The sequence below is a fragment of the Microtus pennsylvanicus genome, chromosome 11 (genome assembly GCF_037038515.1).
Source record: "Microtus pennsylvanicus isolate mMicPen1 chromosome 11, mMicPen1.hap1, whole genome shotgun sequence".
NCBI classification, from domain to species: Eukaryota; Metazoa; Chordata; class Mammalia; order Rodentia; family Cricetidae; genus Microtus; species Microtus pennsylvanicus.
In genome coordinates this window covers 89,043,069-89,115,157 of record NC_134589.1, presented here as the reverse complement: position 1 = coordinate 89,115,157, position 72,089 = coordinate 89,043,069, and the positions used below count along the sequence as shown (strand labels likewise).

Sequence of the window (72,089 nt, the reverse complement as noted above, 5' to 3'; positions counted from 1 at the left end):
AAGAAAGGGCAAGTGCGTGGAGCCCAAGTTAACTTACCAGAGTCACCAGAACAAACACTTCTGATGTTGACATCAGTTAAACAGGAATTCACTGAGCCAGTTCTCCCAATCAGAGTGCAGAATCAGGCTGCCTGCAGGGGCCGTTTCTTCTGAGGATGGTGAGGCAGGATTTATTCCACCTCCCCTCCCCACAGCTTTGGGTGGTTTCACAGCAACCTTCAATAAATGTTGGGCGTGGAGGCTGTGCTGGCTAGGTTTTTATTTATTTTATTTTATTTATTTATTTTTGTCAATTTGACACAAGCTAGAGTCATCTGGGAAGAGGGAGCCTAAATCGAGGAAAAACACCTCCATCGCTGACCTATATGCAAGTCTGGGGGCAATGTTTTGATTAAAGATTGATGTCTGTTGGATCTAGGCAGGTGATCTTATGTTCCATAACAAAGCAGGCTGAGCAAACCATAGAGAGCAAACAGTAAGCTGCATCATGCCTCCAGGTCCCTGCCTCCAGGTCCCTGCCTCCAGGCCCTGCCTCCAGGTCCCTGCCTCCAGGTCCCTGCCACCATCTAGAATCCTGCCTCCAGGTCTCTGCCTCCAGGATCCAGCTTTCAGTTTCTGTTCTGACTTGACTCAGTGATGGACTGTGATCAGGATTATGTAAGTCAAATAAACCCTTTCCTCTCAAGTAGCTTTTGGTCATGGTTTATCACATTGAAACTGAACTAAGACAGGTAGCAGAGATATTATATTACTCCAGTGTCTGCCTTCACAGGGAATTTACTCCTTTCCCACTGTCTTTTTTTTTTTTAAATGAAGATACCATATTGTAACATGCCTGATAGTGGTCAAGATATTCTCAAGAGACAGTTGTGTCCCTAGTTTTGACTACCAGACACTTGAAACAATTGACTCAAGAAATTGGAATTCCCCTAAGAATCTCATGCTGGAAGAAGAGAAAACCAAAAGTATGGGCCAATGAGTGGTGGGCTTGTCTCCTGCAAAGAGATTTGTAATTTAAGCCACCATCTCACAGGAAAGTGGAGCCAAAGGAAGCAGCGTGTCCGTGATAGTGGACCACACCTTGGCCAGCACTGCTTAGATACACCCAACTCTGGCCCTGCTTAAATCTGAACTCATGTCAGGTCCCCAAATGATGTATGGGAAAGGTCAATGGACCAAATGATGGGCTTGAGGGGTCGATGGATACTTACTTCTGTGTCTCTTTTCCCAATGTAGCCACATTAAATGAATCACCTTTTCCTGTTTTTCACCATTAATTGGACTTTTAAAATTGAGTCATCTAAGATGGGTGCCAAGCCTGGCTTGTTGGGGCACAGGCCGTGAATCAAGTCCGATAACGCTATATGCTAGCCCACTCTACTATGGCCCCAGTTTAGCGTAGCTCTCTTTGTAGGGCCTTCCTCCAAGTGAAGCCCCACTCTGGGATGCTGGGGGTCAGCATTGCAGCATATTTGTTTTCAGGAGACAGAATTCGGCTCACAGCAGAACCAGGAGCTCCAGCTGAGGCGTGACTGAGTTTCCAGCAGTGTGTCCTTGAGAGGACACGCATGGATCAAATTTGCCTTCGTAAAATTCTATGTAAGGGGTTATTCTTCCCTTATTTTCAGAGGACTCTGAATCCCCAAAAGTGTCTGTCTACACCCTCAGAGGAGCCTCCAGCAGTTCTAGAAATAAGGTAATGTGCTTATGTCCGACAGAGGAAGAGGCTCAGGTAGGAGGTAGGCGATGGGGCCGGCCAGAGCTGCGACAGCTGCGTCTGTCTGCCTCCACGTCCAGGCTTCTCTGCATGCTACCAATTTGCTAACAGCTTCTTCCTTTTCTCTTTCAGGAGATCACTCATCTGAATTGTGGGTTTTTTTTTCTTTTTTTAATTAATTGGGCAATTTGCATAGAAGGGAATAAATTACTGACATAGAAAGGCACATTCTCCTAATCAAATGTGTTTATTTAAAGCTGCAGGGGAAAATCTGGTAGGGAGAGAAGTCAGTGATGGTTGTTGGTTCTGGAGGGGAGCAGGGCTTGTGGGGGAGGGGTGCTGGGATGCCTGAGAGGAAGAACAGGTGGGCAGGCCTGAGCGCCACAGCAGGGTGCAGGGCACATGGCCAGGTCCCAGAATAGCAGAGCAGGTTACCAGTGCTCTGCCTGCCTCAACCTTCATCTTTGAACATCTGTGAAGCTATGTAACAATGCCACTCGGGATGGGCGAGCGCTTGCCTAGGGTGCACAAGGCCCTGGGGTCAGTTCCTAGCACTTTAAATCAATAATAATTAAAAACAACAACAACAATAACAACACTGGCAGCCTGTCAAACCCAGTGTGTGGTGATGTCATTAGCCAACTTAAATGATACATAAATAAAGCATACTTTTTTGGGGGGAATAGAACGAAGGTTTGGGGGGAATGTGTGAAGTTTGAGGTAACAGATGAGAATTTCTTTAGACATAACCAACAGAAAGAAGTTCATGGTTGGGACTCCCATGAGAAAGAGCAAGGCTGCAGTTAGACAGTTAGGGATTATTATTGGCAGAACTATTTTTTTTTTTAACGCATAGGTTCAACCATCCATTTTAGGAACTAACAGGCAAGCAATTCTGTGTCTATAAATAGACCGCTAGAACTCAGTGACAATGGCTACAGAAGACCTGGGAGGTCGGCAGAGAAGAGCTTACCTGTCTGAGGGGAGAATTTCAGAAAAGCAGTGAATTTTAAACTGAATCCTGATTATGAGCTCAGATGTGATTGGTAGATTCCACAGTTTGGAAACTGAGGAAACCCTGGAATAAATCTAGCACAGGGAAAAGTAGATCCGGGCCTTGTGAGTCAAGCCATTGTTAAACCAATTCTAGACTAGATCTAATGTCCTGATGGAAAATAGGGTTCTGTTGTATGTTGTCAAGGTAATTCTGCTATGACAAGCGGACCCAACATCCCACTAAGCCTCAGGTGGACAGGTGATTCTCTTTGACATGAGCATCCAGGGACCCACGTGCCCTTCATCATGTAGCTCTGTCATCCCAGAAAGCCCCCAGCTCCTACATGTCGAAGGATGGACCGATCAGTGAGGATGAGCAGAAAAGCCCACTTTCCTGAAAGAGCCAACCCAGACACGATGCATTCCACACCCACTCACAAGCGGGCAATGATGACTGGCATGCATGAAATCGTGGACACGAGAGGTGACCTGGTGACAACTCCCAATATGAGACCAGACCATGAAAGACTCTGGGGACCTGGCAAGCTCTGTCAGTATTAGCATCAACTGAGTAGCAGAGGGAGCATTGAGAACCGTGTGTGACTCAGCGTAGAGGGCCCCGGACAGCAGCAGGGCTCAGTGGGCCTGGGCAATGTGACTGATTCTCTGAGTGGCTCCTGGGTGCAGATAGGAGCAGCTGGGGGTATGAAGGCCAGCTACCTACAAGTCAAGCTTGACAGCTGCCACACAGTTTATTTGGAATATGGCACCTGTACAGGACAGAGGAGTCGGGCACAGTGAATAAAACAGAAACAGGCAGGGATTATCCGGTCCCAACTGCGGGAAGTGAAGATGAGGTGGTCCTGCAGCAGGGCCCTCAGGAGTGAGAGTTGAAGGAGGCAGAGAGAATCTCTAGTTACCCCACGGGAGTGGCTGCTGGAAACTACAGGGATGCCAGGGCACCCATGGTGCCTCCTCGGAGTCTGACATCATCGGGGGAGTCACGAAGGTCAGCAGAGCTCAAGGGTCACATGTTCATTCTCTAGCAGTGTAAGATGAAGAAATCCAGGTACCTGAAACAACTTATATCTAAACTAGAAGTGAAGAAGTGTATTGTAGGTAAGACAGCATCACTTCCAACTGTCAGAAACAAGAGACAAGCAAGCAGAGAAGGAGGGTGTTCACTAAGAGAGGTCAAGACAGACTTGTGTGTGCTTGAGGCAGATGAGAATGGATGAGCTAGATAGATAACAATGGAAACACACACACACATGCACACACACACATGTGTGCGCGTGCACACTCCATAGGTTATGCCCGTAGGAGCTAAAACCAGCATAGCTCTGTACTGGTGAGCATGTTTACACCTAAATCTTGGTTTCTGAGTTTCTTGCTGCAATACAAGCCACTAAGTCTTCTTAGGGACACAACAGATTTCAGGACTGGGAAAGGGAAAATATAAGATGAGCCTGCAGTATCAAATGAACTGAGAAAATGAGTCCTGGAGGTGTGGCTCAGGGGCAGAGCACTCACCTGGCATGTGTAAGGCTATGGGTTTGTGCAAAATACACACACACACACAAACACATATACATACACACTAGTATACATACATACATGCTTACATTCATACACATATCAACACATATGTGTCCATACCTATACATTGACAATACAAGCATGCATATACACACATGTACAAATATAGACAAATGTATATGTATAAGCATGTACACACAATACATACATGTATGCATCTACATACTTATGTTTATATAAATATACATGTGTAAATAAATACATCTGTATACACATACATACATTCACATATACAATTACACATACAAATGTATATACACACATATACGCATATTCATATGTATATACATAATGCCATGTGGGATTGCAGGGCACATCCTGCATCTGAAAAAGGATCTTAGTGGAAAATCTGGTGATATTTGCATAACGTCTACAGATTTATTTTAAAAATAATCTATGTGAACATCGTTTCAGGATTTATGACTGTGAAATAATATTTTAATCTTACCATTAAACATTATACTTCCACACAACTAAACTCAGGAATGAAAACTGTCCCTAGCGATGGGAAATGAGGTCACCCCTGGTTCTGACAGACTGTAAGTGGGGACCAGGGAAGGGCCACAGCTGTAAGCTTCCTAAATGCAGACAGGAAGGAAGCAGTTTCTGTTGTAGGGCCTTTGAGGCAGTTAACATATTTAACCCGCAGCAGCCCTGCAGGAGACCGAGGTGCTCATACATAATTCTAGGCTACAAGCAGGGAAAGCCAGGCAGAGTGAGAGGCCCGACAGTGGAGGCTGTTGGTTGTGTGTATGGTAGGTAAACCGCTAAGCGTCCTTTCATGGAATTCTCGTAAAATGAGGCAAAAGCAATTCAGATCTCCACTTGAAAGATGAGACCGCTGCTCTCTAGGGAGAAGGGGCTGGCAGATACAGACTGCTTGCCTTCCCCTCAGGCCCACTGTGCTGCCAGCTCCCTGTAGGCTCCACCCGGTACCCAGCAAATGGCTCACCAGGAACCTCAAATGAAACATAAATTCAGCTCTTTCACAAACTCTATTCGTGATCCCTCTGACTGAAGGCAGAGAAAGACAAAGACTGACAAAGGGGAGACCTCGGAGAAGGTGGAAGGACACGCAGTAGGATTCCAGAGGGCAGCCTGGCCAGTGGAAGGCAGCTGTGACCTACTGAGCCACAGGTCTGACTTCCTGGGGAGGGAGAGACCCTTTCTGATGAAAGGGCAGGAGTGGGGATGGGGGGTAAATACCATGCTAAGCTAGACTAGTCTGACATTGATGTTGCCTTGGAAACCAGCCTTTTCCTTCAACCGTTCAAGCTTGCTAATTTTGGAGGCTTCTTGGAAACATGATGAGGAATTTATCTCCTCTTCTACACAAGTCCCCAGTCAGATTAGAGTGGACTGTGGGGGTGGCACGGGGGATAAATGGATCCATGGCAGTTCTAAGAGGTGGTCTCTCAATTCCCTCCCCCCCCCCCCAGAGCATCTTCCTAAAATAACTCTGTCCTGATCACCTGCTGGGGGCCCCTCCAGCGTCATTATCTCTTCCCCCTGCCAGGCAGCAATTACCCACTCACTTGGCTTGCTCCCTGGCTGTCCTCCAGCCTCAACTGTGAGCCTCAGGGAGCAGGATAGCTTCCTTCCAGGTTGAGGCTCTGCCTGTAGCACTAGGCTAGGGAAGAGATCCCCGCAGCAGCAGTAAGAACTTCCCCTCCTCCTCTGCATCTTAAAGATGCTATTCCAGTGACTTCAGAGGGTGTCTCTGCAGAGCCTCACTCCCAAATTCTTTCTTCTAGCTGGAACCTGTCCTTTACAGCCTGCCTCTCAGGCTGCCACCCACCCTGGGACATCTAACCCACTCTTAGGGAACTCAAGTCACTGTCCCCACACAGCGGAGCTCCCCCTCAGAAGAGGTCGTGGTGTTGATAAATAGATTGAAAAGTGTGCAGAGGCCACAAAGGGAGTCTCTTCCACTAACCTAAGTCCTGGTTTTTTGATCATTGCTGGCTCAGCAGGGCTCTGTGAAAAGGGAGGTTTTCTTGACTAAATCTTTGGTTAAGTTCTTCTCACTGCTCTGGCGCTTCTGCTCATCCAGGGGTTATATTCCCTTTATTCTGATGAGAAAATTATAACCCCACTAGGAAAAATCTTAAGATCACCCCTAATAATCAAGATCCCATTGCCCCTCCATTGCCTCTTCTCTGTCTTTTCTCCCACTGTATGCATATTGCATGTGGCAGCCAAGGTGGAGCAAAGATAACTTCGGTGGTTTTTTTTTCTTTCTTCTGGCTTTATTTATTATTTTTTTTGGCAATAGAGTAGCAAATCCACTTCTGATAGAATGTTTGAACATGTGCTCATTAAGTCTTTAATTGAGTGTGTAGCTGAATGATGCATCTGGTGTTTACATGTTGGCTGTATGGATCCATGGCCTCTGTAAGTGGGATGCCAGCTCATAGCCCTGCCTGGTCCTCCCAGACTCACTGTTTCCAAAGATGGGCTGGCTACCCAGAGCTCTGGGGTATGAGTAGGGTTGTCTCTGCCTTGGGCTTACAGCTTGCACAGCCCCTGAGGGCTGGGGCAGGGCTGCCTTCCTTCTCTCTTCTAGTCAAGCCTGGCTGGTCCCGATCCCCCAGTTTTACGATCAGTGTAGTGTGCCTGCTTCCAGCTCTATCTGGCCTGTCCTTCCCTCCTCCCCGAATGGCCTGCCATCTGAGGCAGGAAGATGTGCAGGCACAAACTGCACAGCGTCAAGATGCGTAGCTGCTGCTGCTGGAATGGTGGTTAAGACGCGAGCACCAAGATGCGTGGGTTGGAATCACAGCTCAAGCACTTACCACACCTCACACAAACGGCTTCGTTGCCTCTGCTTGTGCGACAATGACTGCCAATGGCAGGGATGTCGAAGGTAGGGGAAATGCCTTCCTGGAACTGCCGAGCACTTAGCACTTGGCACAGCAAAGGGCCTTTGCTATTCTTAGCGTTAAACACTTAGGCTGAGTTCAAGCTAAGAATAAGCCAGTTCGCTTTTTGTGAGAGCCGCAGTTTGATGTTCTGAGAAATGAGCAGCAATTGTGTCTGTGTTGCCCGGAGTCTGACACACAACAGAACAAGTTTGGGGCCAAGAAATCAACCAAACCTAGATTTAAACCCGTTTGTCTACTGGGGCCCAGGGCAGCCTCTCCTTGCCTTTGAGCTTCAGTTCTTCATCTGTCTGATGTTGTCAATAACTGTCATCTAAAGCGGCTAAGACAATAGTGGCATTGGTGTTCTCTGCCTCCTTCTTGAGCTGCTGGCTGGCAACCAGATGCATCGTAGCAAAGGCACCAGCAGACCCCGCTTCCGCCACTGTCTGTTTCTGTATCTAATTTTTGTCTCTAAACTTCAGGGTAGCGACATGTGTGGTAGTATATGCTATGGTTTGAATCTGTGACCCAAAAGTATGTGTCGGAAACTTGGTCTCCAAAATAACGTTGTGGGAGGCGGATTCTGGTGAGATGGCCATGGGGACTCCAGCCTCATCAACAGGTTAATGCTGAATACGAGTAAGGGTTTGCTCCTGGAGATGGATTCCTTGCTTTCTTATACTGACTCTTGGCCTTCCTAGAAGGAGCCGCCCACCTTCTAGTTCAATCACTTCCAGCAACCAGACCTGTGAGAAAGAAATTTTATTTCTATCTAAATTACTCAGTCATGTCAGGACCTCAGTACAGAGCCAGGCCCTGAGTATCATTCCAGGCTCTCAGTGTAATGGAAGGAACTTAGTAATGTGTTAGGATTTCAGTATCTTATCATGCCCCACTCAGTATGTCAGGACGTCAGGATGGCATCACTTTAGGCCTTCAGGAGCCATGTCAAGCCCTCAGCAACATGTTAAAACTTCAGGATCATGGCAAGCACTCCATGTCAGTGTCATGTTAGATCATACCATGGCAAGCACTCCATGTCAGTATCATGTTAGGTCATACCATGGCAAGCACTCCATGTCAGTATCATGTTAGGTCATACCATGGCAAGCACTCCATGTCAGTATCATGTTAGGTCATACCATGGCAAGCACTCCATGTCAGTATCATGTTAGGTCATACCATGGAAAGCACTCCATGTCAGTATCATGTTAGGGTTATACCATGGCAAGCACTCCATGTCAGTATCATGTTAGGTCATACCATGGCAAGCACTCCATGTCAGTATCATGTTAGGTCATACCATGGCAAGCACTCCATGTCAGTATCATGTTAGGTCATACCATGGCAAGCACTCCATGTCAGTATCATGTTAGGTCATACCATGGCAAGCACTCCATGTCAGTGTCATGTTAGGTCATACCATGGCAAGCACTCCATGTCAGTATCATGTTAGGGTCATACCATGGCAAGCACTCCATGTCAGTATCATGTTAGGTCATACCATGGCAAGCACTCCATGTCAGTGTCATGTTAGGTCATACCATGGCAAGCACTCCATGTCAGTATCATGTTAGGGTCATACCATGGCAAGCACTCCATGTCAGTATCATGTTAGGTCATACCATGGCAAGCACTCCATGTCAGTATCATGTTAGGTCATACCATGGCAAGCACTCCATGTCAGTATCATGTTAGGTCATACCATGGCAAGCACTCCATGTCAGTATCATGTTAGGTCATACCATGGCAAGCACTCCATGTCAGTGTCATGTTAGGTCATACCATGGCAAGCACTCCATGTCAGTATCATGTTAGGGTCATACCATGGCAAGCACTCCATGTCAGTATCATGTTAGGTCATACCATGGCAAGCACTCCATGTCAGTGTCATGTTAGGTCATACCATGGCAAGCACTCCATGTCAGTGTCATGTTAGGTCATACCATGGCAAGCACTCCATGTCAGTATCATGTTAGGTCATACCATGGCAAGCACTCCATGTCAGTATCATGTTAGGTCATACCATGGCAAGCACTCCATGTCAGTGTCATGTTAGGTCATACCATGGCAAGCACTCCATGTCAGTGTCATGTTAGGTCATACCATGGCAAGCACTCCATGTCAGTATCATGTTAGGTCATACCACACATCCAGTAACACCAGGACCTCAGAATCTCTTCATGTCCTCAACATCAGGTGGGACCTCAGTGTCCTTCGATTCATGTCATCCTCAAAACTGTCAGGACTTTGGTATCATGTCAGGCCTGAGTACAATGACAGGACCTCAACATTATGTGGGATCTTAGCAACACGTCAGGCAATCTGGATCATGCCAGTGCCTCAAAATTACGTCTGCATCCTGTGAGGCCCTTAGCATCACAAGTCCTCACTATGATGCTGTGACTTCAGTGACATCTCAGGATATGAGCCTATTAGCAGGCCCACAGCAACATGTCCTGATATTAGCATCTCTGTTACCATGGGAGTTCCTGAGCATTATGTGAAAATATCAGTGTTACCCATTCCCCTTGCGTTATGCTATTTCCTATGTATCATGCATGATCTTGTTAGCATGTTGGTGTCAGATTCTTCTATCAGAACCTCAATGTCATAGCAGAACCTCAGCATTGTGTCTGTCAGTCAGGATTCTGTTAGGTCCGCAGCCTCATGCCAGGTCCTCAGAAAAATAGCGTTAGTCTAATGTCATGTCGGAACCTGTGAATTATGTCAGGATGTCAGCAGCTTAGTAGGTCTTTAGCATCATAGTGTTGTTCCAGACCTTGACATCACGTCTTCACCTGTGTCATGAGTGGATCTCTCATATCATGTTAGGTCTTCTCTGTCATGACCTGAGTGTCATGTTAGACATTCAACATTTTATCAGGGCCTTAGCAATGTGTCAGGACTTAATTTCATTGCAAGCCTTCAGCATCATGCCGGACGACTGGTGTCATGTCAATCCTCAGCATGATGCCAGACCACAGTGCTATGTTAGCCCTTGGCATGAAGTCAGGACCTCATCACAAAGCGAGGACGGTGGCACCATGCCTTCCATCAACATACAACCTCAGCAGAATTGGAGGACCTTAGCATCATTTCAGATGCTCAGCATCACGCCAAGGCTTCTGTATCAGGTCAAGCTTTCCCTGTCAAGTCTGAGACCAACCATATCAAGACCTCAGCATCATAGCAATATCTCAGCATCGTGTCATTTTCTTAAGGTCACGTCAGGTCTTTTGCATCATACCAGAAACCCATTGTATCAGGCTTGGATACCATGTCTGGCTCTGAAAATGATGTAATCACCAATTACACCATGTACTCAGAAACATGTCAGTGTGACATCCACACCTCAGTGTTAGGTATAAGCCTCAACATCACGTCAGAGCCTCATTATGAGGACTTCACAGTCTTGTTAGGACCTTAGGACCACATGAGGTTCTGAGCATCATAGGTGGGCCCTCATCAAGGCACTGCCTCAGTACTGTGTCGGGTTTTCTGTGCAATGTCAAGGCTGCAGCATCATATGAACCCTTCAGAACCTGACTGAACCTGAGTACCACTGCAAGATATTAGCATATATCATATCTTTCCACAGTATCAAAACATCTAGTCCTCAGGATCACGCGAGGCCTTCGTTATCATATCAGGACCTCAGCTCCATTATCAGTTCCTTGCTGTCAGGTCATGACTTCAACATCATGTCAGACTTCAGATATCCTGCCAGTCTTTTGGTATCATGTGGGTACTTCAGCTTCACGTTAGGCCCTTGGTATGACACAAGGCATTATGTCAGACTCGTGGTGCCCTGTCAGGTTCTCAGTACCACGTTACAGCTTCAGCACCAGATGCCACCTCAGCATCATTTCAGTTCCTGTAGGAAACTCACCAGCTTGTTAGGACCGCGACATAATATCAGGCTTCCAGTTTCATATAAAGACCTCAGCATCGTGCTGGACCCCAGCATCATATCAGGGACTCAGCATCATGTTACTGCATCAGTACCATGTGGACACAGAGCATCATTTTATGTCCTCAGTATACGACAGAACAGACCATCATGTGTGGACATCAGCATGACATCTGGACATGCCGTCACCGTCAGAGCTCAGCGTCGTTTCAGGACCTTATTTCAGTAACGTATCAGGACGTCAGTATAGTGCTGTAACTTCAGTATCATGTCGTCAGCCACTCACCCCCGAGTCAGGCCTGCAGCATCCTTTTGGAAACTGAGCAGGTCCTCAGCATCATCTCAGAACTTCAGTATGTGATCAGGTAGCGAATACAGAGTCAGGCTCTTGCCAGCATGCTGGCTCCTTACTGGCATGTCGGAGCTTTAGTATGACGGCACGGCTGTAACCTCAGGTCAGCTTTATGTAAGAATCTCAGCATCACGTCAAACCCTCTGCATCATCAGGATCTCTGTGTCATGTATCATGTCAGGCCTTCTGAGCCAATCAGAACAGCGGCAGCACACCATTACCTCAGCATTATCCGCCTCTTGGTGTTACATGCTCCGTATCATGTCACACTTCAGCATCCTATTAGCTCCTTAGCAACACATCTGGACCTCTGCCCGGTGAGGACCTAGTGCCATATGACACCATCTTTAGGGTCTTAAGGCAATGGTTACTTTAAGGTGGAGATCCCCCAACCCGTGCCCCCTGTGCCTCCTCCCACCTAACAGGGCACTCTGCTCCTGGCCTCCCAATCCCCTCTCCTGTACCCCCAGCCTCTCCATCAGGCTCTGAGGAGAAGGAGAAGCTGTAAAGGACAGTCAAGACGCTCAGACACATCTATGTTTATTTTTTTTTCCTGTCAGAAAATCTCAAGAATTACACCAAAAAATACTTCAGCCTCTGCTACCTACTGACAAAAATACACCACAAAATTATAAAGCGCTCTGTGGTTTTGCTAGGGACAATTTGTTGATCCGCTTCAGATGACGAATGAATTTACAGGTGACTCAAGGTGATGGAAGGACGGGCGGGGGGAGGGAGGAGGGAGGACAAATCAGATGAGCCTGTTTGGCAGGATAGCTTGAGCTACGCTACTCCTGTTACCCAGCTGCTGTGTAAAATGATTTCAGCAATAAAGCAAGCCACAAAAAGCACTCTTACATGGCCTGTTGGAGAGGCACTGGGAAACAGAAACACATGTCAAATGAACTATTCTCCTGGCCAGTTCTGGTCCTCTTGGGCCTAGAGCCAGCACCTCCGCGGAAAAGGGCCTTCCTGGAATTCTCCTGAGAAGCAAGAGGCTCCTGCTAGCTTGCCCTGTGTCCTGGAATGGGAAGCCTAAGAATGCTGGCCATGCCCCTCCTGCTCCCCTTAACCCCCATCGGTGTTTCTGGAACCCAGCTGGGGAGTTTGGGTGCACATCCTCTGTCAACACAATGAAGTGAACCGAAGACAGCCACCTTCTCCAGCTTCTTTTAGAAATGACCTGCCACCATTGCAGGCCCAATCTTCAGATTTCCTCCTGGCTGTCTCTTGGATTTCCTGGCTAGGCTCCCATGGTCGCTGCTGCTGTCATGAGCATGTTGGGAAAGAGCAAACATGTGAGACCTGGGTGCCTGAGCTTCTAGCTGGGCCCAGGGGCGACCCGCCTGTGTCCTTGCCACCCCTCTTCCTTTCTCTCCTTTTCCACCCCTGCCATCTTGAGAACACAGGCAGCGTCTAGGGATACACCTAGAAAAATAAAAGAAAGACAACATCTACCCACGTCTGTGTTTGCCGATTCACAACAGCTGCTCTGTGAGTGACCGGAGCCTAGGTCCCATGGGCTGCCCTGGGTGGAGCATGGATGCCTCCCCCGTGGCTTTGTGCTCCTCTTGCAAACTCACCACTAAGTGGTACTCTAGGCATTCCTGGTTTAGAAACGCCAGCGTCACCTTTCTCTCCAATTCAGCCTTCTCTGCCATGCTGTGCTCCTCTCCTGCAGACCATAGGCAAACCAAAGGGCCCACTCTTTGCCACACAGATACTCGGTCACCCACACTGAAGCCACGGGGGCCTTGTCTAAGAAGCCCAGAGAGGCTGTGCTCTTTCCTGCCCTGCTGTGTCTTCCATTCAGAGCCTGTTTCAGGTGCCTTTTATTCATTTTCTCTGGCTCCCCTTCCTGTCTCTAAATTATCCTAACAAAGAATAAGCGGGGGCTTTGAAAGTGTCTTACATGGGAACAATCAACACGAAACATGCCTTTGTACACGAGCCTGACTTGGGTACGAAGGAACAATACGAAAGGACAAAAGATCGATTCAGACGACTCCAGTGCACAATATTTTCAGGGGGTTCTCCCCAGACCCCATCCTGCCCCGCCCCCACCCCGTACCCCAGCAGTACAGTGTTGTCTTGTAGCTTCAGCTTTGCCTAGCCAGTCGGGGGTTCCCCTCTCCACCCACCACCCCCATCCCGGCTGAGGCGGGCCTCTAATGGCCCTGGGTCTTGGGCGGCTTGGGCTCATGGATGACGGCGGCTGCCGACAACCACGGCCCGATGGCCCGGGCAGTGCTCTGCTTGGCCACACTGTAGTGGCTGATGACTGTGTAGAAGCGGCTCCTGGAGCTGGGGTCCTGGGCTGAGTAGTAAGCGTCCAGCGAGGCCGGGATACAGCGCTTGTGCTGGGGAAGAAAGAGATACGAGTCAAGAGTAGCCGGGTGGGCTGCTGGCACCCACGGACCCACAGACCCACGGAGACACTGCTGCCCTGCGCCGGAGTTTCAGGTTCATCCGGCTGTCAGTCACACCACAAGAGACAGTGCTCCTGGGCTTGGCCTCAGCAGACCTTCCCCAATTATACCATTGCCATCTTCAGAGCAGGGGAGATACACCTACTGGTACTGAGGTAAGATCAGACTCATCTGCTTGATGACCATACGGCAATAGTAGTCTTTGGTAGCACGACATTAGGTCCTCTTACCTGTTCCCAGTGACTGTCTGGGCCACTGTCCAGAGATAATGACAATTTCCCGTCCTTTGTTTAATATATGCATTTCTTTTCTCTTATCAAGGTTGTTGGTTCCTAACATTAATATGAATTTGCATTATGCATTTGTATTATTCCACCATATATAGGATAATCATAAAATACTACCAGTTTTAGCACTCATAATGAATTGTGCATTGAACGGATGTTGCTATGTCTTAATGCCCTGGGCATTTTCAACTGTGATGGTACTAATGTGTACCTAGATAATTCTGTTTCTCGATCTAGCACAGTAGCCAATAAACTGCACAAAATGGTCACTGTTACAAAATAGGCCTTGTTCCAGGAGGTTTTGGCCAACTGTAGGCCCATGTAGGGTCCTGACAACCGATAGGTCAGATGCCTTAAAAGGCCCTCTGCCCTCATGATGGCTCCAGCCTGTGCAGGGTTCTCCTGTTGTCCCCACAGTGAGCCAAGGAACAGCCACACAAGCTAGGGAGATTCTGCAGGCAGTGGCTATTTGAAATACTAGCTTTCTTGGCTAAGTCTCTCCACTTGATACAGAACTAGGTTCTTTGCTTAGTTTGTTTTCAATCTGCTCGGTTTGCTTTTTCTTATTTATTCATCAAACAAGTCAACAATTTATGTATTTTAAGGAAAATATACAGTGAGCTAATTCTGGATGAATATTGCATCCCTCCTTGACTCCTTCCTCCTCTCTGAGTATCCATATTTGATATTTTAAATGTTTATCTTTTTAGAATTTAGAAATAAGCCTCTTTCACCTCCCCACTTCCACGCACAGGGAGAACTTTCTTCCTTTGTTTGCTAATATTATCTTGGAGGGGAATTGATGTCACGAAGCAGACAGCTTTTTCTCGCTGTCATACTTCTGAAGGGTCGCCTTGTGTGGAGAAAGCAGGGTCTGTTCAGCTGTCTCCGACGCTTGCTGTCACTGTCTCCGCTCTTTCAGAACCTCAGCTTTTATCCAGCAGGAGCATCACTCCATGGAGACACACAGCGGCACCAAAAGACACACGCTCTCAAGTTGGAATGGCTCTCATTTGATCCCCCACTTTGGAACAGCTTCCTAGCTGTGAGGCATTGGGAAACCCTCTTAACTAAATACCCCCAATTTCTGTTACTTCTTATGGAAAACAGGGACAAAAATAATCCCATTTTCAGAACAGTTGTGTGACTTCGTAGAGATGATGTTTATGGAAATGTCTAGTAAATAGCCTGACAGAAAATAAGTACTCAGTAAACGGTGATTATAAAAATTAACACTGCCAGGCAGTGGTAAATCCCAGCACTTGGGAGGCAGAGGCAGATGGATCTCTGTGAGTTCGAGGCCAGACTGGTCTAAAAAGCGAGTTTCAGAACAGCCAGGACTGTCACACAGAGAAACAAAAACAAAACAAACAAACAAAAAAAAACCAAACAAAAAAAAAACAACCAAAAAACAAAACAAAACAAAAAAAAACCAACCAAAACCAAACCAAGAAAAAATACATCGTCACCTGCTTCCAATTTAAAACAGCTAGCTAACTTTATTGCAACTCATATGTATTGAATCTGTTACCCCATAGGCTTTATTTATTTATTTATTTTTGTGCTAAACTATTTGACTGTTTGGGCATACATAATTCTCCAAAAGAATAAGAAGAGCCCTAGGTCACCCAACGCTTTGAAGGAAGGAGAGCAACTAAAACAATGGTCAGGAGGAAAAGCACCCAGAGGACCAAGGGTCTGGACACAGGCTGGGAGGAAAACTCAGAAGCGCTCTGCCTTGTGTCTCTTCAGGGACACCCTGAGGTAAGGAATCAGCGGTCAGAAGATCCACGTGAAGTGGAGCTTTCCGAAGACAGCAAGCCAGTGTCAAGTGTAGTGGGCATCCTTCACTGCTCATGCGCAGTCTGGAGGTGGCCCACTTCCTGACCTTGCTAGAGTGCTCTCTTCCCTGTCTGAGACTGATACTTCAGGAACCCATGATCACTCCTTTTCAGCTGTGTTTCAGTCCTTGGGGAGAGTGCTATACCCAAATATGGCTACCAGGGAAGAGACGACTTTGCTAATGTCTCCAGCTATTGCCAATCACCTAGGGCTGCGCACCTGCCCCAAGCCCCTTACCTTATAGACAAATCCCTCAGGACAGCTGTGGTCATAGGTGAAGGCTTTGTAAACCACCAGGAACACAATGCAGGCGAGAAAAGCAAGGGCCAGGCTGACAAGAATGGTGACCTGAAAGAAGACAGAACTGAGCGTCACACAGACTCAGCGCATGCGCTTTCAGGCCACATATGCAGCCTTCGGCACCTGGAGTCAAGAGGCAGGCTGGTACATCGGGAAGGGGAGGGGCCAAGGACCCAGGGAATTGAATATGTCTTGGCTTTGTCACTAATTAGAATTTAGCATGGCCCTGTGAAAACTTGCCCTCCAGGAGCTTCAGATTCTCCCTCCTAGGAGAATCCAGGAAGTTCTTTCTTAACTCTACATATGCTTTCCTGCTACTCTTCCTGTTAACACTAGGGTGGGGGCATGGTTAGCCATCACATCCTGGGCTTCCTGTTTTCCTTCACCACCCCACCCCTATCGTCAGCACGGTGTTCTAATGTCAGGCACCAGTTGCTGGCTTTGCCTCTGCTTGGACCCCTGGCACCATCTTGAATGCGCCCCCATCCACTGTTCTCCCACTCCAACTTTCTTCCCGCTGCAGGAAACAGCAGCTCCACATGGTCAGCAGTGAACACACACCTTCCCGTCACGCTTAACTATGTCCCCCTATATTGCACATCAGCTCGTCAGGAAAATCCGCCTTGATATGAACTCACAACCTGACCCCTTTTGACTGCTTCAGTCATTCCCGGAGTGTCTGAAGCCATGCCTCCTCTCCCTGGCAGTACTGACGCAGCCTTTAAAACTGTAAAGGCATTCTATAGCATGGTTGACACACAGCTATAAGAAGACTTGGAAATTTTAAGTTTTTCTACCCCCAAAAGCATGTGATCATCACCAAACAACCAGCTCAGTGTAAAGAATTGACTCCTGGCGGTGAGCGACAAGCGAGTGTTTGTTTAGTACCTGCCATGCCAAACCGAAGCAACGCCAGGACTTATTGGAAAGGAGTAAATGGTTAATTACAAGCTCACACTGTGTCCATAACACCGCATGTGTACAAAAGGAAAGGTACCACTCCCCCGTGATACTGGGGTCTGCCGAGTTCTTGTCAAAATTTGGGAGTGTGTATTATTTTTAAATGCTAGCCAATTGAATCAGTTGGCCTAGAAATTGGGCACAGTTCCTCCCAGGAAGAGAAAGTTCCTTTTGATCCAGGAGAAAATTAAATCAATGTGTTTTTTCTGGGGGGGGGGTCCTCAATCCCACATTTCACTCTAAGATATGGGGACAACTGTAGGAGGAGACAGGAATCTGCGATGCTCCAAATGAGGGGAGTTGCCTGAAGACCCCTTTAAATACCAGATGGGAGGAGTTCGGAAGGGGAAAGACAGTGAGGAGAGAATCAGGCTGAATCCTTGGGTGAACACAGTCCACAAGAGATTTCTCCACTCGCATGGGTATGAAATCCCATTTTAAGTTATTGTGGAAGCATTGTGCTCTCCTGGTTACTCATTCCGTTACCCAAGGCCTCTGCTGAAGCCTATTGCGCACGCGCCAGCCTCCCAGGCAGGGTTAGGCTGACCGTGCAGGAGGATGAGATCTGACTCGGGTCCTTTAGAAGGGCATGGAGCTGAAAAGCCGCAGAAGCCCATGGAAACGGAACCTGGAGAGATGCTATGCTCCCCCAAATTAATATTAATTTATTAGGAAAGCAGGTCACCCAGGATCACCACTCACCAGTCCCAAGAACTCAAAAGCGCTGGCCAGAGAGTGTCTGCATTACAGATGTAAAGAAACTAAAAATTTTACAGATTGTCCAAGACTCAAAAGACAGAAACAGTTCAGAATAACCAAATATCATCTTATCATCCTCCCATATTTAATGATTCCACATTAATGGGTTCAATTAACTAGAGACCAAAAAATTTGTGGAAAAGTAAATTTTCTGTACTGAACACACCAGCCTTTTTTTTTTTTAAGATCATGATCCCCATATAAGGCTATATGGCAATTACTAACATAGATTTATATTGGACTACTTTATAAGAACTTCAGAGGAGAGCTAACACCCACAGAAGATGAACAAAGGTCATATGCAAATGCACGGGAGAGAATCACACATCAGAGGAGTTTGGTACCCCAGGGGGTCCTGTGTCCAGGCACCCCCTGATCTTGATAGATGGTGTGTATTCACATAACACCACTCAGTCATAAGAGGAATAAAATACGTGTTGATAGATGTAGACAGACCTCAAAACCATCACACCGAATAAAAGAAGTCATATCTAAAAGGTCACCATGAAATACCGAGAATAGATTAAACTGTAGCGATAGAAAACACATTGCCAGGGGCTTGCACACACACGCGTTGGTGGGGGGCAGTGGGGAATGACTGATAATGGATACCAGGTTCCTTCTAAGTGATGAAAATGTTTTGAAATTAGACAAGGATGATGGTCACAGTGCTGTAAATATTCTAAATGTCATTGAATAGTTTGTTTTAAAGTGACTAATTTTACAGTGTGGAAATTTTTACCTCGGGTTTGAAATGCTAGCACTAAGGGAGCATGCAGACTCCGGGGTGGAAGCCATTCCTGTACGTGGTGACTCCATCAGAGAGCTCTAAAATGCTGCTAGCATCCCCGCAGGCCCAGCTAAGAGGGCTGCCCACGTTCTGGATGCAAAGAGTTATCTGTGCAGTATCTGTGGCAACCACATGGCTGGGGATGTCATGCATGCAAAGGAGAGAACAATGGTCCACAGGCCCACCTAGCCAATATCAGCGGTCACAGGCAGCTCAAGGGGGCCCTGGGAAATTCCCCCATCCCAGTAACCATGTGTGATCTCAACCTCTGACTGAACTGAGCCCGAGCCTTCTGGCAAACCTAGCAGCAGGGCAAAATGTCTAAAGACAGTCACGGTCCCAGGGAACATACGTTTGGGGTGGGTGCTCCCACCCCAGGAGTCTCTATCTGGTTAGAGAAGGGTGCCCAGCCTGTTCACCCAGGGTTAGCCTCCCCAGACATGGCAGGGCTCTCCCATTCCTAACCTTCTGAGAGAAGCAGGTGAGATTCACCAAGGTCACCAAGGCCGACTGTGTGACAGAGAGGCTTTCAGAAAATGCCACCAGGAAAAGAGGAGGGAGGAAGGAAGGAGGTGGTTTCAAGTCTACTGCTAGAAGCATCTGAGGGACCTGAGGATGCTAACATCCAGGTTTCCCTGTCCTGTTGCAGGCAACTTAATGGACAAGGAGCAAATGGGCCCAGGACATGGGTCCAGTTTTCAACCTTCCAGTAGACTGTAAGGTACACCTGTGGGAAGACTGGCCCCTCCTGTAAGCTGTTTGGATTTGGATCTCAAGCTGGCTGCACATGTTATCATCACGTGGCAAGTGTTTTAAAAAAGCTCCATCTCCTGGCTCCACCTGGGTAATGACCTCAGAATCTCTGGGGTAGAGTCCAGGCTATAGGATGTCTGAAGTCCCCAGCTCCTTAGAGCAGGCAGGGAGAAGGGCATTGTGTGTAGAGCTTGGATAGGGCGGCTTGTGGGAATGCTGAGTGGAGGCTGGGGAGTAGCCTGGTTGTGTGTGATTCTGCCCATCAGGCTAGCTCGGGTCGGGGTAAATGGAAGATGTGCTGTCTGAAAGCCTTTGCTCTTCTCCTGAAGTTTAGTAGGGATTTCTCTGTGACTGAGGCTGCCAGCACAGAGGGCTCTGGGACTAACCTGCGGTAGGGGATGTGACATTATGGGCAACTGCAGAGAACACCAAGTGGGAGGGCAGAAGGCTCTAAGTAGAGGACCGTGCATTTCCCAGAGGGCAGCTGGAGAAGGTCTAGGCCGTCCTGGATGCAGGGTAGGTTTGACTCAGAGTAGGCAAAGAAGGAAGAGGCCTGGAGCGGAGGGGTGGGGAGTGGACATACTCAGCACGGAGCCTTAACTCAAGGGTGGCAGGGAACTATTGACAGTTTTACTCAGGCAAGTGGCTGGATCAAGATTAGCCTTTGGCAGGACGCTGGGGCAGGGCTGGAAACAGGGAGGCCAGTGAGAAGGCTGGTCATTAGGGGAGATCTCAAATGTTGTAGTAGCCTGGGCAGTAGAGTGGAATGACTCAGAGACTTGCTTAGCAGCTAGGGATTTCTGACTTGGCTTGCAGTGAGAGTTTCAGGCACATAGAGACCTGGTTGCCCTGGGCCAACCTCTCCCTTTCTAGAAGATCTGTGGAATTCAGAGGCCTCCAGAACCTGGAGCCTGTAGCTAAGTCCCCCCATGGAAAGGTGAGCCTCGGCCTGCAGGGAAGGACCTTCCGTTTCTCCACACAGCATCATGCCCTGAGCATAGAAACTGGGCTCCATGTCAGGATTTACCGACTTACTTATGGCCCCTGGTTCCTGGAATTGAACGATCTGGGACTAGCAGTGAATTACACTTTTCTCGCGCTAGATTTAGCGCGTTGTGTGACGTGATCGTCACCACCTGCCAACACCTGTCCCTCTCTTCTGTTCATTTCCTCACTCCCTGACTTCCTCATCACAAACAGACTTCGGCTCTGAGCCAAACACCATGAGGCAGGCAGGCTACTAGGACAGTGCAGCGAGCAGTCAGGTATCAGCTCAGCCCCTGACTGAATAACCTCCCAGCATGCCACAGGGCAGGGTGTGGGGCGGAGCAAATGGAGGACAGGGGTGGGCTGGAAAGAGCCAGACACTGTGATTCTGGGCAGAGCATTCCAGACTGCCCAGAGCGTCTGCAAAGAGCTTGGGGGCCCAGAGGGCCTGGAAGGAGGTACCGTGTGACAGGAGGGCTATAGGAAACATTGCTGAGGTGACAGGGACCAGGGCCACAAAGCCCTGGAGGCCCATGCCATCCCAGCCAGGAGAAAGCACCGCTCTGAGACTTTCCACAGATCTCCGGCCCCTCCCCCACCCACTGGCCAGAGTCAGACACCCAGCCTCCCAGCTGCTTCCTTGCAGAAAAGAGCCCTTCCACCATTATGTGTGCTCAGCAGAGCGGACCAGGCCCTGGCACAACCTGCCTCCTTTCCTCTGCCTGCTCACCAGTTCTTACCTCCGAACTCACTAACTTCTCAATCTATCCTAGACGCCCCAGATCAAGGAGAACCCATCCATCCCCCAATCTCCCCTCAAGTTCTCAGGCAGCACTAGCCCCTCCCCATCCACTCCTCCTCTCTGAGATGCTTCTGTATCAGAAAGAATCTGTCCGTCTGTTGTCCCCCTTGGGAGGCAGCGTGGGTCAGCTCTCACTTCCGGAGTTGGGTTCTGTTTGATTGATGGCCCCTGAGGTAGAAGCTACTGGATCTTCATCTTTTAGACCAGACTAGGCACAGAGAGGTCATGCGCTTTCCCCAAGGATGCACAGCTCACTGGGCAGTGTACTCCCAGGAGCTGAACTGTGTATGGGATGTGCCACCTGGGTGCTGGTCTGCTCTGCTCCTCAGAAAGTGTGGCCTGAGCACGTGTTCATCTACTGCATGCTGGCTTGAAGCTCAGGTCAGAGGTAGTTCTGCACCCCGGGGCAGACGCTGCTAAATGTGCAGATGAGGGTCTTGTCCCGTGGGCTCCAGCTTTGATTCCCGTGGAAACTTTCCTTCTCCACAAGAGGAGGTGCGGGGGTCAGTTAGGGTGCACGTGAATCCCTGGAACAGGGAGGGGACTGGACCCTGAAGTGCATGCCCACATCTTCTGCCATAAATGGTACCTTGTTTGGAAGGATGGGCGTGGCAGGTCTTGAGGTGAGATCCTTGTGGCTAACCCAGGTGGGTATTACAGTCCAGGAAACATGGCTTTATTGCAGACACATATGAAGAGAGACATGCAGAAAGGAATGTGAGGCCCTGGAGGGAGCCCCAGGAGCTAGGCCAGGTAGAGGGAAGACTTTTTAGAGGACTGTGCTAGCTAGCTTCATGTTAACTTGAAACAGGCTAGAGTCACTAGGGAAAAGGGAGCCTTAATTAAGAAAGTGCCTCCGTAAGATCGGGTTGCAGGCAAAAGTCTATTGGGCATTTTCTTAACTAGTGCTGGATGGAGGAGGGCCCAGCCCAGCCCATTGTGGAGCCCAGCCCATTGTGGGTGCTGTCATTCCTGAGCTGGTGGTCCTAGGCTCTGTAAGAGAAAAGGCTGAGCAAGCCATGAGGAGCAGGTCAGTAAGCAGCACCCCTCCATGGCCCCTTCACCTGATTCTGCCTCCAGGTTCCTGCCCTGACTTCTTTCAGGGAAATGTGGAAGTGTAAGCCAAATGACCATTTTCTGCATTCAGTTGCTTTGATCATGGCGTTTCATCACAGCAATAGTAACCCTGACTAAGACAGGGTCTAGCCACATGTTGGTTTTGAACTTCTGGCTTCTGTAACTGTGAGAGAATGAAGCTCTGCTGCGTTAAACCACAGGGTTTATGACCCATTTATCAGGACAGCTCCAGGGAACTAATAGTGTCCTCCAGTAGTGCCCAGCATGGGAACTACAAAAGCTTTTCCTCCACACCACCCGCCAAGCTCCTCACTACTTCAAAAGACCCAGATACTCAGGAGGACGGTGGTTTGTCACCATGTATGGTGTGCCAAGTCATTCTCCTCATCCCCAACCCCACCCTCACACTCTTAAGCCTTGAGGCCCAACATAATACACATCACCTTCTCTTGCTATGTGTGTGTGGTGTGTGTGTGGTGTACTGTAAGCATCCTGACATCACTTCACAACCCAGTTCCTTGTGACACAATTCTGTACTGTGTGTGTGTGTTTGAGAGAGATACACACACACACACACACACACACACACACAGACCCAGACTCCTCAGTCCCCTCTCTACAGCCCCAGCTTCCAGCTCCGGATCTGGCTCCGTAGAGAGGACGTATCATGTGCACAGCACATTCCCCACCTTACAGCTGTGTCCTTGTTTTTGGCACAAAGCCCTCTCTGCTGTGGCGTCTCACATCCCCTCTGTCTGTCATCTGTCTGTCTGTTTGTTAGCAGAGTCTCCCCATGTAGCTTCAGTTGACCCAAAATTTACATTGTAGCCCAGACTGAACTCAAACTCACCCTCCTGCCCCTGCTTCTGACTGCCCAGATCACAGGCATCTGCTGTTATGCTGGCTTTGGGCCCCCATTTCGTTGTTCCCAGCCTCCAGGGAGGCAGGAAGGGAAGGAAGGCCTGGCGGTAAGTCAGTACACTCTCGAGATGGCATGAAGACCCCATGAGGTGATGCCTCCAAACCCAGCAAGCTGCTCAATGATGCACGCATCTCTGTGTCAGGGGACATGCATGTGCTCTCCCCTTTAAGCCTCATGCTGATCTCAGACGCTCAGTCATCAGCCTTACTTACAGAGCTGGAGAGAGAGGCACAACCAACACCGTTCTTGGTAACTGAAAGACCAGAGCCTGACCAAAGCCCCGGAACATGTCTGCATCCTTTCCTCAGCTGCCACCCGGCATGCTCTGCTAATCTCCCCTGTCTGCAGCTCCACCTGCCTTCAGGAAGGCAATGAAGCGCCATGTTACCATGAGGCAAATTGCTCATTTATTCTAGGAGCCCATGCCACCACAGACGCTAGCCAGGGTGGAGAGGAAAAAAAGCCATTCGCTGTCTGCCCAGCCTGTGAGCATGCAGGACCTGCTCCTCCTCTTTGCCACAGTACCCACCAAATGGCCCTTCCTTATGAAGAGAATAAACGCTGGAAACAACCCTTGCAGCAACAGAAGCTCTCATTGGGGAAACTAAATTTTGTGGTGACACAAAACCAGAGTTGCCCAATACATGTACATGTACGTGACATGTACGTGGCTGCTGCCCACAGAAGAGATGGAATTGTGGCACCTGGTGCCTTCTCCCTGGATTGGCCCTGACAACAGTGGAACAGGACGGGGCTCAGAGCCTCTGTGAGGCCACCGAGACAGTTCTGGCTTCCTCACACTCTCTTTGATACCAGGCAGAACAGAGAACACAAGAGTCTTTGAAGCCGGGCCATTTAGATGGAAGCCCCAGAGCTGTCTGCACCTGGGTGGCTCTCCTGCTTCTTGGGGACCTCAGTTTTCTTCTTGGCTGAGGGTGGTATTGTTGGCATTTTCGTAGTGACTGAGCCCTTGGGTAAGCCTGGGTCAGGGTAGACGTTCAGTGTCTTACAGAAATGACCTCGGCACATGGGCCAGCTCTGTACCCATTTTACAGATTTGTGTCAGAGGCAGACAAAATGACTTGTCATATGCAACTGTCTTCTTGTTCCTCTTCAGCATCCTACACAAAGCAGAGATTCTGGTGGTTCCTTTTCTCTCATCCCATTTGACACACTGTGGTCCCTCAGGGTTTCTTGAGGGGAGGACACAGAGATCAACCTCTCTTGCTAATTCCAGGCTACCTGAGAACCCTTGACTTCTCATGTAAGATGGCTCTAAGATGTTACATTAATCTATACTAAGTGCCCCGATACAAACAACATGGGATCGTGGGAGAGGAAGAGCCATGAGAGGGAAGGAACCAGCTCAGCTCCAGGAAATTCTATTCCTTCTGGCCTGGGCCCCACCAGGCCTGAATGTGACTCAGTGGCTTTTTTAACACCAGGACCCAGGATGTGGCACCGTCACCATCCTGTGTGCTCTTGTTCCCTTCAAGGGCAGGGCCAGCCTCTCTCTGAGCTTCCTTGAGGCATGGGGTCCTTTGAGGACTCTCTGGTGGTTCCTGTCCTCTCTGGCTCTTCTGTCTCCCCTGCCTAGCCCATTCTTCCCAGGACCGCAGAGGGCTCTTCCTAACTGACCCTTCTGAACACTGTGGAAATGCTGAAAACCTTCCTCTCACGTCTCACCCCCAGGGCCTGCCATCTTGTGGAAGTGGGTCAGGTGGAGTGCCGGGTTCCTGCCTGTAGGTTCTGACAGCCTCCATCCCACCCCACCCCTGGAAATCAGCCTAGTCCACATAGACCCTGGCAGTCTGGAAGCAAGTTACCAAGAGCTGTCAATAGTTTGTGATAGTCAGAATACTTTTTCTCACCTCGAAAGAGAAGAGGAGAGGGCTATTGTTCAGTGTCTGTGAGGAGCTGGTTCCAGAACCTTTGTGGGTCTTGTCACTATGCCTGTCTCTGGCCGTACTGTTCTTTACGGCCAGTCATGTGGAGGATGAGGGATTGACCTCCCAAATAGGTGGCTAGGTTCCTTCTCTATAGAAATATTAAGACCCATGACCCCAACCCTGACTAATGAGACAAGAAGAATAGGAAGAGATGTCAATGGGGCTCGGAAAGCAGAAAGGGAAGATGGAGGGAGGGCTGAGACCCTGTGTTCTGTCTCAAAGCACAGGGCCTCCGAGAAAGCCTTGCTTACCATCTTCGGAGCACCGAGAAGTGAAACAGGGACTCAGAGGACTAGGTATGATGTGTGTGCCTGGCCGTGGCTTATCACCGTCAAAGGCTAAAATCAAAGTCACCAGAAGAGTAAGAACCCATGGCCAAGTCCAGCCAGGCGCAATCTCCCAAAGCTCTCCTGGTGGGGCCACACAAGGTGTGCTTCATCCCCACCGAAACTTTGTTGTTTTTATTTTCTGCGCATGAGTGTTTTGCCTGCATGTAGGAGAGTTACAGACAGGTGTGAGCTGCCATGGGGGTTCTGGGAGTTGAACCTGCATCTTCTACAAGAGCAGTAAGTGCTCTTAACCACAGACCCATCTCTCCAGGATGCGTTCCAACATTACAGCATGTCACATGTCTCATTAGAGACTTGGTGCCTGGGGATTTGTGCTGGGTGCTCATCATGACGTCACCCTCAGCTGAACACCTCCCTGAGTTTTAGACTGCCAGATGGAAGGCAGGTGTGCAGCACACACTGTATTGTGTGTAAATCGAGGCACAAAAAGGCCCCCATTGGTTCTGGGAATGGTGGATGACTCTTAAAATCTAAGTTCCCAGAGGCTAAACTTAACAAACATCTCTCTCCAAGGGGTAGGGGGTGCTCTATCTTACTCTATGAGTGCTTTTTTTTTTATACAAACTGCTTCCCAAGCGCTACCCCAGTGTGTGTGTGTGTGTGTGTGTGTGTGTGTGTGTGTGTGTGTCTGTCTGTCTGTCTGTTTGGGGCATGTAGAAAAGGAGATATAAGGACCTAGAAGATTCAGCAGGGAGTTTCTCCACCTCACAGAAAGGGCCAATAGTATGGAGCAGAAGTGTGTCTCCCTTCTGGCTGGTTTTATGTCTATGTGACTCAAGCTGGAGACATTAGAGAGAAGAGCCTCAGTGGAGAAAATGAGATCCAGCTGTAGGTAATCCTTGGGACATTTTCTTAATTGGTGATTGATGGGGGAGAGCCCAGTTGGTTGTAGGAGGGACCACCACTGGGTTGGTGATGCTGGGTTCTATAAGAAAACAGGCCGAGCAAGCATAAGGAGCAAGCAAGTAAGCAGCACCCATCTACGACCTCTACTGTATGAGCCTCAGCTTCTGGGTTTCTGCCTGGTTTAAGTTCCTGTTCTGACTTCCTTTGATGATAAACTGTGATGGGGAAGTATAAATTAAATAAGCCCTTTCCTCCCCCAATTCTTTGGTCATGGTGTTTCACCACAGCAATCCTAATCCTAACTAGGACACCTCTGTGTCCACAGAGTCCTGTTGCCAACGCTGACTACCTCGTAGACGGGAATGGCTGCTCACCATTCTGGGAATTAAAGGGACATGTGCTCCAGCCTTGCTGGCTCCGGAGCCTCCACCGACTTGCCTAACAACCCTGCAGTTCTGTTTGTTAGGATTTGGAACGGAAACTAAATCTCCAAATCAATTTTGCCGACCCGATTTTTTAAAAATCAAATTTTCTGCCAAGAAAGGGGATTGAAGAATGAAAGCAGCTGAAATAAAACAAGGTATTTGGACTGCAGAAATTGTTCTCATCCGTGGAGAGGAGAACAGTGGCTGCACAGGACCAGCAAGATGGCTGTGTGCAGGAAGACAACCGTGCACCTCCACGAGAGGAAGGATTTCACTGCCCCCTCACACTTGCACAAGCGCTGAAAGAAGAGCCCAGACCTTAAAGGCCACCTGCCTGGCTTTGGTATGAAGCGGTGCGTGCTCAAAAGTGGCATCTAAGGGAATACATCAGAATGATCTCTGTAGGATATAAAGGACAGAAATGCCAGCCCTAAAATGACGAGACAGGTCCGGAGTAAGTATCTAGGGGAAGGTCCTGTCCACTGCCCATCAGTCTGTCCACGTCTTCAGTTGGAGCCACTTCCTAAGCAGGGAATTGGCTTTGTGTCCCTCCCCAAGATTCCATTGGCAAGGTTTAGGGCACCATTATAAATTATTAAGCATGATAAAGGTTTTTTTCAGTTTTATTTATTTTTTTACACGTGTGTGTGTTTGTTACATGTTCTGTGTGCAGGTGCCCACTGAAGCCAGAAGAGGGTGTTGGAACCTTGGGACTGCTATAAAAGGTGGTTTGTGGAATGTACACTGTGGGTGCTGGGAACTGAACCTGAACCCTTTGCAAGAATGGAGAATGAATGCTCTCAACCGCAGAGCCGTCTCTCCAGCCCTGAGAGGCAACTGTTTAATGATTCGTAAGTCTGTCATATCAGGTAAGCCTTAGCATTTCTCCCAAACCAAATTACTATGTCATCATGATGTTTGACCAGCTTCCCGCAGAGCCCCCGTCAAACCCATTACAGAAGATCTCTCTCCGGGGCCCCGGTGAAATCTGCTAAGTAAATTGCCTTTTGAAGGTAGAAGAAAATGAAACATCTGTGGCCCTCAGACTTCACACAAGCAATGATTGGAGGATCTCTTTCAGAACTCAGGGGGAAATTCCCCATGGGCGGAGAATGGCGTGAAAGCGTGGCCCCGCGGCACAGGACCAGGAATTCATGAATATTTGTGGCATCCTTTAAAGGGAAAAGACACTGTTTAGATTGGAGTGTTCCAAAGCAACCACTCATTCCCCAGTTGAATGTGCTATTGGCAAAATGATTACAAAGGGGGCGGGGCAGGCCCTCTGCAGCTTGGAGAGAAATCTCTGGCTTTCTAAAGAAGTTTTCATCTTAAAAGCTAAAGCTATAATTTAGCCCAGGTCAGGGGCTATCGAGAGCTGTGGCGGAGACCCTCTTACAGGCGAGAGAAGCTGAGGGGCCTTAATTCACACGATGGTATCTGTCTATGATGACAAAGGACAGCTAAACGTAAAATAGTTCTAGACAAGTTCCCTGTGTCTAACTAGCCAGCTGGTCCTGGTCACCTTCCTGAACAAGTGTGGAGCAGACGACAGGAATATGTGATAATGGCCAAGAGGAAGGCAGAGGGCACTCTGGGGACTGTGGGGGTCCATCCCATCATACGCTCTCTCCAGACAACATACTGACAAAGACAGAAAAGCGTTCCTATAGAGGCAGATCTTCTGATTTTTCATACATACACCGTGTGTTTTTCTTCACTTCTAGACTCGGGAGAGCAGACCAAATAATACATTCATTACCTCCTTGATATTCACTTTAGCCTTCCAGCAGTCCTGTGAAGTATGGCTTTTTAATCTTTATTTTACAAGCAAAGAGATTCCCAAAGCGTGTAGTTAGGGGCTAGAAAACCAGACATCACTTCTAGTCTGTTTTGGACAAGGTCCTGGGGGAGGCAGGCAGTGTGACTGGTCTAGAGCTAAGTATAGACCCAGTTCCGAGGCGGTGCTACAGATACCTGTAATCAGTTATGGTGTGTGGCAAGGCAGGAAACTGAAGGAAGGGGTCTGACCCACACATCCGAAAGGCATCTCCATATAGATGCAGATCTATGGCATATCACAGCGAAGGAAGTGAGGAAGTGAGGAGGCCTGGCCTGAGCAGCCAATAAAGTCAAGTCCTGAGCTTTACACACATGGCTTTAAGTCCACGCCAGTAACTGTCAGATAAAGCTGTCATTACCCTTGTATTCTTTACTCCGTGTGTGTGTGTGTGTGTGTGTGTATCTGAGTGTATATATCTGCACCATATGCATGCAGTGTCTGTGGATGCCAGAAGGCATCAGATCTCTTGGAACTGAAATTACAGACCAGTGTGAGGCACCATGTGGATGCTGAGAACCAAACTAGTATCCTCTGCAAGAGCAACCAGTGCTCTTAATCACTGAGCCGTCTCCCCAGCTCCCATGGTCCTTTTCTTAATAAACGAAGCCAGGGGCTTGCCTGGAAGCCCAGAACCCAGCCTGGTGGAACTCCCCTGGCCTTTGCTTTTAATCCCCCCCTTGACTGTTGAACATGCATTTCCCTCAGGTCACCATTTTGATTTCAGACAACAGTCAGGACAAGCAAACACGAGCACACTGACCAGCGTAGTCACGGATGATGCCCGACTCAGCAAGCCCAGCAGACCACAGTCTGGCTGTCTCTGGAGCTGGTGATCACAGCTACTGATCTGCTCACCACACAGGCAGAAATGCTCTGAGCAGCAGGACCATGGGCTCTATTAATGCTGCCTGGCAATGACTTTAAATTATGACTAAGAAGATGAAAAACTACCAAGCGTTTAGGATACAGGCAGTGTGGTAATTTACTTCTGCCCACCCACAGGCTGGGATGCAGCTGTTTGAAAGGGAAGCCATAGAAAGGAGGAGGGAGGAAGGCTTAGCATCAGGCCAACACAGTGTCAACAGTCTGTTCCAGCGCTGAGCTGTGTGTGACCTCAAGTGAATGGCAGCACTTCTCTGAGCTCCCATTTCCTTATCTGCGAAACAGCAGCTAGTTATGACACTGCCTGCCAGTGCAGTGGAGCATCACACCCTGAGGCGCTGGATCCCGGCACTGTCATTCACCACCAACCAACACCTTGACATCCTGCCCCTGCAGTCACTGGACAGCTGACTTTGTTTCATGGAGAAGGTCGGGTGGGTGTGTCACAGCCCTGATGAACTTTCTCACAGCTTCACTGGGCATGTGTGAGACTCTCCCTCCTGTGAATAATGAAGACCTTTTTGTCTCCTCATGAACGAGGAAGTCATCTAGCAGACTCCAGGTTGTGCACACAGCCAACCGGTGAGTCCATCGTGCCATTGAGATGTGGGCCGGGAACACGGGGCAATGGCTATCCAATTCAAGTTCCCACAGAGGTTTCAGGACTTTGAAGCCCTGGATGAGGGGCACATGGCACCGAGTGGAGACTCTGAGGCGGTCTTTGTACAGGGCTGTGTTTGGAAGGCTATGGACAGACTGAGGGGTCGGAAGTGAGGCTTGGGCCAGGGAATCTTCCTGGATATGGAAAATGAGGCCCCCAAAGGGATGCAGACTCTGCGCTACTCCAGGCTGAGGAAGCCTGCTTGATGTCTGCCTGTGCCAAAGCAGGCTTTGCCCAAACTGCTCTCTGAGAGCCAGAGTACACTGAATATTATTCCAGCACTTCTTGCATTTGGCCGAGGCTCGCTACTGTGGGTGCTTGGCAAGTAAGTCTGTGTCAAGGAAATAAATGCCACCTAAGTACTTCTGTCATCTCTAAAATTTATTTATGTGCAGGGGTGTTTGCCTGTGCGCGGTGCATGGCATGCCCAAGGAGACCAGAAGAAGGCGTCATGTCCCCTGGAACTGAAGTTAAAAATGGCGGCTGTGAGCTGCTGTGTAGGTGCTGGGTCCTCTTTAAGAGCAGTCATGGCTCTTCACTACTGGGTTTTCTCCCTTATCTTGTTATCATGCCTCATCATGGGTTAGTAGCTCCTAACGGTCACTGAAAGCATAACTTACGTCACGCTCTGCCCAAGCACTTTGTACAGTTCCTCCATGTGTCTGAACAATTCCCACAGGCCAAGCATCACTAATCCTAGAATCTAAAATCCAGAACATTCTGAGCACTGAGGTGATACCATGAGTGCAGAATTCCTGACTCAGATGACAGGTTATGGTCAAGATGCAAACAAACCTGGTCAGAATACTCTATAAAGTGACCTTCAGGCTCTGCACAATGCATACATGAAACATAAGTGGATTTCATATGTAGACATGGTTCCCAGCCCTAAGACATCTGAGCGGAAATATGTAAATATTCACAATCAATTTCAAAGACTCCTGGTCCCAAGTACGGCTGGACAAAGGCTCCTTAACCATCTGTGTGGTTAATCATATTATTTCAGTGAATCCAAAGGAAGGAACAAAAATGACAAATTGGATACATAGAAGATAACAGGTCTCATGTTGGAGATGAATGGGCAATCAGCTGACTCAGTGTTTTCTAGCTGTTTGACCAAAGAAGGCAATAGCTTTGTGATAACACTCATAACACACAGAAAAGAAAAACAAACTGATTGCTTACAAGATGTACAGATGTCTTCTAGTCGACCTGCTTGGCCCCAAACAAGTGACTATTCTCTCTCATTTGTTTTCTATCCCAAGAGAGTGATTCCAGCAATGTCTCTGTCACAAGGTACTTATGAAATCTGACAGAGATGGCAACAGTAGCAAATGGTAGAACCAGCCCCCAGCTTCTGTCACCCTAAAGTCTACTCCTGGCCTTCTTTCTCTCTTCGTACTGAGGCAGCCATTTTGGAGTGCGGGTGTTTAACTGTCAATCACTGGCATTGTCCAGAAAGAACGAAGGGGCTGCACCGGAAGGCTGGCAGCTTTGCAAGTGCACCTGCTCCTGAATTTCATGAACCACGGCGAATGGCTGAGCAGTTGGATCTCCAGGCTCGGTTGGAAACACTCATTAAAATGAAATGGGCAGTGGCAGTCAGAGATCATGCTCACCTGATGGGTACGTCAGGAAAATGAAAGTCAAAACCCCAGCTAGATACCGTTCTAAATAATAATAATGATAATAATATAGATGTTGAAGATAATGTACAAAATGAGGGCAGGAATATAATTAGTGTGGCCACTAAGGAAAATAATATTGAGGCACCATCAAAAGTTGAGCATATCCCCTAAAGCAGTAACCACCATGAAGAAGAGATGCCGTGTTTTCGTCCTCACGGCAGTGATGCTTCTACCAGTCAGGCTGTGGAATCAATCTGGGTGTCTATTAACAAGCAAAGAAAGGCAATAAGATATTTATGCACGACGGAATACAACCCGGCCATAGAAAAGCACGGAATCTTGTCATGCGCAGTAGCATGGGTCGATGCGAAGGGTGGTCTGTCAAGTGAAATGCCAGGCAGAGAAAGGCAACGGTCACTGGTGTGACTCCTGTGTGAAGTCAAAAATGGTTCATGGCACAGAAATTGAGACAAGAGGCGAGGGTGGTCAGTAGGGTCAGCGTTACAGAGGGAGGAGGAATAAGCTCTGGCAATCTGTTATTCCAGGGCGAATATAGTTCCCCCCAATATACTATATACCTCAAATAGCTGCAAGAGGGGTTTTAGTGGAATAGCCAGGAGGAAATGATAAAAAGGAAAAGATCGCTAATCATCCTGAGATGATAATCAGAAATCAGAACGTTGAGATTGAACTTCATAATAGTGCTCAGATATTATGTGTCAATCAGGAGATCAGGACACTGATTTAGAGTAGTTAAGACTATATGAATAAATGATATCCAAAAGATTTAAACCTTTCTGGTGGAATGAAAATAATTAAAGGAATCTCCAATTCCCAGTTACAGTGCCTTGCCCTGGGGTCTTTTAGGAAATTCATATTTTCTCCTCTTCTATAGCTGAGAAATGCAATTGATTTTCCTGGCCCATTTTTTGTTTTAACAAACCATTTCCCTGGGATCCTCGGAGAACGGAAATGGCAAAAAATGTCACTCACATGTGATTGTATAACTCAGAGCTGACTGCACACCGGATCACAGACATAGGCTGGGTGTCTAATTCAGGACAAGCTCACTGCCAGGCACATGGGGTGTAGGGTAAGGACGGACAGCTAGAAGGCCAGATGAGAAACAATAAGCTGGAGACAGACTCCTGAGCCAGCCTGGCAGGAGGGGGTGGGGGGATGAGGAGAGCAGGCAGAGACTCAGCCTGAAGTCATGGAGAAGGTCGGCAGGAGCTCCACTGTGAATAAAGGCTGTGCCGTGATGGCCAGGCACAGCAGAGGAAGGAACCTGAACTAGAAAGCTTCTTGGGAACACGAGAGAGCTGAACGGTGGCCAAGCACCCAAGATTCACCGACCTGATTCCACTCGAGTCCTAAGAAGCACTCTGGCAGTTTAGATGGAAATTGATACCAAGAGGAGTAAATCCATAAGCTAGGGACACCAGCTGCGGGCTTCAAACACAACCCAGATATAACTGAATCCCACAGCCGCCCCAGTCACGGTCCAAGACTGAACCAGGTGTTTGGATGGACACCAGATCAATCAGGAAACAATAAGAAAACATCAAAAACTGTATTTCATGATCTCATGTGCATCTACTCTGTCTAATCGTCCCACAAAATAAGATCAGGGACTCCATCTTGCAAACCAGAGACCTAAAGTTCAGAAGTCAAAGAGAGGTGAGCCAGACCAGCAGGGCAGGTCTGTGCCCTGCGACCCCGAAGGCCCTTGTGGCTTCACTCTGTAGACCCGCATCAGAGGCCAGAAGCAGAGACACAGGCACAGGAAATGGTTTGCTGTAGGTGTGTGCAGCCTGGAATTAGATGTTTTTCTCCAGAGCCAAGGATAACTAACGGATCCCTAAGAATTACTCTGTAAATATGAAGTCCCTCGTTTTCAAATATTCCAGGATAGAAAAAAGATTCACCTAAACAGGAGCTTTCTCTGCATGGCAGCATCCCCGGGATGAGGGCTTGTGCTCCCAAGAATCACCCACCCACACCGTATACCCCAAGGCACTGGACAGGGTAGGCGCCCTGTAAATACGCACCGACTGAATGGGGCCACTCGGGGAAGAATCGCTCAAGGGAGTTACAGTGGGCACAGGGGAAAGGCAATGGGCACATCTCAAAACACAACCTTTCAGAGCTTTAGAGAGACAGCTGGGTATAAACCAGGTTTGCTTGTTTATTTCTTCACATGTATACTGAAACCTATCATACCCCTGACAACGCTAATACAGATGGTTTTTTATGGGCTGTTTCTGTTTATAAAAAACATCCTGAAAGAAAGATAAACATAATTTTTGTACTCTGTTTTCCCAGAGAATAAAGAAAAAACCCTATGAACTCCTTTTCTCCCCCAAATGCAGAATAGCACTCAAGCAAAGCTGATAAAGATAACACACACAGAGAGAAATATAATCTCACAATATTCTTTAAGCTTAAAATAACACAATAGCAATAGAAGTTGGGAGTATATAAAATGAAGGTGTGTATTACAAAATGTGAAAAAATTGGCTTCGTATTGAAAATCTAATGGTAAAATATACCATATTTGTCAAAATTTTATCAGTGACTAAAAAAAGACAAATGACATAGGACTTGTAGTTGATAGGGGATGTCCTGCACATGCCTCCGTTTACATGTCCTGTACATATCTCCATTTACATGTCCTGCACATGCCTCCGTTTACATGTCCTGTACATGTCTCCATTTACATGTCCTGTACATGTCTCCATTTACATGTCCAGTATATGTCTCCGTTTACATGTCCTGTACATGTCTCCATTTACATGTCCTGTACATGTCTCCATTTACATGTCCAGTATATGTCTCCATTTACATGTCCTGTACATGTCTCCATTTACATGTCCTGTACATGTCTCCATTTACATGTCCAGTATATGTCTCCATTTACATGTCCTGTACATGTCTCCATTTACATGTCCTGTACATGTCTCCATTTACATGTCCTGTACATGTCTCCATTTACATGTCCAGTATATGTCTCCATTTACATGTCCTGCACGTGTCTCCATTTACATGTCCTGCACACGTATCCGTTTACATGTCCTGCACACGTCTCCATTTACATGTCCTGTACATGTCTCCATTTACATGTCCAGTATATGTCTCCATTTACATGTCCTGTACACGTCTCCATTTACATGTCCTGCACACGTCTCCATTTACATGTCCTGCACACGTCTCCATTTACATGTCCTGCACACGTCTCCATTTACATGTCCTGCACACGTCTCCATTTGCATGTCCTGCACACGTATCCGTTTACATGTCCTGCACATGCCTCCGTTTACATGTCCAGTGTATGTCTCCGTTTACATGTCCTGCACACGTCTCCATTTACATGTCCTGCACACGTCTCCGTTTACATGTCCTGCACACGTCTCCGTTTACATGTCCTGCACACGTCTCCATTTACATGTCCAGTATATGCCTCCGTTTACATGTCCAGTATATGTCTCCGTTTACATGTCCTGCACACGTCTCCATTTACATGTCCTGCACACGTTTCCTTTTACATGTCCTGCACACGTCTCCATTTACATGTCCTGCACACGTCTCCTTTTACATGTCCTGCACATGCCTCCATTTACATGTAGTGATGGAATATGCTGTGTCCTGTATGTGTCTCCATTTACATATCCTGCATATATCTCCGTTTACATATCCTGTATATGTCTCCATTTACATGTAGTGATGGGATGTGCTGTGTTCTGTATGTATCTATGTTTATATATCCTGCATATATCTCCATTTACATATCCTGTGTATGTCCCCATTTACATGTAGTGATGGAATGTGCTGTGTTCTGCCTATGTCTCTGTTTACATGTAGTGATGGAAGGTTCTGTGAAGGCTGCTGGACCAAGTGTGGTCCCTCCATGCTATGATACAGACCTGTCAGGCAGGAAATGCCTGCTGGTACCATCATGGCATGACAATTTTGTTAGTAACTCACCACTTTCTGATTGGATTTAAAGCCTGTTCCAGGGGAGCATGCTTGGTACTATAAGCCTGGTCAAAGTCTGTGGCTGCTGAAGAAGCCACAGATTCTACCTGGATGTTTGTCAAACTGACTTATAGATATTTATTTATACCTATGTTAGTGTTGCTCTCAGTCTTGGCCAGAGATGCAAGACCAAAAACCAGTCAAAGTGTTATGCATAAGTAACTACTGAGCACTCAGCCCTAAGCAAAACATCTTTATAATCACCCTCAAGGCCCAGAGAGTATCAAAGAGTGGGAGGAAAGAGGGTGAGAGCAGAGAATAGGGAGGAATGTTGCAGAATGCTGCCTTCCAGATACGGTCTGGCTCACAGGGCAGCTGCACTTCTGTGCGCAAAAAAGATGTGAGATACGAGGGCGTAGTGGTGAAGAACAAGGGGTCACCAGGAGTGGGACAAGCAAGGTCACCAGGTGATGATGAGCACAACACGTTGTACACATGCAGGAAACTGAACAAAGAGTTTTAATTTAAAAAAAAGAAGATAAAACATATGATCATCTCCATAACTCAGAAAGGACATTTTGGGGGAAAACCCATTACAATTTAAGTGATAAACTGCTAGAAACAGCAGATCTGAAATTACTGACCAAGGCAACTAGGAAAGAAAAGGACAACAGGAGTTTAACATAGGAAAGGTAACCCAAGAAAACAAAATATGGAAGAGGGATTGGTCATTGGCATTAGGAAGTCAAACTAAACCTGTCAACAAATCACTAGCAACAATAAGAAACCAGCTGCCTGATGTCAAAGAAGTGTAAACAGAGTATGAACAGACAGACAGACAGACAAACAGGGCTTAGGAGTATTATAGCTCAGTGCAGATACGAGCACAAACAATAACACGATGTCCAATCCACTCTTCAGTCAGAGGCAAATTCTTGATGGATCAAACCATGAAACACAAAATAGCAAAAGTGTGGAGCAAAACACAAGTTCAGGGTGGGAGAAGGCCTCAGTTTAACAGAGTGAGATGTGTTTTCTCTTGTACTTCTGGGTTGATGACTAATTTGAGTTAAATTGAAAGGGAAAATCCTATAGTATCCAAAAAGAAGAGGAGGAGGAGGAGGTAGAAGCAGCAGGAAAAGAAGCAGCAAAAGAAACAGCCCATAAGCAAAACCGAACATAAATAACCAAGAAAAACAAGTGAGAAAGATGACATCTGTAGCTCGGGGTGCAGGACTTAGCTGGGTGGGAGCCATAGCCAGCCTAATGGCACAGGAAGCTCTCAGGAAAGAATCAAAAGTCAAACAGCCAATAAACCCACACAATATTGTGAAGAAAACAGAGCTGCTTATACTGCCGGTAAAAATAAGAATGAACACAATTATGAAGAACAGTATAAAGATTTTCAAGAAACTAAAGATAGATCTGCCGTGTGAGTCAGCCTTTCAGACACAGCCCCGGGGAATAAAACCAGCATCCAAGTCCCCCCCCCCCAACATGTGCATGTCCACGTTTATGACGGTGCTACTCACAGCGGTTAAACTGCGGGATCAGCCGAAGTGGCTGCCAGTGATGAGTGGAGAAAGAACAAGCTCTCTAGCTAGAGAAAGTCGGGTTAGCCAGCTGCAAAGAAGAATGAAATCATGCCATTTGCAGCAAAATGGGAGGAACCAGAAGACATTATGTTGACAGAAAAATAAGTACCGCATGTTCTGCCTCATTTGCAGAAGCTGGAAAGATAGCATGAGAGAGAGAGAAAGAGAGAGAGACAGAGACAGAGAGAAAGACACACAGAGAGAGGCTATATGAATGAAGAATAATTGTCACGAACACTAGGAGATGGGTAGACGAAGAGAGATTGGATCTGACAGGACACATATATGCATGTATGTAAATATCATACTGAACCTAATTAATCTGCATGATTAATACATGTTAGGCAAAAATATGGAAAGATCAGTCTTATTGATAATGATAAGTAGAGTTAAAAATCAAATAGCATCTCCACCCACGTTATTGGTAAAATAAACTATCTTTTACCTATGTTGTGGTACCGTTTTTGAAGTTAGACAGAAGCTGGTGCTGGCAATGTGAGGAGAGCCGCATCTTTAGAAGGAAGTAGATAATTGGGAAACGTCTATAAAATGGAATGACTGCGTGTCCTTGTGCCCTATAAATATGAATGTGTGTAAGGTGTGCGTCCATGCACATGTGTATACCATAGGCCAGGGAGCTTGCAAACAATGAGAATATCTTTCTGCTGTCTGAGGACGGAGAAGCCCATGTTCAAAGCTTCTGCTGAGGCTGTCTAGTGGAGACCAGTTTGGGCTCATGCATGGTACCTTCTCCATCTGTGGAAGGGACAAGCAAGCCTCCTCAGGACCATTTTATTTACTTAATTTAAACCTTTTAATTTTTGAGAATTGTGTACTTGAGTACTGTATTTATATAATTTCCATTTTTCCTCTCCCCTTCCAGCTCTTCCTTGTTCCCCAGTCTTTCTTAAATTTCTGATCTAGCCACAACACACACACACACACACACACACACTGTATAAATATACCCTGTTGGGTCCATTTAGTATTGCTCATATATATATATATATATATATATATATATATATATATATATATGTGTGTGTGTGTGTGTGTGTGTGTGTGTGTGTGTGTGTGTGTGTATGTGTGTGTGTTTATGCATATATACATACATATACACACATATGTATTGCATTAGGGCTAACCACTTGGGCTCGTCCCTGGAGAGAACTGATTCTCCATTAATTACCATTAATTACCTGTGACTCTCCATCTAGAGGTGGCGCCTTGAGATGTCGCCCCTGAACACTGGCATGCTAGTTGGAGCTGTCATCATGCACATCTTGTCTAGGCAGTCACATTGTTGAGAGTTCCTGGGTACAGCTTCTCTGTCATGTATGAAGACACTATTTCTCAGTGTGTTCTAGTTCTCCAGCATTTACGATCTCTCTGCCCCTCAGGACTATTTTGTAAAGGTAGTAATCCTCTTTGTGAGGGTTCCACTCTCATGATCTAAGGACCTCTGCAGAGGCCCCACTTCCTAATACTGTTATCTGGGGGTTAAGATTTCAACATATGAATTTGAAGGAAAAGCATTTAGACTGCATGTGGTATGTGAATGTGGTGTGGGTGTATATGGTGTGGAGTGTGTGTGTGTGGTGTGTGTGCATAGTATGCTGTGTGTATGTGGTGTGTATATGTATATGTGGTATGGAGCATGTGTGTATGTGATGTGGTGTGTGTGTATGTGTTCATGGTATGCTGTGTGTATATGGGGTATGTGTATATGTGGTGTGGTGTGTGTATATATATAATGTGGTGTGTGTATGTGGTATGTACAGTGTATGTGGTGTGGTGTGTGTGTATGGTATGTGTGATGTGTAGTGTATGTGTGTGTGTATGTGGTGTGTGTGTGGAGTATGTGTGTGTGTATGTGGTGTGTGTGTGGTGTGGAGTATGTGTGTGTGTATGTGATGTTTTGTGTGTATGTGTGTATGGTATGCTGTGTGTATGTAGTGTGTGTATATATGTGGTGTGGTGTGTGTGCATGTGGTGTGGTGTGTGTATGTGGTGTGGTGTGTGCATGTGGTGTGGTGTGTGTATGTGGTGTGGTGTGTGTATATGTGGTGTGGACTGTGTATGTGGTATTGAGTATGTGTGTGTGTAGTATGGTGTGTGTGTGTGTGTGTGTGGTATGGAGTATGTGTGTGTATATGTGGTGTGGTATGTGTGTATGGTGTGTGTGTGGTGTGTGTGTACGTGGTGGGGTGTATGTATGGTGTGGTGTGTATGTGTATGTGGTATGGTGTGCGTGCGTGTGTGTGGTGTGTATGTGTGTGTATGTGGTGTGGTGTGTGTATGGTGTGTGTGTGTGGTGTGGAGTATATGTGTTATGGTATGGAGTATGTGTGTGTATATATGTGGTGTGGTGTGTGTGTATGGTGTGTGTGTGTGGTATGTGTGTATGTGGTGTGGAGTATGTGTGTGTGTATGTGTGTATATGTAATATGTGTGTATGGGGTGTGTATGTGGTATGGAGTATGTGGTGTGGTGTGTGTGTGTGTCTGTAGACATAATAAACATGAATTTTGTTGCAATGTTTAGCATGCAAGACTGAAAGGCAGAACAATAGCAACATAATTGGAAGAGATTATGAGACAGCCTCAGGCTGCAGTAGTAACGAGAACAGGAGAGAGCTCAGTGTGCAGCATGAAAGGTCTCTGAGGTGTGTTATCACGAGAAAGAGAACAAGTCACAGAAGACGGCAAAGTGCTCGCTTCTGAGACAACGAAGGGAGGTGTCAGATGCACACATGCGTGCTCACATAAGTCCAAACGCTGAGGTCTGAGGGAGAAGCTAGGAGAGGACTCCTGAGCAGCCTGTGTGACTCTCAGGCCTGAGGGCTGTGGTGTGGGCTGCTCTCCACTCCTGTGGCTTCTGAGCACTCTGACCGTGGCTCAGGACTATGGAATCAAAGTCTGAATTGTATTCATATGATGGTTAATCTTGATGGTCACTTGATGGACTCTTGAGTTACCTTGGAAACAAGCTTCTGGGTGGTTAGTAAGGAGGATGTGAGCTGAGCTCCAGTATCCACGCCCTGACCCCTGACCTGTGGATTCCATGTGCTCAGCTGCCTCCAGCTCCTGCCACCAAGACTTTATCACCGCTGTGGGCTGTATTCCCTCCAGCTGTAACATGGAATAAACCTTCCCTCCCTCAGGTGCTTTTTCTCAGGTGTTTGCCACAGCAGTAAGGGAGCTACCTAATGCACCCATTGGTTAATCCAGTTGTATTTAGCCACATGTGTCTAGAACTTTCCAACTTGAATGGCACAGACCCACACAATGGGTATTTCGGGAGCAAAGGACATTGAGGGGGAGAAAAGGGGGGTTGACATTTCAGCTTATGTTCGTTTCTTCATACAGTGTGTGTGTGTGTGTGTGTTGTTTCTCATACTAAAAGATAAAAACAAGAAATAAAACAAAACAGAGCAAAACCCCATGGGCTGGGAAGATTTTGTAATGTTTCATAGCAAGAGGACCAGAATTTGGATCCACAGAGAACCCATGTCAATGCCAGGTGGGTGTGCAGTTCCAGCCTTGGAAGTCAGATACAAGGGATGCCCAGAGCACGCTGGCTGGCAGAGCTAGCTTTATTAGTGAGCTCTGGGTTTGACTGAGAGACCCTGCCTCAAAGGATGGAAGGATGACCAAGGGAGATTACTGACATCAACCTTGGGCCTTTGCCTGTGCAGGCACACACACTTACTACACACTCTCTCACATACTTAAACACACACACACACACACACACACACACACACACACACACACCAAACTGTTACACACACACCATAATACACACACACTCTCACATACACACATGCTCACGCTCATTCAAGCATGCGTACATACACACACATACCATAGACAATGCACATAAAAAGAAGAAATATTTTTTGTTTTGCTTCAAAACATTACTGACTATCCTATTCATAGCTCCTAAACATGTAGCCCCATGGTTAGGAAACTGAACTGGACAGTTCTGCCCTGGAGAGGCCAAGCTGCCTTAGGATCATGGAAATGCTGTATGCCAGGAAATAGCTGCACGGAAGGGGCGAAGGTGGCGAAGGTGGTAGACATGGTCTCAAGGAGGAAACCACCATTCCTAACCTGTCAGTGGGAAGACACGAGCGGCTCTCAAGAATGGACGAATTTAGGAGGTGAGGCTTGAGCCAGTGTTACCAGATGAATAATTAAATGTCTGTCAGAAGTGAAGGAAAGAAAAACACTTGGTGTGGAAAGGGGAACAGAGGCCAAGATGCTGAAATGGGATTGGATGGGCGGGAAGAGCTGGAGGCAAGCAGGAGACTGAAGAAACGCAAGCCCTGATTATACAGCTATTTTTGGACCTGAAGCATCTGGAGCAGTCTTCCTGAGGGATGACGCAATCACATCTGCCTCTCACAGTCAGGTAGGAGCAGGGAAAAGAAGGAAGAGGCAGCTGCTCTTTCCCTGCAGCATCTCATCCTCATGAAAGTCCCGCACCCTCCAGCCATCTCCTGCTCTTTGGCTTCACTGTGTCTTTTAAAACCTCTTTATTTTACGTGTGTGGGTCTTTGTCTGTATGTCTGCCAGTGGACTACTTGCAAGCCTGTTGCCCAGAGAGGTCAAAAGAGGGCAATGGAGCCCCTGAGACAGGAGTTACAGATGGTTATAAGCCACCACGTAGGTGCTGAGGAATAAACCTCGGTCCTCTGGAAGGGCATTCAGTGCTTTTAACCACTGAGCCATCTCTCCGGCCCCTTTGTTGGATTTATTGTTGCTCGCCATTGCTGTTTTCCCGTGTTGGAAACTAAACCTGGGACTCAGGGCCCTGCTAGGAAAATAAATTCTTTTCTGCTGAACTGCATCCTCAAACCTGGGGTGTGGCTTCTTCCTTTCCTTCCCTCCCTCCCTTGCTCCCTCCCTTCCTTCCTTCTTTCCCTCTTTCCTTCACAACATCTTATATACCCCAGGCTGTCCTTGAACTCTGGATTCTCCTCCCCCAGCTACCATACAAATGCTAGAATTAAAAGTTTGAGTTAGCATGTGTGTTTACTAACCCCACCCTGTTTGCGAGCACCAGAATAAGAGAGAGAAACAGCAGGAAAATCTTAGTAGCGGGACTGTGGTGTGATCCTGTTTTGACACCGACCACAGAGCAAGGCTACTCACTTCCTCCCCACTGGCACCTTGTGGGTGATGGGTCTTTGCTGTAGAGGGTGGTGCTGTGCATCAAGGGATGTTTAGCAGTGTCTGTGGCCTCTCCCCTCTACATGCTCCTAACACACACACACACACACACACACACACACACACACACACACACACACACACACACACATCCAGCTCACAACCTCAGAGTAAAGGAGATCAAGAAGTTGTCCGGTATCTCACAGGCACGACTGCATGCAGGGAAGCCTGCTAGTCACGCCACACACATCATTATTACTGCCGCTCTCTAGCGGGTGTTGCCACCCCATTTTACAAAGAAGAAAAGCGAAGCTTCCAGAAGCATGATGATTTGGCCCTCGGCCCCACAGCCAATGAGCTGTAGAACTAACATTTGAACCCTGGCCTGCCAGTAAAACGAGGAATTAGAATGAATTAATGATGGCCACCCAAGTGAGAGATGAAGCCTCCGTAGAGAAACTCCCTCCTGTCAAGGCACTCCTGACTGTCAGCATCCGAGGGAGAATGGGGAGGGCTGTATGGCAGTTGCCATGACAACTAGTTTCTGTATAATTATGGAGCTCAGTGGTGACAGGACAAGCTGCACACAGTCACTTTGTTAAGGCCTGTCTTCCCCTGACTGCTCCAGGAGCTTAAGCATTGTAAATTTAGGAAAAAAATGAATATAATCACTCATTATAACACCACCAGCAGCAGCACAGAGACCCAGAAAATCAGAGAGCAAAGCCTCCTGCCTTGTGGTGCCGGGATTGGGAAGCAGGTGGGGGAAATGTCTGCTTTTCTTTGCCTTTCTTTTCCCCCGTTTTGGACCAGAGCACTTCAGGATTTGGCCAAATGGTGTACTCAAGGAAGAGGAAGAAACTTAACAGGGATGTGCAGTTAAAAATTCAACTAAGTTACCAATCTCTTTAGTTTAGTTTAATTTAGGACACTTCCTAAATATGCTGTCTTTGCTAGTTTGGAAGATAATAGTGACAAGAGGGTGCGGGCGTATACTTGCACACACATGAACACACCCAGACACAAAGCCCTCTTGACCCAAAAAGCCTATCTCCGTTCCTCATTGGCTGTGTGACTCCTGCTACCCTCAGTCAACATTCTGGTCTCCAGCTTCCTCATCTGTGCATAAAGAAAATGTACCAACTTCCTCACTACAGCAAACAGAAAGTGGGAAATAGTTAGCAAGACACTGGTGTATCGTAGAAGTTTGAGCAAACAGAGCCTATGACTATGAATCATAAGTAACGATATTTCAAATGCTGCTCTGCTTTCTGCATTCCGCTTTGTCTGACCAAACCAATGAAGGGCATGGGGAAGTTGTCTGTGGCCCCCGGGAACACCCAAGCATTTCAGCCGGCAGTAGGGCTCCAGGGAAGCCCCGTGATGTTATCAGGGAAATAAGTGTGGGTTCAGAGGGAAGGGCTTCCACCAGGAGAGAAGGGGACTCATAGAACTAAGAACAAGTTCTAGGCGGGAGGGGCCAGGGAAGATCTGAGCTGGGTCACCGTGGAACAAACATGGGATGGTAAAGGAGGTAGGGCTACTCTGACTTTGCTCATCCTGAGTGGAGGGGTGCAGCAAAGACGGAAGGTCCAAGGGTTCACAAGGAAAGACTGAGGGTCTAGCCTTCCCCAGACACCCAACAGGAAGGATGCGTTTATCCAGCCCAATGACTCCACTCCTGGGATGAAGCTCCCTGGAATGGAGCCATACCGCGAGTCTACAATGCAGGGACTGCGTTCCCACTTTACAACCAGGAACACTCATACACTGTACCCTAAGACATTGACCTCCACCATCTCTGGCGTTATGCGTTTTCCACAGAACCCTCCACCCTTGTCGGAGTAAAGCAGCTCTGGACAGAGAAGGGAGCTGGTCAGAGGCTCTGGTTTATCTGATGTAGACTCGCTCTGTAGTGGGCAGCCTAAACTTCCAACAGCTCTCCTATTGCTCTGCCCCTCAGGACTGGGAGGGAACCGGCTCCAGCTCCCCACTGTATGTGTGCCATGGAGATGGAACAGCCACAGGAGTCTGGGTTGTCCTCATCTAGATTCATTAGCTGTTGCTTATTCTATCTCTGCATTTATTGACACAGGTTTGCTCCAGTCAGGGAGACTGAGAAGCCGGCAACTAAAATACGGCTCCGGGAGTCTGGCTTTGGAGCCACTGATTCCCACATTGCTTCATACAAACTACTCTGGTCTATTCCTCAGAAGATTTTTTTTCTCTCTGGAAAAAAAATCGTATTTGATGCCCAACTATTAATTAGTAGTAGCACATGTTCTTTCTTAAAATCTGCTAATTAAAAATTTTACATGCAATATATTGTGATCATATTGTCTCTCCCCCAACTCCTCCCTGATCATATTCAACTCCCTGTCATTCTCTCTCTCTGTCTCTCTCTCTCTGTCTCTCTCTCTCTGTCTCTCTCTCTGTCTCTTTCTCTCTCTCTCTCTCTCTCTCTCTCTCTCTCTCTCTCTCTCTCTCTCTCTCTCTGTCTCTCTCTGTCCTGGAGTAGTTAGTTGGTTAATACAAAATGGACTCCGTGTTTTGTTCTGGTTTTGTGTGTGTATACTTTTTGTTTGGTTTTAGTATTTTTTTAATCTTCCTGTTTTTCTATTTGTTTGTTTGTTTGAATGGCACATGTCCTTGAAGGTGACTCTAGCAAGACACTTATCCAACTAGAAACAGAGACTTTATTCTCATTTTCAATGACGACCTAGCCATAGGGAAGCCGTGCACTTTAGACGCCATGGCAGCAGCCTTTGGTATCTACGGCTCTCATGTGCAAATTCCTTCCGAGCTGGATAATGACTCTGCCCTGAGCTCAGCAGGCAGTTTTTAATAACGTGCCTAAAAATGTTCCCCAAAATAAAAAGGCAGCAATAAAAACCAAGACAACATATACTAAAGTAACATTTTAAAACTCCACTTGCTGCTGTCAGCAAGTATTAGCATCCCACCCAGGAAAGGAAGTCCCTGTGGTTCGATGAAAAATTGGTAGCTGCAAATGGCTGTGCTATAAGCGCAATCCCATCTCTCGAAAAGCAGGGAAGGATGGTGCTGTTGGTGAGGCGCTCAGGGGACAGAGAAAGCCCGGATTGAGATGAAGATGCTGACAACAAGGCCACCAGTGTCATGATGTTGACATTGTAAAGTTCCTCGAACAGCTACAGGGATTTTGCTTGTTTGCTCATTTATTATATAGTCATTTATTTTCTATATAATAATATATATTTATATATAGTCATTTAAGAGTATCTTTGCACACTTAAACAAGACTCTTCTGGGGTACAAGGATGAAGAGGATGGGGGAGGGGCAGTGAAAATAGCATCAGGGAGGCTGAGGAGGGAGACAAATGGGCCAGGGAGGGGACCTGACAGGAAGGAGCTGTTGGAGGAGCTGAGGAGTGGGGGTGCAGAAAGGACACCTCTAGGGACATTGCAGCTGACATGGGGTGGCCAGTTCTTCTGTTTCTCCACGTTTCCTGCCATGCTAGTGTTGGCAGAAATGCAGAAGGCTTGAGGCCTGAGACAGACTTTACAGTATGGAAGAAAAAAGATGGCAGGAAGGTGAAGTAGCCTCGGTAGAGCTGGGGCTTCTTTGCCACTCGGCAGGGGCTTGCCCAGAGCAGGCTTCTCAGCACTGGACTCCCTGGGGCGGGACCAGTCTTAGGATCTTGGGGGATATCCAGATTCACAGCCTCTCAGTGGGGCCCAGGGTGAGCAGCCTTGCTTCTCTGAGTATGGAGGAGCTGTCCCCCGGGTTTACAGCCTGTCTGCCCAGAGCAGCCTTTCTGTAGGGGACAGCAGACAGAACATGCCAGACGCCACTGGAACCAGGGAAGAAACCTAACGACTCTAATGGCCTAAACAGTAGAAAATCAACACTAGAGAATATTTGGGTCTGAAATGTCTATTGGGAAGGTTTTATTTCAGTTTTGATGTGTTTGCTGTGGTTGTTTGATTTTAATAAGAGCCTCCTATACTGGCTGTTCAGGAGAGACTGGGCCTCTCATGTCTGTGGTTCCCCCATCTCATCTTTTAATGTTTTTGTCTAACAGGCTTGGTTGATGCTGGTCACCGCTCTTGCTTCTATTCACCTGGGCTACTCTACTGGTATCCTATGACTTTCCTCCAGGTACCTGCGCACCCTCCAATTGAATCTCTGCCAAGATCATGAAGACCGCCTGAGAGAACTGGTCCACACTGCAACCCATCCAATCACTTCACGCCTAACTCTGTCCTGGGAACTGGAAACACAGCAATAGAGCAGGCATTTTCTTAGATCAGAGATGGGGGGCGGCATGTATTGGGCATCCCTGGGAAACCAAGTGGAAATGAAGATCCAACATAACCCTATGTAGAACCCAGAGAAAGCCCTAGACCAAGCTAAGATGACATGAGAGGCTTACACAAGAGGTGGCCTGTATGTGTGCATGTGTGTGTGTGTGTGCCTATTCTATATTGTGATGAGTGCTTGGGAAGCACTTTGCTTTCCTAACCCTTTGTGTCTTCCAGGAACAGATTTTGAGCCGGCCCACAGTACATCATGAGGACAAGGAAGAGGGAGAAAGAGAAGGAAGAGAAGAAGCCGGTGTGGCAGGGCCATGGTAGGACGGCATGGAGGTGTGGCAGGGACTGTGACACACAAGGCCAGCAGATGGGTTGTCTGGTCCAACAATTCCTGCTTAACCACTTTGGGATTGTTCTTCCATTCTCCTGAGCATTGTTTTGGGATAGTAATAGTATCTAGGCAACAAGGCTGCTGGAGGGAAGGCGGGCTAAAGAAACACCTTTTAAACATGTTGTAATCATTCATGTTGTAACATGTTGAAAAATAGCCTACCACAAACAAACAAACAAACAATGCTGTTTTGTTTTGTTTTGAGACCTATTGAGTTTAACAAGAGCCGTTTGTGTGACTAGGGGTTTGGGACATGAGTTCAGTGGGGTGGGGGGTCACAAATGAGGAGAATGTCTGCCTTGCCTGGGATCCATCAATATCCCATAGTTCAGCAGGGAGGGTAGGGCCATGTGCCATGTGGTCCCTCCCCAGTGTAGAGTGGCTGCTGATAGACCTGGTATTATCCAGTCCACCATAGGTGAAGGGCTCTAGCAGTTCTGAGCACGGTAGACATGGTGTCTACAGGCTTTGCCCTGGCCCCCTTTCATTTGCCTTGCTATTAGATTATATTCCTAAAGCTGGCCCCCAAGGTCCGTTCCTGAGTCAAAACGCCAAGGTCCAACAATCAAAATTAATTATTTGGCTAACATCAAACCAGGATTTACCAACTCACTGTGGCACAGACTCCCCCTTTTTCTCCTTAAAACCCACTCCTGTAGAAACACATGTCACTGCTGCATCCTGCCTGCCTTTGTCCAATCCCGAGGCACCCTCCCCATCTACGCTGGCCTCTCTGGAGTAATAAATCTCCTTTGTGCTGAGAATTTAGTGTCTATGGGGTTTCCAGTACCGACTCCAAGGGGCCAACCTTTCTTACTATTGGTGGTTATGGCTTTTATGAGATCATGGCTATATTGTAGGGAGGACAGCAGGGACGGAGGAAGTAAGGGAGGTTAAGGGTAAAAAGAAGGTACTACATGTAGGCATGAAGTTGTCAAAGAACAAATTAATATAAGGTAATGAAAAATAGCTTCATCTTAGGAAAGACCTAACTTCAGAGGACACTGTTACAAAGTGGGGGTCACCAGCGAACCTTAACATTGAACTGGCTACAGCCTTCCTTGACTCCTCCGTATCTCCCTGGATACATCCCCATGGGAAGGAAGAGAAAGGCTCAGAGCCCAACCAAGAGACAAATCCAGCTTCTTAGGCAGGAAGCTGGGAACCAAACAGAAGGGCAAAGGCCACACCACAGAGAGGATAAATGGGCATTGCTTAAGTACCCAGAGTATTCCAGAATCTCGAGCTCTTTGTCATCTCAAGAGTGTGCCCTGTGTTCACCCATGAGGAACTAGAGAATGTCGGAAGGCTAAAGGAATTTTCCTAGGTCATGAACTGCATCCTCAAGGCCCCGGTGTTGCTCTGAATGCCCCTCATCCCCATAATAGAATGGTTTCCAAACACAACAGTCAGTTCCCACTAATGGACTAGCCCTGGAACAAACAGGCTTGGCGCATGGGTCCCTCCCACAGCACAGCATCTTCCACGCTCCTAGCACGGCTGCAGCGCTAGTCCTTCCAAGGCACTAGCACCTCCTATACCACTAGTGGCCTCCGTAGAGCAATAACCTTCCATGCCACCGTGACCATTCATAGTGCCAGTACTGTTCATGGCACCAACGCCCTTCGCAGCACCAGAGCCTTCCATAGCAACAGCGCCATCCTTAGCACCAGCACTACTGATAGCGCCAGCATCCTTCTTGGCACCAGCACACCCACAGCACCCATCTCTTCCTCAAGATCACTACTTCCCTTAGCACCAAGACTTCCTGTAGTAACAGGACCTTCCAAGGTACTGCCGCTTCCACAGTACCAGAATCTTCCATAGCAGGAGAACCTTCACCAGCACCCTCTCTCCATAATACCATATTCTCCGTGACACCAGAAGCCTTGGACATCACAGTGCCCTCCTTGTCATCATCATCTCACAGCCCAGAACCCTCTCCACCACCAGGACCTTCCTCTAGAGCCCCAGTTCTTCCAGAGTGTAACTGCCTTCTGTGTCACCAGCGCCTCCCATGGCAGCACCACACTTCCCCGTGGAGCCCTGACCTATGTGCATCGGATGCCTCTATGCCACCAGCACCTTCACGACGCTAGAGCCACCCAGAACACCATGTCTGCGACACCCGTTCTCCAGTGCACCATGAACTTCCACAGCACCAGCTCCTCTATAGTTCCAGTCTATCCATGCACCAGACAACACCAGAACTTTCTAAAACATTCTTTTACATTCTGCAGCAAAGGCAGTTTAGCAGCATCCCCAGGTCCCAGGGCGCAGGAAGGAAGGATTTGCTCCCGTTAGCCTGTGGACACTCTCCTTGCATTCTGCAAGAACTGGAGAGTGCCTGGGGTGGGGTGGGGTTGGGGTAGGCAGCAACTGCTGGTTAGCACCAAGTTCTCTAAGGCTATCTGCAATGCTGCACCCCCAGCTCTGCTTCTCTAGCTGAAGTCTCCATCCATAACTTCAGGGACACCTAAGGATGCAAGGCTACCTCCTCCACCCACCACGACTCTAGGCTCAGAACATCTCCCCAGCCTCTTGCCTGCTTGGAAGGTTCCCCTTGGGTCCAGCCAGAGGAGTTCAAACCTCCTTTCCCAGGCAAAAATAAGTCTCACAAGTCTGCTCCCACAGCAGCCTTGGTGTATCCCTGAGCCCCAGTGAGCTCACTCATGGAAGACCCTCAGACTCTTCTTAATCACCACACAGCCTCCTCACCCTCCTCCCGCACCACCCTCCAGCCAGCAGATGCAGCCTCTGCAAAGCCCAGAGGAAGCTCTCTGAAGAAAGATGAAAACCAGGCTAATTAACACTTCAAGCTTTACATAAGCAAATGAGAATTTGCTTCACCCCCGCCCCTTTGGTTCCGAAAAGGCAGAGCTTGTCCCCACCTACACTTGACAGTGCTCAGGAAAGGCTGCTAGGGAACCACAAGCCTTTTGTGACCCACCAGGGCCAACTGGGCCAAACTGCGTGAGGGGCCTTCCGCAGACCGGGACCCCGGCAGAGTCACCCTTGTTCATTCTCTTACCTGACTCATTCTTGCTCTATCTGGCAGTAATGAACTGCTGGCAACATGGATGGGCAGAAAGGCCAGACAGGCCTAGCTCCGAGGCTGGCTTTGACATTGGTAGCGGGGCCAGCAGATTTAATCATTCCCTGAGCCATAGTTTTCTTTTGATTAATGGAGGTGGGGTTATACCAATCTTAGCCCCTCTGTCTGTCTCTGTCTCTGACTGTCTTGTCTCTCTCTCTTTCTCTCTGTGGGCATACCAAGGCAAGCATGTGCAGTCAGGGGACAACTCTATGGAGCTGTCTCTTTCTCCTTTATGTGGGTTCTAAGAGACAAACTTAAATCTCCATGCTTGTCACATGCTGAGCCATCTTGCCAGCCCGAAAAAGTAAACCTTGAGAATTTATAATATAGTCTATTATAGAGATATGGTTTATTTATAAAATCAAGAGGAAGAAAGAAGGTCTAACCTTGTCTAATATTTTGATTCATATATAGTTCTTCTGTAAGAATTCATATGTGTGGCTCTGGGCATTTTGTTGTGAACTCTGCTGCCAGGACAAGTCAGCTTTGTCCCAAGGCCAGATATGTCCACATCATCACCACAATCCCTGCTTTCCCCTCAGCCCTCTGTGCTCATTCCTGCAGGTAGCCACGCACAGCAAGAGCCAGTTCCACGCTCACTAGGTCCACACTGCACAGCGGAAGCTAAGGTGACTGTAAGTGAACAGTCCCCGCCTTCGCAAGGGAGCCAGCCTCCAGGCTCACACCCCCAGTCACTCACATAGAGATTTAGTGTAAAGCGAGATTGTCAAAGGCGGAAAGGAGCCCACTCCAGCCCCCAGACGATCAAGGGCCGTGCTCACTTTCAGTCTTTGGCTCTGCTTTCTTCGCTATCCGTTTACTAACCTTCTTGATTTTCACTTGGACAATTACAGTGACAGTCTCCCATTTAAAGTCTTGCTACCACACGTCATTATGTGACAGATGATACAGTTTTTCTAAGACCCAAATTCATCCACATCTCTCCTCTACTGACAGTCCTTCAGAGCCTCCCATAGCTTTCCCCATACAACCTAAGTTTCACCCACATGGCCCACAAGACTTGAGACTGCATATTACCCACATCTGATTTATCTGTTTCTCCCCTATTTTTCTTCTAAAGCACAGCCTCATTGCCCTTGTTCCTATTGGTGCTAATGTTCCTACAGCCTTGGGGCCTTGGCACAGCTATTCTCTCTCGGTCCCCAGCACCCTTGTTCCTGCCGCATGCTGGGCTTCCCTTCCTGTCAGTTCCTAAGCGACTCCCCAGGCGCTAACCTTAGCTTCTTTCATCTGCATGCAGCATGCATCGCTGCTGCTCTGTCCATTCCTAGTGACTCTACTCCCTCTGCACGCAGCATGCATTGCTGCTGCTCTGTCCACTCCTAGTGACTCTACTCCCTCTGCACGCAGCATGCATTGCTGCTGCTCTGTCTACTCTCAGTGACTCTACCCCCTCCGCACACAGCATGCATTGCTGCTGCTCTGTCCACTCCTAGTGACTCTACCCCCTCCGCACACAGCATGCATTGCTGCTGCTCTGTCCACTCCTAGTGACTCACCCCCTCTGCATGCAGTATGCATTGCTGCTCTGTTTAATCCTGGTGACTCTACCCCCTTTTCAAAACAAAAAAACAAAAAATCCAACCCACTGGTTTGTATCTGTCAGCTTCCCTTTCCTGGTTTTCTGTGGCTTATGGTCAAAGCCTCTGACTAAAAATTGCCTTTCTTCATATGTTCCTGACATATCTCCTGAAGACTGTAAAGAAAATGCAGGAAGACGGGGACAAGGAAAAAAAAGAGAGGCTGTAGATAGATAGCCTTTATCAATTATCAAATCTGATGATGCCCAAGAACCTGGGATGAACTCTTGTCCTGTGATTAACCTCAGTGGCAGAGCCCATGTGACTTCCAGAATCCCTCCTGAAATAGCCTGTACTGCTTCCCTCCTCCCCACTGTCCCCGTGCCACCAGCAAGCCCCTCCTTTCTTCCCTTCTTGTCACTCTGCCAAGGAACTGACCGTAAATTCAGCGATCTTCGGCACCCGGAACTTCCCTTTGTTCCTCTGCTCCGGCTGGTACTCTGTTCTTGTCTTCACGATCACCTGCAATGTTGGACCAGTCTTAGACAGAGACAAGTGCTTCCCCTTCCCTTCCCTCTGGCCACCAGGACTTGCTCTCCATCTCACAGACATCGGGAATGATGAGCCCCCTTCCAAACACATGACCCTCATCCCAGCAAGCAGGGTGACGATGTTGACTAGACCTCTCCAGATGTTTGTGTATTATGGATATTCCTGCCCATAGAAATGCATAGCCCACTTTGACAAAGGGGAATCATTGATCATAGGTTTATAGGCCACTCTACCAGGCAATTCATGTTCTTTTCCAGTTTTCCACTTTGCAATGTAAACAAACATGTGTGTGTGTGTGTGTGTGTGTGTTAGGGATGTAACTTCCACTTTGCAATGTAAACAAACATGTGTGTGTGTGTGTGTGTGTGTTAGGGATGTAACTCAGAGTCAAATGTCTGCTCAGCAAGTGTTCTACCACCGAGTTAGGCTCTCAACCCTTCATTTTGCCCTTTCCTCTCTTCCGTATTGACTAAATGCATTCTTTGACGATTTCCATCACTGATTGCAGTGCATTCTGCCTAGTCTCCCTCCTCCCGCCCTGCCATACCTCACTCCTCCTGGCAGGTCCCTTCCCACACTCATGTCTTTTTGTTTTGTTACCCACTTATTTATCCAGGACCATTTGTGTGCCCATGGGCTTGGACTGGCCCTAGGATGCTGGAGGGCTCAGTGTTTGATCCACAACTGAAGAGGGTCACCATTCGCAGAATCCACAGGTTCAGTGGGTGGAACTATCCACCAATAGTTCAACAGGGAGGAGGAGGGCCTCTGTGAGATCCTCCTGGGTCCAGGATTGGCTGTTGATAGGCCCAATGCAGTTGGCCACAGCTGCTATGGAATCGTGTTTGGAATGGCTTTGCCGTGCCCTGATTATGGCATCTTCTTTTGATGCAGTGTGTTTCATATAGGTCCACTGCATCTGATATTTAACTTTAAAAAAAATTATGTGTATTTGGGGAGGGCATGGACATGCTGAGATATTTGTATGGAGGTCAGGGGACAACCAAGGGATTCAGGGCTCTCCTTCCACTGTGTAAGTTCTGCGGACTAAGCTTAGGTTTTGATGGCAGGTGCCTTTTCCTGCTGAGCCACCTCATTGGCTCCACAGTTGATTCTTTTTTAATTAAAAGTTATTACATTTTTCAATTTTACACAGAGACACCACACGCTCCTTATACCTTATCCTTCTAAAGATGATACAAGGTAGGAATTGCTTTGTTTGACCAATGAGGAAACTGTAGTTAGAAGGTTACTAACTTGCCTAAGGTCACAAAGACACTGCCCACTAACAACTCTGCCATTCACACCAGGGTTCAGCTGACTCTAAAGCTGTTTGCAGCTGATCTTCCATTGGCAAGTGTTTAGGGCACTTCCACAGTCTGGGTTATAAAAACAAGTTATGATTAATAACCTATTGGTTAATCCTCTGCACACATTCTTAGTTGTAATATAATTTGGGGATTGGCACAAGGAAAAAGGAAGGCATTTGTTCAGCCCATTGCACCGTCTCCTTTCCCTGGAATCTATTTTGGCGGCATATTTTACCGAGGTGCGCTGCTACCTCACACGGCTTTTATGGACCTCCACCCCACTTTGTGGACTCAGAAGGAAAAAAAAAGAAACCCGACAAATAGTTTGCAGTTATTGCCACGTGTTAAGGCACCGTGGACAACACAGAAACTGACCGAGCTGTGAGGCCCCACCTGAAGCTATAGACTCTGGCCACCCCACAGCCCTTTATGTCTCATACTAAACAGAGTACCTGGTACTGCCACAGGGGACTGTTTCCACTCCACAATGCACTGAACTTCTTGGTGCTCCTGATAGCAGCCTGAGTCAGGTATGTTCACAGGTAGGGCTTTCCTGTCCTGCCCGGGGTGGGTGGGTGGGGTTGGGGGAATGCTGGTTCTGTTCTCTTTATATGTTCCTTTCACAGACTGCTTCGCAGAGACCCTTCCGTGAGTGAACAATATCACACAACCCTGGAGACGGGGAAAAGACCAACCAGGGGCCTTGACAAGAGACCCTAACATACTGTGACAGGGCCATGGAGCTAGGACCCGAGGGCAAGCCAGATCTGACAGCCAATGAGAAAAATGAGAATTTCAGTCCTGCAACCACAAGGAAGGGAATTCATCCAACAGCTCAAGTAAGCTTGGATGAGGATCCAGGGATAGATGGGAATGCAAGCCAACTACACCTGACTATGCTAAGACTGACTTACAAAAACTCACAAAAACTCGAAGGTGAGAAACTTGCGTTGGCTCAAGATAGCAGCGGGGAACTAGTTTCCCCTCTCACGTGCCTGGACCCACTTCCCACCTACTGGTGCAGGCCCATCCCTTCCACAGCCATGGCCAACAGCCTCCACTCGAGCCCCTTTCCCTCAGATGCCAGATGGGAAGGAGCATTTACTCTGAGTCTTCTTGTTGCCTCTCTGTTGTATGGACACCCTGCCCAGAGCCCCCGATAGAGCTTAAGACCTTCTTCGTCGTTTGGTGTAAATGAGAAAGGGCCTATACTCCTGCCATCACATTGAGCTCTTAGAGGTTGCTTCTCTAGTGTCTCTTTCCTTTTCCTTATCTTTTCCTGAATCAGAAGCTCCCTGGGTTCCTTTCAGGAGCTCACTCACCCCCCTCCCACTTGTGATCTGGTGGGATTCTCCCCCTCCCTTCATGACTGCAATGGTATCTAGTTAGACAAAGGCAAGCAGGAAACACTGTCTTGACATCAGCATGTCACTCAGTTCAGATAGATGCATTAGATACAAGGCACCACTATAGCCTTATGGGAAGAAGCCCCCCCCCACCCCGTTTCCATGGGTTCCCTGAAGTGCCGTTTTCCCTAGCACGATGCTGTAGGGACTTAAGCGCTGAGGGAGCAACTGTTGCTACTCCAAGAACAACCCGGGGGAGAACGAGGGTGGCCACATGATCAGGGCAACACCACAAGACCATGGCGCGTCCCACAGATGTCATGTTAAACACAAGAAATCGGACCCCAGCAGGCCTTTTAGACACCGTGGATTTTGCTGATGTCTTCAGGTAAGTGTGGCGCTAACATGGAATGAACTTGGCCACTACAGAAGGTATTTGTTTTAAATATGCACACATCTCCCTTGGCGGTGCTGAGGGGGCAGAGTTGGGGCCAGAGCTCTGCCATCTGCATCTTGTTCTGCTCTGAGTGCTGATGAAATGCTCTAGGTGCCCTGGGTAAATTTTTTTAATGAAAAAAATTATTTTATATCGGCTTCAGGGACCTGCCAAGGGATGGTCAGGTGCCTCTGCCTGGTATGTGAGCACTCTCAGCGATTCCCTTCTTTTTAGAAAGGCCACATGTTCTCCAACATGGTCCCCACAATTGATCTTCTTAGAGCCCCAAGTCTGTTTCAAGCACATAGGCCCTCCTACCTGGAGTAAGTAGCCAGCGTACAGCCCTTCTTCTGAGCTTGGAGCTCTCTGGTGTACCATGGCTCCACTTAGGATCCATCAGTTCCGGTACCATCCTGGTACCACTCTGGTGTATCACTTAGGATCCATCACCTCTGGTACCACCCTGGTACCACTCTGGTGTATCACTTAGGATCCATCAGCTCCGGTACCATCCTGGTACCACTCTGGTGTATCACTTAGGATCCATCACCTCTGGTACCACCCTGGTACCACTCTGGTGTATCACTTAGGATCCATCAGTTCCGGTACCATCCTGGTACCACTCTGGTGTATCACTTAGGACCCATCACCTCTAGTACCATCCATCTGGTGTATCACTTAGGATCCATCAGTTTTACATGGTCAGTGGAAACAGAATTGGAAGCTTCCATTTGGGTCTTTCCCAGGATAGATCCCTCAGCTGCCTGGATCTAAGGCCGGAGTCAGGAGCCTGAAGAAAGAATGCCACAGAGTACCATGCTGCTCAGCTAGGCCACGTGGGATGCTACACAGGTTGTATGCACATCTGACTTAGGATATCTTCCTACCAGATCTGGAAGCAGTCCTATTAAGTTCCACAGGCCTGCTGTCCCCCTTCTCCCTGAGACTTTCTGCTCCCTCTGTCTATTCTGATCAGCCATCCTCGGCTTTCAGCCTCTAGCCTCTCCCCTTCCTTCCAGGCTCTTCATTCTAGAGTGTCACTGGGACTTTACAGAGCAAGTTCTTCGTCACTCTCAGTCCTTGCCTGTGCCCAGGCCTGTGTGTCCCCCTTGTGCCATCATGCCGAGTGCATCTTTCGTCCTCACGACTCTCAGTGGACATCTCTACCCGACTCACAGAGACTCAGCCTACCTGATGCTCTCGGATCTACACACCCACATTTGATTTGCCGTGGTCACACTCAAGCTGCAGGGCTCTGCCTCACCCTTCTCCTCTATCCTGCACTCTCATGCCTATAGAATCTGGGCCGGAAAATAGCATCATTCAAACTGTGCTGGTCAGTTTTATGTCAATTCGACACAAGCTAGAGTCATTCGGGAAGAGCGAACTTAACTGAGAAAATGCTCCCATCAGATTGGCCTGTGTGAGGGTCCAGCTCACTGTGGATGGTGCCACCCTGAAGCAAGTGGTCCTGGTGCTATAAGAAAAGAGGCTGAGCAAGCCTGGAAGAGCAGGCCAGAAATCAGCACTTCTCTCTGGCCTCCGCATCAGTTCCTATCTTGAGTTCCTGTCCTAAATTCCCTGGATAATGGACCACAACTGTAAGACTCATTGAACCCTCTGCTGCCCAAGTTGCTTTTGGTCACGGTGTTTCATCACAGCAAGGGAGACTTTAACCAAGTCAATACCATTGTTTAGTTCGGATCAAATGTAGGACTCTCTTTCCTTCTGTTTCCAAATCCATTCCATCAAGTCATTTGTTCCAGCTGCTATCTGTCCAAACCATCCTCAAAGAACACATTTATCTAGTGATACTTCCTTGCACCCCCTTTACCTCTCTTCAGTTTGGCTCTAAACATGTTTCTTGCTTCTATTCTGGCCTCCCTAGACTCAAAGAAACCATCTTTCTAGGTGGAGGGAGGAGCATGCACCAGCAAAGAGACCCAGGAGGCTGACACCTGGTGGAACCACACAGGCATCTTGGAGTGGCCAGAGCACAGGGTCACGGGGGGGGGGGGGGGGGGAGTGATAGAGATGAAGTTGGAGGGGCAGGCAGAAGCTGAAAGGGCTCTCTTAGCACCATGGAGAGATGGCCCTAAGGGCACAAGGAGCTGAAGGAAGGTTAACAAGGTAGCCTCCCTAGGTGTTCAGTGCTGGAGAGAGCCCAGCCACTGGGAGGAAGCTGTGGTGGGGGCAGAACTGGAAGCCCCTCCTATGAAGTTACAGAATTTGGGCTGCCATCAGGAGTATCATAAAAAAGCTCAGTGCTTTGGTCCTGTGGAGTAGAACCAGAAACAATTCCCTCTGTCTTGGAAGGGGGGGGGGGGGGCGTGGAAGGAGGAAGGGAGAGAAAGAAAGAGAAATTTCACAAAGAATTCAAAGAAACGGCCTCTGCATCATCGGCATCATCATGGGTAGCTGCCTCCTGGCCCCAGTTAAAACAGAGCAAGACAGGGCCCTGGTGCCTTAACTTGATATGTAAAAGAAATGGGCTAGAGGTGGGGGTGGAGAGGAATGAAAAAACTGTCCTAGCCCGTTCATTATTAAAAGGTTTACAGCCATTTAACAAACGAGGCTCCAGGGTTTTAAATATTGTGGGTATGGACAAAGTCACTTTGTATTGTCTCCTGCTTACACACTGGTCTCCCATTGTCCTTTCAAGCTGCTAATATGAACATAATTTAATATAACCGGCACTGGGAAAATGGGATAAATTATTCATTCCCAGAGGATGCCCTTTCCCCCCACCAATTTCTATTCCTCACCCTCACTTCACCAGCAAGGCTAGATCACAGACGGTGGTTCAGATGGCTCAAAGTGCAGATCATAAAAATTTAAACTAATACTTCCCCGAATTATCAATAATGAAGAGGTTCCCACACGGAGAGTCCCCAGGATTGGCAGGAACAATAAATGAAAGCGCAGAAGAGCTGACAAGGAGCAAAATTGTGTTTTTATGAGTCGGAGTTGCAGAAGCCAAATATAGACCTTCATTGTAGTCACGGCTCATCCCTGCAGCAGGGCGAGGGCTGCCGCGGGCACATCAGGTGCTCTCCATGCTGGGGACGCTCTGAGGAGGGCTGCTCTAACTTCCTTCCTTTTCTTTCTTTCCTTTATCCTGGTTTGTTTTTTGAGACAGGGTTTCTCTGTGTAGCCCTGGCTGTCCTGGAACTCGCTCTGTAGACCAGGCTGGCCTCGAACTCACAGATCCTCCCGCCTCTGCCTCCCGAGTGCTGGGATTAAAGGTGTGCGCCACCACTGTTAGTCAACATCACCTTGGGAGGTAGCGCCAGGTGCTTGGCACTGTGCCGAAAGCCTGCCATCCTGAGCTTCAGCCATCTCGTGACCTCTGGTGTGGGTGAGCATCCACACTTGACAGGAGAGACTGAGGCCCAGGGAGAACCGTGACCTCAACCCTCACCTAGCTGCTAGGAGGCAGTGCCGAATCAAGTCACCTCAAACATCCTGGTCCTGAGGGTCCTGGATGTTGCCAAGGCCCCACAAACCTGCTGCCAGAGGTGAGGGCAGAGGGAGGGAGGCTGGAAGAGGGCCAGGTGGGGCTGAGTCCTCACTCAGATCTTCCCTGTTTCTCTGCTCCTCACCTCACGTGTTCTCCTTGGATTAGATTTCCCCTGGGATCCTGAAAGCTGAGGTAGGGTGGAGAGCGCAGGTCAGACGCCAGTGCCCAGAGAGCTAGTGGCAGTCTATAGGACCCCATCGATTTCACATTGGGAGACTGGAGCTGAGAGAAGGCAGACATTTGGCACACATCACACAGTGAGACGAGTCAAAAGCAGAAGGCTAATATGAAGCTGCCACACAGGTCTGGGCTCTCTCCAGGGCTCTTTGCTTTGCCAGGTTTTTGCTTTCTTAGAGACAAAATATAAGGCAAGTGTGGCCAGCATGGCTGGAGCTCAGCTCCCAGCTTAACAACCCTCTGCAGGGGCTCACAAGGGGGAGGAGAGCAAGGCAGCTGGCCTGTGCTGTTTCACCTTGGGTGAAATGGGATCAACATTTTAAAACAAAAGTCACAAAACTGAAAATCACGGACTTAAGTCTTTAAAGGGCCCCCATTCTCATTCTCAAGCATTTAGCAATTGAGACACACACATCTCGTTTGTCCTCCAAGACCACGTGGGTTGTCAAAATGACAAGATTTTAATCTCTTATGCTAAATAATATTCCATTATGTATATTTTATGCTATAATGTATACATGTGTCCAAAGATCACATTTTGGGGGCCGGAAAGACTGCTTGGTGTTTAAGAGCACCCATTCTGCAGAGGACCAGAGCTTGGTCCCCAGCACCCATATCAAGTGGTTCACAATGTCTGTAACTCCAGCTCCAGGGGCTCTAGTGCCTTCTTCTGGCCTTGGAGAGCATGGCATTCATGTATGCCCCCCCCCCACGCCGAATTTAAAAACCACATTTTCTTTTGCTTCAGAAATGTGTACCATTTTCAAGTACCAATAAAACAAAAAAAGAGACTAGAATTTATGCATATTGTTTTTATATGTGAGACCACGTTAGAATATGTTCTCATGGAGCAAACCACAAGTTGTCTCTTGCCCCCCAAGGTGATAGCCGCTCAGTGTTTTCCAGTTCACACCAGCGTTCACTTAGCCAGCCCTTCCTCCTCAACAGCCCAAATCAGTCTCATTTTTTGGTAATATCTATGGGACATTGTATAACTGAAAAAAGCTATGCTCATAGGATACATTCTTACCAATAAGAAGCACAGAAGCCAGGCGATGTCGCCAGTTTAACTTTATAAATAATGTCATATATCCTGTGAAAGGCTTCATTAAGTTCTGCAGCCAACAAGAATGTCCTAGGAGCAGGAGGAAAGAATCTAACAGGAGAGGGCAGGGAGATAGAGAACACATACGACCTAAAAGCAGAATGGGGGAGGCTGGGGTTGGAGAGGTGACTCAGAGGTTAAGAGCACTGACTGCTCTTCAAGAGGACTGGGGTTAGCTGGGCAGTGGTGGCGCACATCTTTAACCCCAACACTAAGGAGGCAGAGGCAGGTGGATTTCAGTGAGTTTGGGGCCAGCCTGGTCTACAGAGTGAGTTCCAGAACAACCAGAGCTACACAGAGAAACCCTGTCTTGAAAAAACAAAACAAAGCAAAACCATAACAAAACAAAAAGAAATCCTGACTTGAAAGACCAAACAGACAAACAAACAAACAAATAAATAGAGGACTGGAGTTTGATATCCTAGCACCTACATGGTGGCTCACAACTGTCGAAAACTCCAGTCTCAGGGGACCTGACACCCTCTTCTGGTCTCCATAGGCACCAGGCAGACCGTGGTGCACAGAAATACATGCAGGCAAAATATGCGTGCACACACACACAAAAGAAAAAACAGCAGAAGAGAGGAGAGCATATAGGGAAGAAAGGAGTTAGCAGAGGAGAGGGCAGCCTTGGGGAGGATGGTAGAGAATAAATAAAAGCAAAATATGAGGACATGTTTGCATTAAAGTGTCGCAGTGAGACCTATCCCTCTATCTGCTAACTTAAAAAGAATGGGAAAAATTACTCAATTTAACATTTAAAAAAAGCACATACTGAGGCTGTTTTTCCAAAACTTACCAACATGAGCATCATCGATATTTTTTGTTGAAAGTTGCTTTGTTTTTAAATTACAGAGACTTTGTACTCTGTGTTTACTGGGTAAAGTAAACCTTTTTTTTTTTCTTTTTTCTTTTTAACCTATTCACAGGCACTTCCTGAGCCTCACCCAGCGTGGGGGATCTCAGAAACTTCTGGGAGCCTCTGTGTAGAGCAGGGGCCCAGGGAGGCTGTCCTGGGGAGGGGCTGGGGTGGAGCTGCTACCTGGGAGAGGCTGACAATTCCATTAAGGAGAAAGGGAAGACAGGAAGGCTGGGGGCAAGGAGCACAGCCCCAGCTCTGCCCAAGTCCTTCCACCTCTGTCCTGCGTGAGTCCCAGCTCTCCCAGCCCTCACCCTTGAAGCCCACCATGCTCTTTTACAGTTTCCCACATGTTTTCCATGTTAGGTGACATTCTGAGTGTCCAGGGAAAGGAAGGAAACTGGGTCAATGAGCCCTCTCTGTGTTGTGCCTGAGCGAGGCCCTGGATATTTTTTTACATTTTTTTCCTCTGATGGTAAGCTGTTAGGTGGACGCTGGGCCCACCTTCCAACTCCGACAACAATGAAGCCCTGAGTGGCTGAACAGCCTGCACGAAGCCTCACGGCAGGCAAGCAGCTTGGCAAAGATCTGAACCCAGCTCTGTAGGATTGGAGAGCGTGTGTGCTCTACCGTCAATTTCATTCTTCACAAACCATGAAGTGTGGCAGATGACAATAACTGATCTCAAAATCTTTCCATTCCTCTTCTCTAAAGGCACGTTAGCCACCCATGCCCAAGACTCACAAAGACTTAACAACTAGCAGAAAGGAAATGGGCGTGGTTGGAACCTGGCCGCTAGCTCAGCAAGCACGCGATGGACTGGAGGCTTTGCCGAGGCAGGCCTGTCTGTCTGTCGCCTGCTGTCTGCAGCCCTGCCATGCACCTGCTGGCATCTCCAGGATCTCTGCGTGCAGAGTTCAGCTGCAATTTTCTTTGGGTGAGACAGTCGGTCTAGTCTCTGAACTCACTTCTGCATTTGCAACGTGGGAGTCCTGGGTAGAAACCTCACAGTTTCCCAGGGTACCTTTTTGTGGTGAGAAGGCTCCAGAGGAGAACTGGGTATTCCAATTGTCTCAGTAGTCTTTCTACTGCTGTGAAGAGACAGCATGGTCCAGGCTACTTAGAGAAGAGAGTTTGTGGGGTTTACAGGTTCAGAGGGTGAGTCCATGACTGTTATGTTGGGGAGCATGGCAGCAGCTAGTCAGGGAGGTGCCAGAGCTGCAGCTGAGGGTTTACACTTCATGCACAAGTGGAAGGCAGAGAGAGAGAGAGAGAGAGAGAGAGAGAGAGAGAGAGAGAGAGAGAGGAAGAGAGAGGGGGGAAAGAGAGAGCTAACTGGGAAAGGCATGGGTTTTTGAAACTTACAAGCCTAGCCCCCAGGGACATACCTCCTCCAACAATGCCATACCTCCTAATCCTTCCTAAACATTTCCACCAACTGGAGGGCTGAGAATTCAAACATATGAGCCTATGGGGGCCGTTCTTTTTCCCATAACCCGGAGGATACTTGCCTGCTTGGCTCTGAGTCTATTTCCCCACACGCCTGGTGAAGAGATGAAAGGCATTTTTAAACACAGAAGAGGGAGGCTTATTAAAAATTTCCGTCTTCCTGCTGTATGGCAGCACTAAATTAGTTCATGCAGAGCCAGTGACCTCGGGCTAAGTGACCAAATGCAAAAGAGCCAGGATAAGTTCTTCACAAGCCACAGCAGCTCCGAGTCTTGGTGAGAATCCACCCAGCTACTATTGCCATGGTGCCAGTCCCCACAGCACCGCTGCCTCACGCCCCAGCTGCGGCGTCTAGTCAGGCTCCTGCTTCTGCTCTTTTCCTTGTACCTTCAGGGGTTACTGGGGTTAGGGACCATCGTGGGGCTGACCCTGTCCATCGTCCTTGGATGGCCCACAGCCTCCAGCATAAACCTCATAGAATGGAACTCCAGATCCTATTGTCTTCCTGAATTAAACCCTTTCCTTATGCTGGGGCCTACCTGACGCTCACCTCCTCATTCTCACCTCCTGTCTCCCCATCTCTTAGCATCTCCCACCAAACTCCTTCTCGTCTTATCATGGCCGTGTATACTTAGCTAGGCGCAGGATTTTCTGGGTGGGTGAACAGATGGAAGAATTGGTACCTTTTAGTAAGGTTGTTATAATTACAGCTGAACTTGATGGTGGTCAGGGAAGGTCTCCAAGGGGCGTTCTGTCAGAACTTGGCTAAGGAAGATGAACACTGTCCTATCCAGCGCAGCTAAGAAGACTATGTTGAGGGAGGAATAGAGCCAGCATCTTGGAGAGCATGGAAAGTTGCAGGAGAAAGTTGGGATTCCAGGACACTAGGCCTTCAGTCCCCCAATCTACTCCTGTCTGTGATGTTTAGATATCCCGCTGAGTCTTGGTTTCTGTGTATGCATTTTTTTTTTGGCATTTGGGGAAGGATAATTCTTTAGGGCATCAGTTCTGGCATTCTACTTCTTACCTGTGACATTTTGATATGTCACTTCACTGCTCTGAATCTTGGTTTCCTCACTGGTAAGATGTGTACACTAATATCTACCCCGGTGGAGCTTCTGGAAGATGAACTAAAATCACGGACATGAATGCCCTGTGCGACCCAAGGCATGACTTCAGACAGGCTTACTACTATGGTTTGGATATGGTTTGAGTGTCTCTCCAAGGACCATATGCTGGAACTGGGTTCTCAGGAGAGCTATGTTGAGTGATATGGAACTTTCAAGAGGCAGGGTCTAGGGAAGGATAATGAGGTCACTGGGGGCACTGCCCTCAGAAGGAATTAGTGTGGTTCTTCTGGAACTCATTCCTCAGAGAACCAAGGAAGACTCTTGCCTCCTGTCTCACTGTATGATCGATCTCTTCCCTTTCCACATGCTCCCAGCATGATGTCCTAGCCATGTTCTAGACCAGCCATGGCTGGCACTGTGCTTTCTGGGCCTCCAGTCTGGGAAACTGGCCTAGCACCAGGCTTCTGCTATGACAACAGAAACTGACTAAGCAAGATTCCAGCATGGGTGAGGGAGGGGCTCACGGTGCCTCATCCCCAGCTGAGTGGCACTGGCAGTTGGCGGTTGCTGGAAGAGGAGTCAGTTTTCTTTGTGGGCATGGCCACTAGGAGGTTCCCTATGCCCACAGTGGATGGTTTTATACCTATGTTCATATGGACAACATTAATTGGAATCTGAGTTATTTAAATAAAAAATTAAAGAAGAAGCAAATGAGGACATGAAATTGGGAGGAAGTCATTGTGGCGAGATCTCGGGGGAGCTGGAATGGAAATGGGGTGTATGATCAAAATACGTTTCATACATACATGAAATTATTAAGGAATAATTAAAATATCTAGAAAAAAATATAAATAAGGATTTGAATCCTCCTGAACATGTTTCTTGCAGTTTGTGATGGTAGCTGTCGTTCAGAGAAACTGGCCTTTGAATCGGATTCTCCTTTAACACATTTGTTCTGCTCTCGGGGGGGAAATCGTCTTCGCTTTTGTAAAGAACCTAGCTCGATGGAAGAGCACTTGTCTAGCATGTGTGATACACTCGCTCTAACATCCTGCCCTGAGAACGGAAACAAATCGTAATAAAATCTAAGTGATCAGCATGGAAAACCACTAAGACAATTCCTGCCTCAGAGAAGACGCAGGCCTAAGACACAGCTGATCCCTGTTGTGAGTTCCTGACTGAGTCAGAAACAGGTCAAATCTGTGGACGCACAGACCGAGTTCATGTCTTGCTCCTGAAGTGGAAGGTTCTGGAACACCACCTCCGGATTCTGCATCTAGATGCTTCACCGACCTTTGCTTGAGAAGGTACAGTTTCCTTAAACACTGGATCAAGAGAGATTGCTATTCCCTTACCGGGGTCTATTCACTAGTGAGAGGCTGAAGCAAAAGTGCGTGCATGCGTGTGTGTGTGTGTGTGTGTGTGTGTGTGTGTGTGTATGCAAGAGCATGCATGTGCTTGGGAGAGTACTTAGCATGTTATAAAGCACTTGAACATGTTTATTCCCGGCTTTGTTCCACTTGGCATCTGAGGCCATATATGATTTTGTTCTGACAGCCTAAGGTAGGAGCTTCCTCACTCCACAGAGGAGGAAGCTAACACCCACTTGATAGCGAGTCAGAGAGGAGCCCCAGAGGGAGCACTCGGTGTGCCTCTGCAGGGACTCCTGCATCTTTCAACACACAATATGAGAGAGATGATTAGTCTGGCCTTGGAATGACTCCCTGGTATGCCTGGACTGGTTGCTCTGTGGGAGGAAGAAACTCTCAGCGGGAGTTAGGAGAGTAAAGGGAGAGGGGGCAGACTATTCTCTAGATGGCCTGTAACTGTGTGGAAGGTTGTGGGGAGGTGGCCTCCCACAGTCCCTTGTCATTACCCACCTCTCAGACACATGCACGTGGCCACTAACTTGAACCTCAAGACACCTGTCTTCCTCAGAAACCTGCACTGGGGCCTAGATGGGGTTCAGACACTCTCACCTGGGCTTTCTGTGCACCTGGAGCCCCCCAACCTTGGGCTTGTAATATGAGTTTGCAATCCCAGACTCCCAGGTGTATTATGGGTCTGAAATCGAGTTTGCTCAACTTTGGCTGCACTCGGGGTTCTTGTGGGGAGACAGCATTTATGCTGATGGCTGGATCCCATCTCAAAGATTCTGTCAGAATTGCTTTGGCTGGGGGTGGGGGTGACCTCAACAATAGGAGTTTCTAAATTGCCTGGTGCTTCTAACATGAAGTAAAAGCTGAGTATGTCTGCCATGCCTGAGGCGAGTTCTCAGTGTGTCTCTTCACACTTCCTTAGCAGCCATGGCGTTCAAAGCTCTTTTCAAAAGGCTTTATTAGTGTCTCAGGATAGCTCGACTGCTCTAATTCCACCACCCACCCTGACACATTCTTCTATCAGAAACCTCTGGGCTTTCAAAACAAATGACTCAGCCTCAGCCAATCAGCTAGCTCTTCATCTCAGTTTAGTTCCTCACCATTGATTGGATGGAGCCAAGTGGTTAAGACGCACAATACCCTCCTGGAGATGCCAATGAGAAAAATCGAACAGATGGGACGATCCATTGTTCCGTCTCCAGCCTAGGGGCAGGATCATTTACCTGCAAACCTCTCACGATGGGCAATAGCTCATCCCTTAAGGCCTCTGCGCTCTCGGCCAGACCTCACACACACTCTCCTACCTATGTCTGTGGGATGACACCCCTCTGCCACCTCGGTTTCTTCCTTCAGGAGATGGGCCATCAGCCCGAGGCTGCTTCCCAGCCTCGTTTCCCCAGACATTCTCTTGCAGCAGCACTGTCCCCGCAAGCTTCCCACACTCCACACACTCGTTTCCAACATTGCCTTAAATACCGGTTCCTCCCCGAACCTGAAAGACTTCATTCACCTTCAAGACTAATCTGGATATTCTCCACTGTAGCTCACCTCTCCAGCCCTCCCTCTGCATCTCCCTGGCCCTCCCCACCCTTTGTGAGGCTTGGGTCCAGCATTTACCATGATGCACTGTGTTCATCTGAAGAAGGGTTTTGTAACTTAGTCTTTTTATAACCAATTCCTAGGACAGGGGCGACCTTAGCAGGTGCCAACTGCTGGACTGAATCCAAGTCTCTTCCTTCCTATCTGTACCAATCAATATTTGAAACACCTCAAGAAAATTGAGACAGGCTTTTTTTCTTCATCCCCATGTAGAAGCTTATGTGTATGCACCTGCCATGATAACATCTTAATAAGAAAACATTAATTTGTTTGCCTGTATATGTAGAGATGAACAAACACCATAAATCTGCAATAACACGGAGCTCTTGCCCCTGGATAGAGCATTTTCCAAGGATGGGAGCCTATTTGGTGGCTGGGAGAATGAAAGTGTTTGAGGAGTAAAATTTTTTGCTGGTTGGGGTAACCTGGGGGGCAAGGGAAGGAAGATCACCTATTACCTTCTCGGGAGCAGCCAGCTGTAAATGATTAACCTCCAAGGGCGTGATGAGGGGCACCGTCTGGAAGCCATCCTCCACCGTAGGTGGCTTGGCCCCCTTCTCTCCAGGGTTGCCGTTCAGCTTCACCATACTTCGGCTTTTATTCCCAGACCTAAGGCGAGCAGCAGGATTCTGGTTACGGCAGGAATGTGAGGGCTGACGGCCGGCCACTACTGCTCCCTTCCAGCAGCGTCCAGTCTGGTGGTAACCGTCAACCTCTCAATACATTTCCTGACATGATTCCCATTGTCCAGGGAAACTTCCTTAGCCAGCAGACTGTGCCAACTGCCCACCGAGTTTACCAACCCTCAAATCAGGGAGCAGCAAAAAAAAAAGAAAAAAAATCCTCAGACCTTCATTTAAAAACAAAACAAAAAAAATACAAGCTTAGAAAAAATAGCAAGACACTATGGCTAACACAGCCCTGGAACCCCACTGGCCAGCTTGTTCTCAGCACAAAAGGAAACTCCATTATTCTGGGTCCCCCTGCAGTAGGGTATACTTCACCTCACCACCCACACCGCTATTTTTGCCTTTTCTTCCTCGATTTCTAAAAATGTAATTAAATACATTCAGTATCTCTCTCAGTACCTTTTTTTTTTTACATAATATGTAGATCGTACATGAGATTCAGGTTTCTAAATCAGAAAGAGGCTGTGTTGAACCTGATCTTGTTATTCAGCCATGAAATACCTCCATTTCCTCAATAGCCAAGGGCTTTTTTTTTTCATGGAAAGTTAGCAGCCCCCATATTGCAAGACTGCCAACTAAATAAACAAATCACATTTATTTCTCTCCGGCTCCCTTTAGAAGTCAAGCATTGCTTTCACCCCACCCTCCAAAGCCCAGCACAACTGAATCTCTTCTGTCAATCCTGCGGGTGGGACATAACTAGGGAGGATGGGGTTGTTGTGGGGATGACAGGGAGGTAAGGGCTGGGAGGAGGCTGGGGAGTGGCACAACAAAAACAAATGCCTACTTACTGTGCCGCGCTGGTGGGGGTCAGGGCAGAGTCAAGCCAATATGCAGAGGAGGACAAGACCAAGTCCTCCCTCCACAGCCCGAGCCGCTGTCTCTGAGAAAGCAGCCCTCGCGTGCCGGGATCCGGAGCTTCTGAGAGCGAGGCGCCAGCGCTCAGAGAAGATCTCGGCAGCTGCCAGCCTGCTCGCCTGCTCGCGCCTCCCACCGGGGACGGCTCCCACACCACCTGTCATCTGGCACCACCTGCTGTTTCTCATGCATGGCCACAACCCCTGCATAGGACGAATGGCTTTGAAAAAGTGGAAGGGATTTTGGTTATGCCAACGATAATCTGGCTTTTAAAAATTATATAGTTACGTGAAATGTGATTCTTGAATCTTTGGTGGGGGGGGGGCTGGAAGGCTCTTTCTTTCTTTCTTTCTTTCGTTCTTTCTTTCTTGCTTTCTTTCTTTCTGGAAGGGCTCACATTTTACTAAAGCTCCCCTAACAATATTATAAAACAGAATGGTTCGAAACACCTGCTCTGGGGTTAGAAGGGAAAGTAAAAAAATTTCCCACTTCCCATGCAGTAACACCTTTCTGGACTCTTTCAAGCTTCCGTCCTCATTTGCAAATGTGGTTTCTAACAGTGACTTGGGAATGGGGCAGCGTGCAGTGTGGACACCCCAGCACACAAAGCTTGAAGCGCTGCACAGGCTGGAGCTGTTTGACTCACAATTGCCCCAGGCTTGTCCAGGTCAGTTAAGGTCACAGAATTGGAAAAGACCAGACCCAGGATTTGAATCCTGACTCTCTGTTCCCAGACTCCATCTCCAGGACGAGAAAGTAGATGACACCCAGTCTGAAGACGAGCGTGAGGAGTGAAGTGGCCACGCCCGCCCTACCAACACTGGCTCTGCAGTTCTTGCACACTGTGCACGCTAAGCCCCTGCTTCCTCGTCTCTGACTGCGAATAATGCTTTCACCGCAGAATGGCAGTGAATACCAGAAGAGAGTATGCCCACAGAAATGCCTTTGCCTTGTGAGCAGTGTTCTGAATGCCTGGTCCAGCCATAGGGATGGTTCATGTCCCAGTCGTGGCTCAAGTCACGGTTGGCTGCTGTCACCAGCTGCACTGCTGTTTGTACGTCTCACGACCCTTCCGTCCTGGCATTGAGCACACTCCCCACTTTGATTTTCAAATATCTTGTTCTGTGTGCAAAAAGTCACCCTCGCTAGTTAAAAGGCACAGGGAAATGTGTCATCTGTATTATTTAGGAATAAAATATGTGTGTAAAGAGACTTATGAGGCCGTGAAGGCTGTCACACACCAGGGCTGCACACATTAAGATGTAGTATGTGAGAGGGAAGTGGTCTAAGGGATATTGGTCTTCCTTGCCCTCCTTTCCAGGATCTAAATGACTGAGAGTTGCAAGCATTGTACAAGGCCAGCACAATATAGTCAACGACTACATGTTCAACTGAGAACCTTTTTATCCAATCCTATTGCTGTTGCTCCAAAATACAAAGAAATTTCTTGTGATAGTTCTTGACCAGTTGACAAGAAAAAACTCCACACCTTTCAAGCCAGAGGTTCCTAGAGTTTAGTAAGGTCCAGAAAGGGACTTGTGTGGAGCAAGAAGAAATCCAGGTTTGGTTAGACGTGAGGCTAAAAGATAGGCTGCCAGGAGGACTGCAGTGGGTTGAAGGAAAACGGCCCCCAAAGGAGTGGCGCCATTAGGAAGTGTGTCCTTTTTGGAGTAGGTGTAGTCTTGTTGGAGGAAGTGTGTCACTGTGGGAGCAGTCTTTGAGGTCACCTATGCTCAAGCTACTGCCTAGTGTCTCAGACCACTTCCTGTTGCCTGGAAGATGTAGGACTTGCAGTGCCTTTTCCAGTACCACATCTGCCTGCATGCTGCCACATCCCACCATGATAATAATGGACTGAGCCTCTGAACTGTAAACAAGCCACCCCAATTAAATGTTTTCCTTATAAGAGTTGCTGTGTGGTCATAGTGTCTCTTCACAGCAATAGAAACCCTAACTAAGACAAGGACTGTGTTGGAGTGACATGTAGGGTTCTTACCTTATTGGAGAATGAAGTTGAGGGGTTCCAAATAAAATAGAATCATTTTGGCATTTTAAAAAATTGAGGGTTGAAAACAAATGCTGTCATAAATTTCGGCGAGGTTTTCAGTGCATGTGACACATAATATCAGTCTGAACACATTGAAACTGATAGAAGAGAAAGTGGGAAGTACTCTACAACACAGGGGCACAGGAGACCACTTCCTACATATAACCCCAGCAGCACAAACATTAAGGGCCTCATTGAATAAATGGGACCTCCTGAGACTGAGAAGCTTTGTAAAGCAAAGGACACTGTCACTAAGACAAAAAGGCAACCCACTGATTGGGAGAAGATCTTCACCAACCCCGCAACTGACAAAGGTCTGATCTCCAAAATATATAAAGAACTCAAGAAACTAGACCGTAAAAGGCTAATCAACCCAATTTTAAAATGGGGCACTAAGCTGAACAGAGAATTCTCAACAGAAGAAGTTCAAATGGCCAAAAGACACTTAAGGTCATGCTCAACTTCCTTAGCGATCAGGGAAATGCAAATCAAGACAACTTTAAGATATCATCTTACACCTGTCAGAATGGCTAGAATAAAAAACACCAATGATAGCCTTTGCTGGAGAGGTTGTGGAGAAAGGGGTACACTCATCCATTGCTGGTGGGAATGCAAACTTGTGCAACCACTCTGGAAAGCAGTGTGGCAGTTTCTCAGGAAATTCGGGATCAACCTACCCCTGGACCCAGCAATACCACTCTTGGGAATATACCCAAGAGATGCCCTATCATACAACAAAAGTATATGCTCAACTATGTTCATAGCAGCATTGTTTGTAATAGCCAGAACCTGGAAACAACCTAGATGCCCTTCAATGGAAGAATGGATGAAGAAAGTATGGAATATATACATATTAGAGTACTACTCAGCAGTAAAAAACAAGGACTTCTTGAATTTTGCATGCAAATGGATGGAAATAGAAAACACTATCCTGAGTAAGGTAAGCCAGACCCAAAAAGAGGAACATGTGATGTACTCACTCATATTTGGTTTCTAGCCATAAATAAAGGACATTGAGCCTATAATTAGTGATCCTAGAGAAGCTAAATAAGAAGGAGAACCCAAAGAAAAACATATAGGCATTCTCCTGAATAATAACCTTCATCAGGTGATGAAAGGAGACAGAGACAGAGACCCACATTGGAGCACCAGGCTGAAATCTCAAGGTCCAAATCAGGAGCAGGAGAGAGAGCACGAGCAAGGAACTCAGGACCGCGAGAGATGCACCCACACACTGAGACAATGGGGATGTTCTATCGGGAACTCACCAAGGCCAGCTGGCCTGGGTCTGAAAAAGCCTGGGATAAAACCGGACTTGCTGAACATAGCGGACAATGAGGACTACTGAGAACTCAAGAACAATGGCACTGGTTTTTGATCCTACTGCATGTACTGGCTTTGGGGGAGCTTAGGCAGTTTGGATGCTCACCTTACTAGACCTGGATGGAGGTGGGTGGTCCTTGGACTTCCCACAGGGCAGGGAACCCTGATTGCTCTTTGGGCTGACGAGGGAGGGGGAGTTGACTGGGGGAGGGGGAGGGAAATGGGAGGCGGTGGCAGGGAAGAGACAGAAATCTTTAATAAATAAATAAATTAAAAAAAAGACTATAGTACAAAGTGGGGAAAGGAACCAAGATGGTGCCAGTGGTTCTATGGACCGCTTGATGTGGTAAAGCTTTGAATCCAAGTTA

General features: G+C 47.8%; 1 protein-coding gene across 1 annotated transcript; it reads right to left on the bottom strand.

Moving 5' to 3' along the window:
- Positions 1 to 11,964: 11,964 nt before the first annotated feature.
- Nsg2 (neuronal vesicle trafficking associated 2) lies at positions 11,965 to 68,479 on the bottom strand. The gene is made up of 5 exons (XM_075941392.1): positions 68,285 to 68,479; positions 67,263 to 67,413; positions 52,441 to 52,524; positions 16,237 to 16,347; positions 11,965 to 13,801 (listed from the first exon to the last, which is right to left on the bottom strand). The coding sequence occupies exons 2-5, from the start codon at positions 67,389 to 67,391 to the stop codon at positions 13,610 to 13,612; spliced, it is 516 nt and encodes a 171-aa protein (XP_075797507.1). The 5' UTR covers positions 67,392 to 67,413; positions 68,285 to 68,479; the 3' UTR covers positions 11,965 to 13,609.
- Between the last annotated feature and the right edge of the window lie 3,610 nt (positions 68,480 to 72,089).

Bases quoted from the DNA above. Each gene is read 5' to 3' on its own strand.
- Nsg2 (XM_075941392.1), bottom strand. From the start codon at position 67,391: ATGGTGAAGCTGAACGGCAACCCTGGAGAGAAGGGGGCCAAGCCACCT. The intron at 52,525-67,262 runs GTAATAGGTGAT...CCAACATTGCAG, and splicing joins AGCTGGCTGCTCCCGAGAAG to GTGATCGTGAAGACAAGAAC. The intron at 16,348-52,440 runs GTCAGTTCCTTG...GTCTTCTTTCAG, and splicing joins CGAAGATCGCTGAATTTACG to GTCACCATTCTTGTCAGCCT.